Raw genomic sequence first — 72,089 nt, forward strand, 5'->3', positions numbered from 1 at the left:
TGTAAACTGGGTGCCTTGAACTTCCCACACAGCATCAACCTTTTGTGCTTTCACGTAGGAAAAGTCAATGTCTAATCATAAAAAGGTTTGAGAGTCTATATTAAGAATACAATCTAGCTTGTTAGCTGCTGTTTGAGATCCTGCACACTACGAATTTCATACAGTAGAAATTAAAATCTGGTATCATTTCATGACCCGTATCACCTTCTTTCTCACAGATTCCAAGTGTGTGAAGTTATTTCCATAAAGAAATGTGGGGATATTGTAGGAAACAAACTGGATTTACCAACAGTTCAAAGCTGCGGTGAATATTAGATTTAAAGCCAACTCCTCTTATTATAGATATTTTTAACACTTCCTGAAAATTCCCTTCAAAAAAGTAACAGTAATTTTCATCAGCTCTGGGAAAAGAGTCATCAAGTATCTCCAGGTGTAATGTATTTTTAGTAGAACCACCCAAACTGTTACCCGCAGTTGTGAACTCTGCTGAGGAAGTCTCTCGGCGCTGCGGTGGCAAGCTATCTGCCCACCGGCAGTTTGAGCGCTCTAGAGAGAGGTGCAAGACCTTAAAAAAAAATAATCTAAAGCCATGCCATAAACAGGGACCATTTTTAAAAATCGTTTTCCCTAGCTTGGAAAGCAATGGAATAATACAGAGAGAAACAAACTGTTCTGACAAAAAAGCAGCCTGAGGAGCCCAGCTTTGCTGCAGGGTCATCGATCCTCCCCTGTTCTACCTCTCATTTGCTCACATAGACGATTACATCCCTCTGGCCTTGCAGAAGCCCCTTGGCCTTTCTCTGCTCACGCTCTGCCTCCTTCACTCCCTTTATGCTTTCCTTAGAGGAGTTTTCATCTTTTTTATCCTGTGTTGAGGAACCTGGCAATTCCCAGGAAGCTGATTTCCAATAATCACCTAATTTCCTGCATGAAGCAGCACAGGACGCCCCAAGACTCCCATCATCTTGCATGACCACTTTTAGCGTGCTCAGACTTGTAAAGTCCTGCTGCTTTCTGTCCTTGTAGGCACAAAGGTTAACAGAGATTAGGCAACTTTTCTTAATTGTCAAACTCCAGCCATTTAATGCCTGAGCCTGGGAAAGGAGGATTTCTAGGAAGAAGGACATTAACAGCCCTTTCATGTTTCCCCCCATTAAGGGGCAGAGCTGAGAAGTCCAGACTGGCTCCAAAAGCTGACCTCTGTTAGAACAGATTCCTTTTAGAGATAGTTTCCTCCCCTAGAAATACAGAAGAACAAACCAGTAAGCAAACAAAAGCCCAGGCACCTAGGTCACGTCTTCTGCACGCTCACAGATCATCCTGCCTGGGCGTAGTAGTTCTGACGGCCCCTGGCCAGGCCATGGCAACACCATCCAGACCTGCTGGAAATGCAGCAGTTGGTAACCTCTGCAAGGGAGATAAAGATGTGGAAATGGCAGTGATTTGTACCCTATGGAGATAAAGCACAGTCACTGGGAAGAATGTATTTAGGTTTTTTTTTTTCCTGTTTGTTCACTCAGATTGAGTAAAGCCATTTGGGGAGCTTTTTGTTTGCTTTGGGTTGTTTTTTTTTTTGCTTTTTTCACTTTATTGCTTTCATTCTTCTACCTCATGCAAGAATAAAACCTGGCTGCAAAGGAAAATATGGAGCTGAAAGCCTTTTCTTCTATGCATAGAGTGAAGGATCCACTGCAATGCCTTGCAGCTATCTCCATCTATGTGAAGATGCAGCAGGACCAAGGGACAACTGTCACCCCTCAAACTCTCAAGCCAGCATTACAAAATAGGCTTACTTCTGCACTCAGAGCATTTGGGGCTTCTTTGTATCTATTTTTAGTTTATCACTGCTCAATAAATGCAGATGGTCTCAGACAAATAAAGGCGGCAATAAAATATCTGTTTTGCTATCCTAAATTTCATCTGTCTACATTGTTAAGGCCTTTGCTGCATTTCTTACTCCCATTTATTCCCCAACTCTCATCAGTAGGTGTGGATAGCAGGTTTACTTACTGACTTGCCAGTTGTATTTGTACAACAGCTCTAAGTCAATGACATCATTTATTAGGGAGATAAATGAGAGCAATTAAGCATCATGGCCATAACTGGTGAAACTTTCTGCAATGAGAGCGTTATTAAAATGACAGAGTGCTTGTCTGTGCCTGCCCAAGGTGTGTGATTCAGCCTCTCTCCTTTGCCTGGTGGAGTGACCGCCGGTGGCACACCTCACGTGCATTGTTTCCATAGGGCTATATATAACCTCTTGTGTAAAATGGCAACACGTATTGATTGATGGCCATTTCATTTTTAAGAGCCATCTTCTGCTATGTTATTTAGAGTTAAACAGGACAGCTGATCAACATTACACTTTAGTTCATGTTTGTTAATCTATTCACTTGAATAACCTCCTCCGATGTTGATAAATGGCACCTTCACAAAGAATAGCAGTTACTTTTTCACATAATATACTGGTGTTTAAGGCTTTTTATAGTATATCAAATGCACAGCCTCACTCTGTCATTCAAAACCTGAATGACATTTTATTAAAACCAGGTTTCTTTTTAGTCCTGTCTGGCTTATGTTTCCAATGGTTTTTAAAACTGGATTTGGGGGAAGAATGGAAATTGCCATGAGGAGAGGAAACTCCAGTCTGCCAAATCAAAAGCCTACATTTCAAACTAGGGCTTGTTTCCCTCAACAAATTAAGTTCTCTGATTTGGGGAGAAAAGGAGCTGTAAAAGTGCAGAAAGAAACAGCTGGAAAAATAAGGCCATTGCAGGAAAAGGAAAGAAATAGGACTAATACATGGAGAAAGAGATAAAGATGGTCAAATACAGTCTGAAGAAGCAAAAACAAGCAGTGAGAGAAAAAAAAAAAAACAAAACACAAAAATGATGATGCAATGAGAAAACATGAACTAGATAGCGTGCTCCAGGCTTCTCCCAGCAGCACCAGGAGACAGGGCTGAGCTGTAGGACAACAGCCTTACCAGTCTGGGGCATCCCTGCCTGCTCCTGCTTTCCTGCAGTAGGGATGTGACCTGCATCCCCTGCATCAGGAAACCCCACCGTCTCGCATGGGAGCCCTGTAAGGCTTCTTGGGAGTCCCAGACTGGCCACAGACACACTATATACACATGGAGCACATGCAAAAATGCATATAGATGAAGAAGCTGTGATAGCAAATCCTTGCCCTTTTTAGATGTCATAAAGTAAATGTATTGCACAGACTGCGATATGGCTGGCAAGAAAACAGAGATGACGTCCCTCTACTCTTGGAGCCAAATGCTTCATTTTGTAGAGCACATGATTTACCTGTGGTTTGTATCCTAGCAGGCACTGCCCAGAGCACGGTGGCCAGAAGTGTGTTTCCAATGCGGCTCCATCGCCAGGAACATCAGGGAGGCTGAAATGGGAGCCAGGACCAGCAGGGTAGTGCAAGATGAGGCCAGCTGCACCCTGGCCCCCGTGGGCTGCCTGGGACGGGAAACCTGCCACAAAGCATCGCTTCTGAGGTCCCTCTTCCAGGTGTGTGGGGAGGGAGGCAGCCCTGGGGCCTCAAAACTAGGGAAGAAAAAGGGGAAACGGAGGATGGATTTGGAAACCAGACAGGTACCTTGGAAAGATTTTGCAGATATGTTAAGCAGAATTTAGAGCAACCGTCTTCTTCCTCTGAAATGCTGCTCTTTTTTCTAGATGTCAGGAAACCTTGAATGCTTTTATTGCCATGCTTTCCATCTCTGCCAAGCCTGCTACAGTGGCAAGCCTGTGGAAGAAAGGTGTGGAGAAAGGTGGAAATGAATTACTACTTTAGTCTTTAAGGGGATCTTTAAGGGTTGTTCTCTCAGAGTTGAAAGGTGTCAGGGGTTAAGGAGAAACATACAGAGGGACTCTGGGGAGAGATGGCATCTTCAGACTGTCAGAGATGGAGTGGAGGGCAGTGGGGTGAGGGCAATCAAGGTATGTGAAGTAAATAATACATTTTTACATGCTCAAAGATGTGCTTAAGTGTTAAGAAGGATGATGTTAAAACAGACAGAAAGATAAGCAACATCAGAAGGGATATAAGAATAACCATGCCAGGTCAGTCCAATAGTCCATCACCTAATTGGCCTCTAACATGTCACAGCAAGGTTAAAAACCCATATTAAGTCACCTGCCTGCACTGGAAATAATGTCCTAGCTAGGATAAGCAGGCAGTCAGGGTGTTTCATTCTTTAAGATAGGAGTACTGATACTGTTAGGAAATAATTTATTCTAATTTAGTATGACTGAATGCTCTCAATATCTACAGAAAGGTTTTATACATGTGCTGAATCCTGCTGATATTTGGCTCAGTAATACCCATGAAAGGAATTAAACCAGTTAATAAGGAGTTACATAAAGACATTTAACTTTGATCACTGTTAAATTATCTGCAATTCAGGTTCATTTATTGCTCTCATTTTATGCTTTTAAGGAAAAACATAGAAACAAATCTTTTTTTAAAGAGTTGGGCCAACATGTATTTGTGGGGAAAATGTTGCTCCTCTAACGTCCACTTTTTGCTTACCCACCCAACAGTTGTCTTTCTCTTCAAGAAGCCAGAACCTCTTTGCTGTCCATGGTCAACAATTTTCTTTGCTGTTGACTTCAACCAAATAACAAAACGAATTCAACCCTTATATTTCATGACAGGAGGAAACCAAGGTGGTGGTGACTGGTTTTGTTTTTTTTTCTTCAAGAATGCTAGCCATGTTTACCATACAATGCTATAAAAATGCACAATCCCATAATATTTATCCCTACTGTTTCCTACATGAGATGTTATACTGGAAAAAATGGATTTTTCAATGAAAGGCAATATCCATGGTCTGTGTTTCCCCAATTATCTGTGTCTTCTAAATCAGGCAGCCTCTGGCATGCCATGAAATCAGGGTACCTGTGCCACAGATGAGCAGATTGATAAAGAAAAGATCTTCCTTCTAGGGAGAGGTAGAACGTATATACTCATTTCAAGTTTGTAAGAAAGTTCTCACCTGGTTACTTCTATCATACCCTTTAATCTTGGATGGTGCCTTTCACGTCTCAACTTGCGTTATAGATGAGTTGCTAGTCGCCAAAGACTAAGGAAATTTCCGACTCTTGCCTGTGAAAAAGTTGAATATAGATAGATAGATGCTGAAGGATAGGTCCTGCACATGGGATAACTAACTGCCCAACTTTAAAATGGGACAGTGTATCTTGTTTTTTCATACAGAAATCCTTCAGCTGAAGTTTTTCTTCTTATTGCTATGAAGGAAAAAAAGTTATTATTCAATTATTCTTTTTCAGAAACAGGTTGATAATGTGGGCCCAGGATAGGATGGATTTTCTCACAGCAAATTGTAGCACAGGATATTTGATACAGAGTTTATTCAATAGCAAAATTCGGCATGTTAGTACCAAGGCATCACTTTATGACATACATTTCTCTATGCAGTTAGAATTTATCGTGCACAGTTAATGAATTTTCATTAAAAGATTTTAAATAAATCTCATCTTTTCTCAGTAGCAATGAAGAGAGGTGGATATCACATTTTGCATTCCACCTCCATCTTTGTGCGTTTTGATGTAATGCAGCAGAATGCTTGCTAATATTTAATTAAACAGGAATCTGGATTAACTCCAGCTGTGGGCCATGTAATCAGGGCTTGTGAGTGTGTTCAAAAAGGGGTTTTTTCCCTGGCTCATATTTCATTCCTGCATGGAAATCTGCTCTCACTCAAACCTGTCCACATGCTGCAGTAAATGATTTTCCCTCCCTTCTGAATCATACACTTAAGCACCCCCCACTACACTTCTATGAAAAGAAACAAAAAGGCACAAACAGCTTGACTGGTCCATTTAGACTAAGTACTGTTTAATGATGAGGGGCTTTGCTTGTTCATGTATAAATCTACCATTTAGTCAAGTTTATACTGTAACGACTATAAGATCTATTATATTGTTTTATGCAGTTTTATGTCATTCTCTCCAGATGACTACAATTTGATTATTTGGTGCCCATGGCTTAAGATGAGCTCAGTGCTCAGAAGTGGTTTTACCTTTCTTTAAAAAGGCATATCACCATCACGAACCATAGGCACACTTTCAATTCTTACTACTTCTCAAAGTATTTTTGCTATGATTCAAAATAATAAATTATACATAAAATAAACATGATAAGAAAGTCTGGCTGTAGTTGCAAATCTTTTTTTTTTCTCCCAATAGAGGAAAAGAATCACAGACCCATATATACATTTTGGAGAGAGTCTAGCCCACCCATAAACGTCAATGTGCTCTCAAGTCTGAATATGAGTGTACAACAGCGCAAATGTGTGTGCAAATTCATGAACTGACACATCCATGAGAATTTGTGATCATATTTGATTTTCAGTGGTCTTTCTGAGTATGCACTTTGCCCCTTTAGATGTCATCATCAATCCATAGTGGTGCTTTTGACAGAGTATGTCTCGGCCAACAGAAAAGACAATTGTCAAATAGAAGTTGCTCATTGTTCGTTTCCAGAGACTGGACATCTTTTTGCAGTAATTTGATATGGCAAGTTTTCTCAAGCTATCAGCAGAGATTCAGACTACAGATGATAATGAAAACTAAATCAGAGTTCATCATGCATGAAAGATTCTGAAACTTTGAATTTTTTAAATTTCGTACCTTGTGTGGAGGTTACAGATGGGTAAACTCAAAAACGTTTGGCCTTACCACAATATTAGATTTGCTGGCCAAACGTCACCTGCCAAAACAAACTAGAAATAAATAGCTCTCCATTTTCAGCAGAACAGAGCCATTTTCCCTCCCTTTTTTATTTCTATTTTTCTCTTTCTTCCAATCCATCAGTGTGAAAAGACTGTTGAATGAAATTCTGGAAAATACATCCAAATATTTTAGACTTTCTGATAAATTCCCTCAAGGACATTGTAAATGTCAATTTTGATCACCACAGATTGCCTGAGTTATATAGAGTTATATAGTTGCATGTGGCAGGATGTTTTTTTGTATCCCATAGCGTCCCATAGTCTGTCTCTGGGGGAACTGAAATTTTGGATCTCACTTTCTATCAGTTCCTAGTTTTTTATAAAATTGAACAAGTAAAATTGCTCTTGTTTTCTTTTTTGTCTTCAGGACATTATCTAATTAATTTCCTGATGGTGTTCTTTACTGCTTTTCCATCTACCTTTCATGCCAGTCCTTACAAAGGAACTAGTCATTATAGATTACCATCTCTGTAATGTTTCTGGTCAAGACAGTGGGTGAGAAAGTGTCCTGGTTTCAGCTGGGATAGAGTTAACTGTCTTCCTAGTAGCTGGTACAGTGCTATGTTTTGAGTTCAGAGCGAAGAATGTTGATAACACTGATGTTTTCAGTTGTTGCTCAGTAGTGTTTAGACTAATGTCAAGGATTTTTCAGCTTCTCATGCCCAGCCAGTGAGAAAGCTGGAGGGGCACAAGAAGTTGGCACAGGACACAGCCAGGGCACCTGACCCAAACTGGCCAACGGTGTATTCCATACCATGTGACGTCCCATCCAGTACAGAAACGGGGAAGTGGGGGGCAGGGATTCGCCGCTCGGGGGACTGGCTGGGTGTCGGTCGGCGGGTGGTGAGCAATTGCACTGCGTATCATTTGTACATTCCAATCCTTTCATTATTGCTGTTGTCATTTTATTAGTGTTATCATTATCATTATTAGTTTCTTCTTTTCTGTTCTATTAAACCGTTCTTATCTCAACCCACGGGTTTTGCTTCTTCTCCCGATTTTCTCCCCCATCCCACTGGGTGGGGGGGAGTGAGTGAGCGGCTGCGTGGTGTTTAGTTGCTGGCTGGGGTTAAACCACGACAGAAAGTTTTAACTTCAGCCCTAGAATATACCGTGATGAAATTCTAATTAAGTTGCTAGTATAGAGTAAATTAGAAAATAACAGCCGTTTAAAGCTTAACCTTCAAGGAAGCTTGAGCAGGTATGAATAATGTTATTTCTGAAAGATGGTGCGAGTGCAGTTGCAGACACTAGTGTGAAGCGATGCATGTTCATTACAACATCTTTCCACACTGTTAAGTGGAACAAGTCATAGTGTAAGTGTATGTTTAAGTGCTTGAGGATCAAAGATATACTCTTATTCTTGAAGGAAATGATGTTGATGAAGGCAGTTTAAATGAAATTGTACGGTCAGAAGTATTCTCTGTACTTTTTATTTCTGTCTGCAATCCAGATCATGGTCAGGCTGTACTCACATCATTTCACTGTTCTGTTATCAGCTCTCACCCAGCCATAAACAGTCAGACAAGTTTGTATGCCATCTGATTTTTTGAAGCAAACTCAGATTTATGATTACACTTCTATCCAGTTTCTCATTCTTGATGTCTATTTGTCTATTATTATGATGATGATGATGATGATTATTATTATTATATCTGTCTCAGATTTTATATCAGGTCCACCATTCTGATATTCAACTGCCTATATATGAGTTGTGGCTACATGTATGCTTACATTCCACTCATTTGGAGATCAAGACATCTAAAGCCAACTTGAGGTGAAAACCTGCTGGTACACGCTTTTATGTATTATCCTTTTATCCTTCTTCTGAGTGAATAAACGCTGGGACAATAGTCTGCTGTGTGCAGATATACTTCAGCATTGACTTTCAGCTTTAACAACAATCCAGATTTTTGTCTCCACCTCTGTCTTTAATACTGCTATGGTTTTCAGCCACAAAGACTGAACTCAGCCAGGCAATCCCATGACAAACTCCACTAAGGACTTCACAGTTAACAAAACAATGAATGAAACATCATTCTGGCACACAGAACAGCTTTCTGCTGTCTTCTGCCGCCTTTGCTTTTTTTTTCCCCAAGTGGAAAAGCAACTTCAAAAACAAGGTGCTGTCATTTTAGCAAAGGAGAATTAGGACTGTGAAAGGATGAAGTGTCCTTGCACAGAAAGACTGCAGCTAAAATTGTATCAATATTCCTGTTATAAACTGATAAACACAGAGCTCAGTGAGGTCAAGTTGTACATGCTTGAGCTGACATGCCAATCTGCCAGCAGTCATATGGTTCTCATATGGCGACACGCCACAGATGCCAGGAAAATGTGAGAAGTTTCTGGCTCATTTCATTTCACTCTCCTGAATGCCATGTTTGCCTGCACGCGCACGCACACACACACACACACACAGAGTAGATTTTCTATTTTAAATAGAGCTGTTATAGCCTGTGTATTCCCATTTTCTTAAAGGATTTGCAATAACTCACCCAAACCGATTCCTGAGACTTCTTAGCAAGACTTGTCTTGGAAATCAGAGCAGCTTTTTTTTTTTTCTTACAAACCTTCAAAACACTCCCCTAGCCATTTTTAAATGACATCAAAAGACGGAATTAGAAAAAGAGACAGACAAGATAACAACACAGTGTATGTGGATGCATTTTGTACTCTTATAATATACATTTAAGGAAAGGAATCTTAAAAGTTTCAGTTGTCTCAAAATGAGACTTCTTCCAACCTCTAATAAGACTAAAACAGCTCTTTTATTAATGCTTGAACAGTGGCAAGTATTTATTTCTTTGGTACTGTTTCTTCAATGTGCATTTTTGTATCAACAATATAATGTCTCTGTCTCATGGACTGACATGATAGTACATTAACAATTGTCTACATTCATATTTGGTAAACAGACCGCAATTATTCATTGAGTATATAATGCACAATTTACAAATTGTTGAAATATGTATTTCCACATTAGACCATCTTTCAAGCTTTTACAGTCTTTTGTGTCAGGTTCAATTGTCTTCAAGATGAATTGTTTTCCTTTTCCTTCTTTTAAACTGCTACTAAAGGGAAAAGGCTAAGACAAATATAACTACAATCATGCAACATTTTTAATTAAATGACTTGCTTCTACGACTGAGAGTATACACTTCACCCTTGCCTCACCAAGTCCAGCTACCGTGATTTTAAATGAACTTACTTCAAATTGTTAATGCAAAAACATAAACTGGTTTTAGGCTTAATATGTGAAAAACAAAAAATGCACAATATGTGTGCATATGTGTGCATGTGCGCATACAACTAACTATACAAGTAGCGGTGATTTCTCCATGCAGGACCATGTTTGAAATTAATTCACCTATGACACCTCACCTACCTTTGGTCAGAAATCTCTCTCTTCAAGCACATTAAAAATGCCACATTTCTGGACAGCCCCAAACACTTTAGATTAGCCTACAGGAAAATTATTTTGTCTTTTCCAGTGTTAATATTCACCTGCCTGGGATCACACTTACCAAAGGTTCAAGATAAGAACACCAGATCAGGAGCAGGCAGTAACTTTCTCGTGCATAAAAAAGCTAGGATTTGGGAGTCTCAGACCCTAAATTTACAAGACTGGGAACAAGAAATAGCAGAGAGAATTCTCTGTGCTCTGCAGATGTCAAGATGTGAACATTTCAATAATCACTATTTAGATTTTTTTCATTTTCATTTACACATCTCTTGTAAATTGGGGGAGGAAGGCCAGCTCAGGCATTGAGGCAATAGCCTACAGCTGAGGAAAACACGGTTTGACTCCTTGCTTGGCCTAAAGTTTCCTGCATGATCCTGTTCTTTAGGCTCTAATTAAGATACTGCCCCCTGCCCCCTTCCCCAAACCTGTTAAGGTTTCACACTTGACCTCTAAGAGTTCTATGAGTGCTGACATGACTTTTCTTAAATACCTGAAACACAAATAATAGTTGAATTAAAACTAAACCAAATAATTTCCCCACTTAGAAAGGGAGCACCGCTGGAATACAGTCCAGTGACAAATCCCTGTTTTCCTTCCCTCAAACCCAGGGATTTCATATCACTTGCAGAGGTCTTCTGGCTTTTCAGGGTCTTGCCTAGCTCCTCAGGTTTCAGTCAAGGTAACTGGACTATTCAGATTACTTTAAAAAAAAGCCATTCCCAAGAGAATACTGAAGTATTCCTGAAATATTTTGTCTTTCAAGTGTAATTGAAAAACAGTATTCCATGAAACCGAGTCCTCAGTATGAGTTTGGAGTTTCCTGTTCATCTTTTTCCTGAGGTCAATAACTGTGAAAAATGTCACAGACAAAAACTCAGATCAGCAGGGGTTTTTTTATGAAGCCTTTTTTTTTCCCAGCAATGCCTTCTTTTTTTCTAGTGTATTTACTCAAGAGACCCTCATTATTGCAATAAGAATAATAAAGAAGCTGAGGATCTGAGGAACAGAACTTCAATTTGTTTGTTGCTCTCTAAAACACATACATTTGTACAAATGTTTTGGAATAAACATTTGTGTTTGTGCTTGCACAGCAGTTAACAGATTGTAAATACCATCCAAAGTACTGCATCCACTTAGACTTATTGTTTACATAACCCCTACTTGGATTTTGGTACATAAGACCTGGGTCCCGATTAGATTTCACCTTCCTTTTATTGTTAGCTGTCCAGTAAAGATAAAGGACTTCTTGAGTGGAGTCAGTCTGATTTAACTCAATGCAATTCCTCATGAGATTATATTACTGGGATCAAAACAGCAGCATACTCAATCATTGATTTCAGCGTTGCATACGTTGTATATTGTGTACATGCTATCAATACTATGACCTCTTTGCAGCAGTCAGAAAAATTTCTCTGTCCCCAAACAAATTAAAGCATTAGAACGCAATTCACATGACAACAAACATTATACATGTAGCTCTCTCTTAATACTCGTATCATAATTTTTTTTAACTTAATTTGTCAAGTTCATAACTATCACTTGAAACTTGCTGACAAGGAACCTGATAACACATCATATCAAATTCCATTTTACAACTGTTTCCTTGGAAACACAGGCATAAAAATGGGCCATGCACAATGGAATGAAATCAAACAAATTAAAATAAACCTTAAAGAATTCCCACTAATCACAAACCCTTTGCTTTGCTAAAATTAGTGCAAAAACAGGGATAATGAGTCTTACAATAAGAGCATCATTAGCCCCACAATGCTATAGTCCCTACTTGTTTTGGCCCTGATCCATCAAATCACTTTAGCACGAATGTAACTTTAAATGCATGAGATATCCCAGTCAACAGCATGAGTCATGTGCTTAAGGTTATTCATGTACTTAAGAACTGCACAAGAGGTGGCTTTGTCTCCAGAGGCTCACTAGTTATTAGAGAGAGGATATATGTATACACACTGCAGGCTATACACACATCTGTGGAAGCCATGCTCAGGAATGATAACAACATATAAAACACTCAAGTCTTCATATACCATAAGTTATGACTTCCGATTATTTAAAATCGTGAGAAGATAACTGGATAAAGGTAGGAAGACATTAATTTTGAGCAATCTGTTTATATAGAGGTATAAATTTTATTTAACATAAAAATTGCATGCCAGTACAAAGAAGAAAAATGACTTTTTTTGTTGACCTTCTGGATTTTCTTCCATAGGTTTGAAGTGACTTTAGAGTAAGATTACAGATCATCTGATAAGAGAACTGTGCTGAGATTTACAGCTAGCTTGCTAAAATTTTCTTGCCCATTAAGGGGTTTTATTTTAATTGTCAAGCAAACCAACAGTTTTCCTCCTTTTTATTGTAATCATTATGATAAAGATGGGTATGTAGATTCTTGTGCTTGCATTCGAGATCTAGTGCATCAGATTTATATGGCAGGACTATCAAAATGCAGATATTATGCTGGCAAATGTATTCTTTCTCCCAGTAAAAGAGTTACCATGTACCAGATAGCATGTTAATTCTACCACTCCCTGGATAAAAAAGCAATTTGATTGAAGACTTTTCAGAATACCATTCTTTTTTTTCCTCTACATTTAGGTAAAAATGTCATGGATAAAGAAGGAATTTCCCTTGAGGAGTTTACTCCATATAGTACATCACACAATCTCTTCTGTCTTTCTGTAATACGTCTGGTACAAACAATGCACTACTGATAACAAAACCTAGTTATTACGTAGTATGTTCAAGGATTTCAGATCTCAAGGTGCTTTGCAAAGGAGTTACATATTACTGTCTCATTTCTACAGACAGGAACACTGATGTATAAAGAAACTCCTCATCAGAACTGGTTATTCCCCATAGATCTTAGATTTGCACTGAGGTATTTTAATTTCACAGATTTTTCAGGGATCTCACAGCATTCAGACTGTAATGGATGTCTTACTTGACGTAGGCACAGTAAAGAACTGATAAACCTTAAGCTTGTAAAGTGAAAGATACCTGATGTAAAGCTGAAAATGAGCATCAAATACTGTTGAAAATCAAGCCCCTTTAGTGTGAGCGCTTAAATTTCATAATACAAGTCTTGAGACATGCAGAGAAAATTCATAAACTACTTGAATGCTTGCTTTTTCTACCTTTTGTCTTTCCGCACTTAGAAAATTCATTTTTAAAGTACTCGACTAACACTCATGCAACTTTTTCCCAGAATTTTTGCCTCATTATCATTAATGTAGAGTATTTTAGCCACAATTTTATACTCATGAGATTTTATAAGCAGATATCATATGGTTGATATTTCTTTGATAGTATATATCTGACATTTCAGAGTTCAACCTCAGTTCCAACAGAGATTTTTCACGTATCTCTGGATGAAACCAAACCTTCATACCTGTAAAATCATGACTATTATTTTTTTCTTCTATCTTATCCATTCTTTGTGTTGGCAAGTTGACCCTTAAACTTTTGGGGCAAAAGCTACCTCCCACCAAATATTAGTAAAATGTCTGCTGGCTGTCATGACGTTTTCTTAAGACGAGTTAATGCATAAGAATTGAAGCTTAACATTTCAGAACTCCAGAGTGTCTCATTTTTTGCCTGTTGTTATGTTTACTTTCACTACAACAGCAGCCAGGCACAGGAAATCCAATTTCCAGAGCCTTAGGATAAATGATTGAAGGTGTAAAACCTCCCAAACTCTCTTGAAATTGAGTTATTTATAACCTATTCCCTTATTCCTATGTAGAGTGGTACTCACTAATAAATTATATGTTCCCAAATGTTTTTCACTGCTGTTTTCTTCCCATGGTTTCTGGCAAAATTTGTATGTATAAATGGAATACTGTGTGATTTTTTTTAAAGTTAGACTTAAACCAGGTAAACATAACATGAAGGAAACCATGAAATACCATTGCCTGTTGTCACTGTTGGCATAAATTCAAAGCGGCCAGGAAGGAATGCATGGGAAAGTGCTCTTCTTCACTGCCCTTGCTGTTAAGTGTCACTTGAATGTAGTTACAGTGTTTGCTAACTAAAGGCTTAGAACAGGATTTGGAACTCTGTTTTAATGGAAGTCAACAGGAACTCTTGCCAACTGTAGGGAGAATCCTGACAGTGCCCAGTTTCATTATCTCATAGGACCTAATTTTACTTAAGCTTCCATGGTCATTCTTGGGGATCTTCTATGAGCCAAGAGGATGTTATGTAACTCACACATTAGAGAAATACCTTTGTATTTCTTGGTATATTGGTTACTAGCAGGTGGAAACAGCAGGCAAACTGAGGACTCAACGCCTGGATTTAGTTTTAGCAGTTGCTAAAATAGGGGCACATGCTTCACTGAGGAATGTGTCTCTTCACGACTGCACGTGGCTATCACTGTATTATAGCAAAAGTTACTGGTAGTCAGAGATAATTTTGTTTTGAGATATGTGCCAAAATCAGTATGTATATGCTTGAAAATTTCTGGTACAGTGTCTGGAAAAGTATGAAATTTACCCCAATCAAATATAGGATTTAATATAGACCTGCCATCTCTTAGCAGGAACTAGAGGGTTTTTTTCTGGCATAGTGGCTTTGGGTCTCTTTCTAGCTATTGTCAAATTTTATCCCACATGGTTGTGCCAAATAAGTCAAATAAACAGTGTCACGAGGCTCTAAATGATGTTAGTAACTACATGCTGTGTACAGTAGGTCTCTGTAAACCTCATAAGGCCTTTTTGCCCCGGAAGTCCAACAGCCAAGGTCTTAGGGCTCCTGTTGCAGATTTCAGTCTTTTTTGGAGATTTACTGAGATTTCTGTTGGCCATCTTTCCTCACCTTGATTCTTCCTCTCCAGCTGAACTCATCAAATTTAGATATCAAGAGCATGTAACATTCCCTACCTGTGTGGGAGCTGCCTTTCACCTCCTGGTCCCAAAACAAACTGGTTTTCCAAATTCTCTGCAAATTCTGCAGGGTAATGATGTGGCTGCCCAAAATTTGCAGAAGGATCTCCAGTGTAGGATAAAACACTGTAGACCATCAGCAAAGAACTTCCTTTGTTTAATCCCACAACAAGACCCGAGACTTCTTGATATGACATGAAAGAGAACTGCAATCACTGTCTATGTAACACCATGAGAAACCTCACTATGCAAAATGTAGTTTGTATCAAATCAAAGCACCAAAATTACCCCCCCCTTTTTTTTAATAACCACTGCTTCTCACACCTCTTTTATTACTTAATCTCTTATCCCCTTTTTCTCTGTCTCATGGTCCTTAAGCATTTAGCTAGTCACACCTTAACGAGAGTGATGCATGGTAACTGACTAAGCAAGTCAAAAGTCCCTAAATTACCAAAGGAATGAAGTATTAAAATTAAATCTCCCTAAAGGTTGTTGATTTCTAATTTTATGTACAGAGAGGAGGGGTGGAGGGGAAGGTTTTGCTTTTCCCTTAATTCTGCCATATTGTCTGATTCACAGCCGGAGACAAACTGAAATGGCCATCTGGTTGATGTGCATACAAAAGGAGTGGTTTGCCAGACAAAGAAAGTACCTTTTATCATACAAAGCAATGCATCTCCTCTTATCAGACTTCCATTCTGTGGCTCTCGTAGAGCTGCAGGTAGGTAGGAGCAGACTCTGCATACCACCCAGATGTAGCAGCTGCTGTTAAAATAGTAATGCAAGTACATAACGGTCTGAGGGCTCTGTGGTACATTCATAACACAAAATATACCACAGTCATACTGAATATTTTCAGCTCCTGGTTTCTGATTTTAGATAGACTATTCTGAGTTCACTAATTTGCTCCCACCACAGGAGCAATTACAGGATTTTATGTTCAAATAACAGTACATGAACAATTAGAAATCAGGCTGAGACCACTGTGTAAATGGACCTTTCTAAATAGGGGTATGGGTTTTGTAGCTATTTAATACCATCCACAAATGTATCTGTCTACCTTTTGTGATGGTAATTCTGTGCCCACATGCACAAAAGAAAAAATTGCATGCAAAACACCCCCTTTTTGCCCATATCAACTTTTGCAGTCTTAATCCACACACCCAAATACTTGCAAGTGGCCACTCCATAGTAGTTTGATTTCATCCATATTTCAGTTCATACTGCTGATCCCGGCACATCCACCACTCAGACTATGTAAAATGTCCCAGAAATTTTAAAAGAAAAATTCATAGTAGAACATTATGATAGCCATTCCCCTTTCCTGGTGATAGCTGACCAGAGTAATGTGAGAAATTCATGTTAGTTCACACACATAAGATATCTGCTGTGTTTAGGAATTATTTTTTTCCCCTCTATGAGGTATTTTCATTAGATGAAAGACAGTCATATGTATGAAACACTGGCACTGTTTTTCGAAATCAGTCCTTTATTTCAATTTTCTCATCCTCTCTTCTCCATTGCAACCTCCTGCTCTTGATACTGGACTCTGTTGACCTCCTCTTAAGGGGGTACTTCACTGCCTTTGCTGTGATGATAACCATGGAAGTAGAACATCCTATTACCCCATAAAGCTGTCCAGGGAACTGGAATGGAAAATGCCCTGAACTGCCAATGGAAGCGACTCCACTCCTGAGAGTGGATTGCTCTATGCTGATATTCCCCTTCTCCTGATTTCCTTCCACTTTAAATGATTTCTTAAAAAGATTGAAGCAATATGTTTTTCTAACTAGAATGAGGGTCAATGAGATAAAGCAAGCAAACAAACCAAAGGAGGGTAAGGAGTGATCCCAGGTTTCTAGGCATAGCTGGGAAGTTCATTTCCTTGGTATGTGGCAGGCATGGTAATATTACTAAATGTTCCCCAGGCAACGTTGCTAGGCTCCAAATTCTGTATTTTTCTTCCAGAAAACAAAACATTTTCCTTTTTCAATCAACTATCCCCTCCATCAATGTATAACAAAATACCCACAGTACATGGTATAAAAGCTGTTTCATTTCAGACAGTGACAGTCATTGTATTTATGCTGTCGTGGTATAAGGTCATACTAAAACAAGGGACGATCAACTTAAATGTTGATCACAGAATATGGGAGTGTAATTGCAGCAAAAATATTCTAGATTGTACAGGTTCAATACATTATTTTGAAATAAATGTGCACAAAGGATGTCTTGAAAGATGTTACTGAATTGTAAGTGTCAGTCATGCAAGAAGTAGAGATTTAAAAGCAGTCTTTGTATTCACAGGTCCATGACACAGAGTCCTTATTTGGAATATGATAAAAGAACATTCAAGGACAAAAACGTTTCTGGCCCTAAATTTCCCTTCACTTCATTCAATTACTAGAAACCTATCCTTTTTTCCTCCTCATAATATATGACATCAAATTTCTATGCATTAAGTGAAACTTCCCTCCATTGGGGAAAGACCTCCAGATTTCTTAGCCATGCAGTGCTAAATTTCAATTGCGCCTAGCTTTTTCTCCATTGATCTAATGCACGTGTTTACTGAAATTTGCTGTGCATTATGTGACGTGCATTATGTCACCCACTAAACAAAAAGTAAAACCATTCATTATACTCAAAACAGTCTCTGAAGGTGATTTCACATTCATCTTCCCACACAGGAACCCATTCAGGCCTTTCCTCCAACAGGAGATAGAGTCCTTGCAGGGACCCTCTGAAGATCCCGGTGGAGGAAAACAAACTCGGTAAGGAGGGCTAGCCACAGTGTGGCTGTGGACGGAAGTTTGTCAACCAAATTACCTGATCTGGACTTTGCCCTCCTTACCAAAGGAGCGAAGCAGACTCCCTGCTACTCCCTTTGTGATCAGTGTGAGAAACAAACAGCAAATAAAATAGGAGTGAGGAGGTAGTGCAAGACAGAAAACTACCAGGGTTTAGCTACAACTTAGAGAGACCCCCAATTCAGTGTTGCTTGTGGCAAGTGCATTAATTCTTCGAAATACTTTAGTTTCAAAATCTTAGTGTCCAAATGCCTTAATGTCTCACCACACAGGTTGGTTGCCATAATAAAGATGTCAGATATTCAGATGTTTTGACAAGGTCCACACAAGAACCTCAAGCTTATAGTATTATATTTATTATTTTCACTGTTATATTAGCTCCATCTTGGAAACTGCACCGTAGGAAATGTTCATGCAATACTCAGATGTTTCCCTGCGGATGAACTGGACACCAGCAGCACAGTTAACCGTGAAAAAGTTCAACTCTGGGAGAAATTGCTCATATACCTGGTCTGCTGTGCTCCCTGGTACCACATTATGGGAAAAAGCAGTGCAAGACCTTGTAAACCCAAATCAAGCTTCTCAATAGAGAGAACAGAAACCCTCAGGAGCTCAGCTCTAAAACTCCGTCCTTGTTCTCCTAGCAGCACTTCTTGGTTTGTCAGATGGAGGTTTTGCCACTGCCTTTTCATCCGACTCCCAGAGTGCTGGAGTAGCAAAACACCATTCTGCCTGCTGAAAATGATGGGCTTACACTGGGCCATTTCTATCCCAGTCTCTTGGTGTCTGTACTGGTGAAAGGGAGCATAGCTCTTCTCCCATGCATGCAAAAAGTCACATTGGTAGAGAGGAACAGGTGTAGCTAGTACAAAGGCAACGTATTTATTTATTTTGCAGACATAAAATGTGCAACACAGGATGGTCAGCTATATGTGCAAAATCAGTCAGATGGAACAGGAACCTGGAGTTTAAAATGTGACCCATTCTCCACACCCAACTGAAAAATAAAACTTAAAAAATTGCCTTTGATAACACTGTGTTGTACAGAGAAGTAAATGCCAAGGGCTTATTCAAACCCCCTGAAGTTAATGAAAAGACTCACTGCCATTAACAGACTTTGAACCAGGCCAAAGGACTTTCTAGAATATTTCACGAGTAACGAAGCTAAAAAGGAGTAGCTGGAAAGGCTAAGGGCGACAGGGACGTTTTAAAATGTGGTGGTAGAAAACCAAACATGCAAGCAAGCAAACCAAGAAAGACAGTGACCATCTGCCACACCGAGTGGGGATGCAGCCGCTGATCCACTTCTCGTATCGAAGCAGACCCGCCGTGGGTCCCAGGAAGATCTCAGGGCAGGATCCTGCGGGCGGGAGGAAGGCTGCCCTTCTCTTCCTCTGTCACCTCTCAGCGTGTCCTTCTTGCTTCAGCCTGGCAACAGGGCTTCAGCCTGGAAGCCTTCATGTGCAAGTTTGAAAACAGTGACAAGCACATTACTCTAGCTTCCCTTAAAAAAGGAGTTGACCAAGCTAAGGACACAGTAAAAAATAAGTACAAAAAGTAGAAAGAATTAGGAGAAAAAAAAAAAAAACAAAAAAAGGAATGGATATGTTTCTTCACCACCACATTCAGGGAAGTTCACCTAGTCCCTTGGCTGCTCACGCAGTTGCACAAATAACAGAAAACCTCTGGTAGGTACCTCCCTGCCTGCTCGAGGGTGGAAATTCGGCATTTGGGTTGCTGGTGGTGTGGGTGGAGGTGGAGGAGCCGGATTGCCAGGGAGAAGCTGAGTGCTTCAGGGGGTCTGGCCCGGGCTGGCTGATCCTGTAAGGTGCTGAGCCACCTTGTCAAGGGTGTTGGGAACCTTTCAGGATCAGGCCCTTGATGCCTATACTTGATAAACAGCTGTGGCAAAAAGGCTATACTAAGATATTCATCCAAAAACGGGGAGACAAAAATCACTATAATTAGCAGTAGATGTGGAATTTTTAGCATAAATGGGAAAACCCAGCATTTAATATGTAGCGCAAGGTTCATTTGCAGCCATATAATTGCTGTCAGCTAATGCCTGATAAACCCTGCCTAAATTGGAATTTTATTATATCTATTTTATTATATATCTATATTTATTCCGACAAAAGTTGGACAAACTTGCCCAAAAGACTAGGGGTCCATTTTATGTGCTTGGGTGTCCAAGCACCTGCCAGCTGTTTGTCCCTTGAATTGAGGACATCATGTTTTCAATTTCCTTCAATAAAGCTATGAATCTGGCAATTTGCTGGCCTGCTTCAGCTAAACAGAAAGGACAATTTGAGAAAGATCATAGTTCAGGCTCAGTCAGACGGAAACGATTGAAAACAGAGAGCTGGCCGCTATGTTTCCCCAATGCAGCTTGCTGTCGCAGTTTGACTGACAAACTGACTTTTTTGAGGTGCTCATGCCCATTTCAGTCAGAGTTTATTGAAGGTGATTTTGATCTTCTCCATGAGGCCACAGCAGCGGCCATGCCATCTGTCACCTTGATTGCATCGTGGATTCTCTGGAGAGAGTGCGATGGCTCCTGATCATTTACAGATTGTGCTGCTTTCGCCTCCATAAGGACCACATGCACAGAGCCAGATGGTGAACATACACGCTTATTATAAGTCTTTATCTCTGTGCAGGAAGGAGAGGCACCATTAGATCTCCCTCAGGAGCTCCGCTCCTCTCTACCATCATGCTGCTCTTCAGCAAATACAGTCTTCTTCAGCTGTCATCAACCTACCTCTGAAAATTAAAAAAATAAACAATAATTCCATCAGCGCAGGCACGAGATGTACAGACATCGCCACAAAGCAGCCCCCCCCTCCCCGGCACACACATACGCTCGGGCTCCCGCGACTGTCAGCGTTAGGTGGAAACAAGTTTGTTCGCGAAAAGACAGTTAATGTGCAATTAGGAGAGACTTCTTTGTGAAAATAAAGCAATGCCATCCTGGTTGTTCTTGGCACGTTTTTAATTCAGCGCGTTCTTTCTTTAAAGCAAAGCCTGAGCGCGCAATTGCTGTTTTTCCAAAGGCAGCTTTGTGTTTGTGTCTGTGTTTCTCCTGTCGGAGAGCGGTGATGGGGTGCTGGTTGCCACGGGTTGCGTGGCTGAAATCCGGCTGCCGGGGCTGGGGGAAGAGGAACTGGCCACGGGGAGCCGCGCCGTGGCTGAGGCCGGCTGGGAGACGGAGTGGGGCAGCTGCCGGAGAAACGATGGCAAACGCTGAGCGTATCAGTGGACTGCTGTAAATAGGTTTGTTGAATCCTCTCGGCAAAGAGCGACTGGAGGACCGCTCTTTGCCGAGAGAGAAGGGAGCATCGGCAGCCTGCATGTAGCACAGACGCTCACCTCGACTCGTTTAATACATGTACCGCACGCATGACCCCGGGTACAGGCTGCCAGATTGCACAGTTTGAGCGTTTCTCTCCGAGAGTTCAGTTTTCTTTTTGCAGTTTCTGCATAACAAACACTTAATTGCTGGTAACATGGTTTTTCCTTGTTAGCCGCTATGTTCCCACTAAGCTGCAGTTCCTCCCTTAAAGAGCTGTAATTATTAAATCTTAAAATCTTAGCAGAAGAACCATCGCAGACACACATTTCTGGGCTTTGCCAAGCACAGAGCATCCTTCAGAGTGAAAACCTGGCCTACTTCCAACTACAGTGTCTTTCCTGAAGCACATGGAGATTAATTTGTTTGTTTCTTTCTTTCTTAAAGTGCTTCTTTTCTGAGGACTGGATGTCAGGGAGATACGATTCAGACACGAGACCGACACCTTCCGAAATGCTAAGGGAACTTGTTAAGGTCACTATCCCAGGAATGGAAAAAACCCCAGGAAAATGAAAAAAATGTGTTAAGAAAGGAAAGAACGTTCAGGGGTTTTGTTAAGAAGAGGGTGATAGATTAAGGTAGCATCAGTTATGTTGATTTTTCCTTGCTCTTTTTCTCTACATGTAAAAACAGGGCTCATATGTTGTCTATAATTTCCCTTTATTAATTATTGGTAGAAATACCACATTTGTTACGTAACTTCTGCTACTGGAAAACCTCGGTTTCAATATCCTAAGATTCCGCCCCACTTTTCCCTTTATTCAAATCATGTGGAAGAGAAATGCATGTTTTCTTAAAAAATACTACATTTCTCCACAGGTAAAACCAGGTTTAAATTCTAGCTTTGACAGCTCTCACAGATGACAGCAAATCTTTTTTTTTTTTTTTCTACTCTGGCATAACTTACTTTATCAAAGAGCACCTTCCAATTTTCTCACAAAGCATTTAATATTTTACAGAGTCCTTCCCCACACTTTATGTTTCAGATCCTGGATGGTGTGGCATCAAAAGGAAAAAAAAAGAAAAAAAGAACTTCTCCCCACAAAGTAAAAACAAGTTTTCAAATGTGAAATTAAATAAGGAAAAACACACATATGTTTACTGTATACCAATATCACGAGCTTATAGGACGACATTGTGTTAATCATCTTATAGTTTTGTGTAGGCTACTAGCTGATGTTGGTGTTATATTTTGTGAGTTTGTAATTATATATAAGGTCTCTAAGTGGTATTGCAAGTGCAGTACGTAGAAAAATCCTTGTGATAAAAGGCAATTTTTTCTGCCCTCTTTTGTCATGGTCTGTCCACCCCTCGTATCCCTTCCCAAATTAGGCTAGCATGTGGCTATCATGTATCCCCTCTGTGGATAGAATTATATATTGTGTTCAAAATCTCTGATTAATCTGATTAAGCTAGTGAGTGACTAATCCTTTAATCTCTTTGAGAGTACTGTTATGTCTGCTGTGTGTCAGATTCGTAACTAGTAATCAGTTAAGTAAATGCTAAAAGTTAAGCAAAAACTATTTTGGACCCACTTTAGCATCTGCTTTTGGTTAGTGACTTTTATAGTTAAAATTGTATGGAGAACATGAGTGAAAATAAGAAATTGCCAGTGGCGGCAATTCTGCTGCTGCAAGCCTATCAGTTGCCAAGGACCAACTTGCTGCTGCTCCCCTATTCTTCAGTGATTTAATTATAAATGAACAGGTAACTTTCCCTTTGCTTTGTTTCTTGTACTCTGGAAAGCAAACATGAAACATGCTTTCTGTGTATAATTCAGAAAGGAAGTTCTGTTGCCAATTAATTTTCAACTGTTTACTTTACCTTTTCTTTTCATTAGAGTCAGAAATCATTGCACAACCTTTACCTGAGCAAACACAGACACATTTAAAAAGCTGTACTAAAAGAAAAAAAAAAAAAGTGTTTTACCTTAATAAAAGGAGACTGTGTGGAAGGAGATTTGGGGCAAGGGAAGGAAAATGTGCAATCTTTGTAGAAAAAAAAATGTGTAGACCTATTGCTGGCAGATGTAAAAGCATCAAGTCAATATGGTAACAAGGATCAATATGCCCTCAGGCAAGATATGACTATGACAATGCTGAATGCATGTATAAATTTACCACTCCAGCTAGCTGCCTAGGAATAAAATAAATGCAAAGCAACTGTGCAAAGAGGAGAAAATCTTGAACCTGGTATCCAGCTCACAGAGCTGGCCAGGACACCAGGAGACATTCAGAGGGGCCCAGTGGGAATACCTCCAGAGGAGCCGGCCCTTAGCACTGTCCTTCCTGCTGCCATCCATGTGGCCTCAGGTCCATGTTCCCCACAATAGTACCCATGGGGGATGCACAAGGTATGTTCAGCCTGAGTTCCATGGCGGGTACCCATCGCCAAACTGTTTTTTTCCTGGTATTTTATATATTTGCAAATTATTTCATCCAGACCAGCCTTTACTCCCAGACTAGCCACCTGATTGAAGAGGGGGGGATGCTCCTGCGTCGCGGAGGCAGCAGAATCTTTCCTGAATGGCTCTTTTCAGGCATTCTCTTTGGGGGTGGGAGGTGGGGAGCGGAGCACTGATGGGCAAGTGAGGATTGGCAGAGTAAAACCTGGGGTGAAATGACCAGGTTTGCTCACTTTGTAGGGTATGTCAGCCAGGCCTGTCCAAAACTCAAAAGGCTGCAGAAACACTAGATTTCTATAAACCCATCTATTTAGTGACTTTTCAAGGAAACTTTGGATAAAGAACATCCATTAATTATAGTCTCGCACACAAACAAAACATTGTAGCACTAGAGGTCTTTTATCCTTTTTTTTTTTAAAGAATATCTTTAAATGTGCTTATTTTACCTTGACAAAAAAGAGAGTGAGTCAGGCAGACATGAGAAATATCTAAGTAACAAGGAATACAAGCACAATAGATTTTAGGCCAGATTCCTCTTTGGATGCACAAGCTGGTCTCCCACGGATTTCTATGACAGCCACATTGACAGCAGTGGGAATCAGGCGTACTCATCCAAGGGCATAATTTGGCCCATAATGTATGAGGTTTGTCCAGCTTGTGAAAGCAGCAAGCAGTGTATTACAAACACTGCCTCTGTGCAGCTTACTGGGGGTTTAAATCCTCAGTGGCATTTTCTGTGCCTCTAAAATGCATTTGATAAAAATAGCAGAGGCTGCTTGAATCAATACCTGTTGAAAGAACAGACCTGCTAAAAGAATTAAAATTTGTTGCAACAAGGTTATCCATTTAACAGGTTTCTACTTGAATAACCAAACAATCCTCATTTTATAGCCTAGCTAAAGCCATGGTGCATCCGCTGGAGAAAGTCTGATATTTTCCATCCCTGCTTCTTAAGCCTGTCTTTGCAAATGCTTTCCACCCCTGCTTGCAGCAATTTCTTTTTACCCGGACAATGGTAATGGCTTATGTAATTATGACTTTGTACATGAGCTGAACTCCCTATGGATGTTTAGACTCTTATTATCTTTAACCTCATCCACCTCTGTCAGTGAACTCTCACCTTGGCGGCTTGGTGGGGGGATCAGCTGGTGGCTGAGAGGAGAGCAGGGTGGTTCCTGACGGGCAGTTCGTTAACCCTTATGGGGTATGACTGGGAAGGAAGGGAAGGAAGGCAGAGGTCCTTTCTCTCCACTTCTGCCCAGGTGACTGGCATCACTAGAAGCTGTTTGCAGCCACCTCTGAGAAGGCAGTCCATTCAAATGTGGGCTTAGAGGTCAAGCTCGCGAGGCTGTGGTTTCGCTTTGCTAAGAGATCTCATGTACTGCTCGGGAGATTTTGATGAGCTTTTTTTTTTTTTTCCTTTGAAGAGTTTACTATTCATTTTTCATTGTTGTGGTTTTGCAGCTCCCATAAAATTAATTCCTACTCTCTTCCTTGCCCAGATGCACCAGAAAAGAGATTCAGGAACCTGTTGCTAGTATAAACTGCTTACCCCAGGATGCTATTCGCCTTCTGCTTCGCCCCCTTCTTTCCCTCACATATCCCTTCAACCTGTATCACTAAGTGTAGTGGTAGAAGAAAATGACGTTCCCATAGGGCAGAGGTATGGCTAAAAATATGGTCTGGGAAACTGGTGAACTCAGCACAGCCTGGTCCTTGCAACAGGCAAGGAAAAGGGCTGTCACTTAGGAGGGACTGCTGGTCTGAGCTGAAAAGTCAATGAGAAAAAGTAGGTCTGGGTCTAAGTAAAACATTGTTTAAAGCTATTAAATGAAAACCCATTGAAAATTTTTCAAGCCCTGCTGAAGCTTTTTGCTTGACAGCTATATGTTTAATTTCATTCTGAGGTTCATCAATCTTTTTAAAATAATTTTCCCCTTCTTACAGCTGTATCACCTGTTATATGAAAAATGAAAGTCAAAGCAGAAATGTTACAGTGAAAGTTTTCGAAATCTTCTAATCCCCCACCTCTTCCAAACAACAAAAAACGAGTCACCAAATTCCACCCAGCACCACGAATCATTTCAGTCCACCTGAAACAACCTGCTTTGCTCGTTCACTCTCCACAGAGAAGTGTCTGGTTCTGCCGTGAGCCCAGTGGAAGGTGGAGGGGACCCTGCCAGGGCACTTCCCTGGGCACCAGCAGCACCTGGACCTTGCTGCTGGAGCCAGCTCTCCTGCCGCTCTCTCACAACCGTGCCCCAAAACAACTGAATAGTGCCTGTGCCTGCTCCCCAGGATGGGCAAGGTCTTGGTTCATTCCTTTTTGTTTTCCTCCCTCAGGGGGGTGACTCCTGCCCACGGTGGGTCACCCCTGCCCAGCATCAGCACGTACTGGGGGTACCGCCAACAGCCTCCAGTCTTGGCAGTACCTTGAGAAAAGAGTGAGGAAAAGGGCAAGGAAAAACAATGACAACAAGGGGCTCATTACTGGATATGAGTGAACTTACTATTACTTACCTCAGAAATTGAACAACCACAGGAGGTGTGATAAACCATCTGTAAAATTTTTGAGAATTAATTTGAGATCTCGGTCCAGTTTCTTCTTGCCATATTAAACTCTGAGCTAAGCGGAGGTTTTCTTTCCTAGGAAAAAGCACCAAGACTGAAACATGGCTAGGATTTCACCAATGTATGTCTTCATCGAGATGAGCAATCAAGATCCAAAGTCAATAAAGAACTTGCTGTTTTTTTCTTTGGACATTACTGAGCTTTGGATTTTGTGTATGTCACCAGAAAATTAAATCAACAAAAGCAGTACAGCCTGCATCATGTTTTCACACTGTTAAGGATATAAATGACCTCTCTGTATGAGAATCACATGTTAATACACTTTTTGGTAGTCTAAATATCTCCTTTTTTGTCTAAAGCAAAACCAAGTCAACTACAGCAACAGCAAGAATGAAGTAAATGAAATTAAACTGTAATGACAATATTGACCCGTTTGAGTATTATTAGAGAAAACCTCCTAGATCAATTAAAAAAACACACTTCAGTGCCCCATACAAAATGAGGAAATCAGATTATGCCTTGCTCCCTTAATCTAGCATCCAATCTACTTAAATTTTTTCACTATGAAATTTTTCACTATTTTTCTTCTCTATCTACCTCTATGCAATTCCAACACTGCACTGCACTGGATTCCTCTTGTCCTCTTATTCAAGAATGAAGTATGCATACTAGTTTTACATGAATATGTAGAGATGGCTTGACAAACCGTTTTGGGATGAACACAGATGCAGTGCATATATCATTGTTCTTTACGGTGGAATTAATGGTCATGTCTTTAGATTTGCTTTATACATCCCAATCTCTGATGGGATTAAATGCCATTAGGTTTGTTTTCTTACAGCAGAAATTCTACTTTAATTAACAGAAAGGTCTGTGGTTGTATTTCTCAGAGCTTCTCACCCCAGCAGGATCTTCCTTCTGAAGCACTCATCATTTTCACCTGCCTTTCCTTTTCAAAGTTAGCAGCTGTGGTTCTTCTGTACTGAACACTAGTTGGGTACAAGAGCACTGAGGGGTGAGCAATAACTGCAATAGCTAGTGCTGATACGTGGTGTCCATATGGACAGTATAACTTAACATTAAGACCATTCTTTACTGAGTTTGATCCTGGCCCCATGAGTCAAACTCTAGCTGTCAGGGGACTTGTTGTAAGTAATGGTCATTTGTGTTTCATAATTATCTTGAATAAACACAATTAGTTCCACATTCTGCTGTTTTCTTCCTAAGGCATCTGTAAACATTCTGTACTATTTTAGCAAATGGCTTTTGGCGATCATTAAAAAAAAAACCCAAAGCAAAATGGTTCTCAGTGGATCCTTTTAATTTATTCTAAGGAGCATGCCCAGAGGAGTAATGAGACCTACTAGACAGTAATGGCAAAGGGATATTATCTTTCACTTAGTTAACCATCGTAACCCACTTTGAAGTATCTCAAATCACAGTCCCCATGTGGTTAAATTAGAACATAGACTCAAGAGTTTTCACTTCAGGATTTCTCCCATAAGCCAACCTAATGCATTTGGTATAGAAATAATGTAGGCATCCTACTTCCATTCTCCCATTAAAAAGGATATCCAACAAAGCTAGCCGAAAGTGTTACTAAAACAAAAAAGGAGTGTAGGAATTTTTGACAGCACCAGGCATGCAAAAATCTGTTCTTTTCTCAAGGCTGTTGAACCTTTGTAGCCTTTGGGCACTGGTCAATTTACTTGTCTTCTCTGTGCCCCATTTATTCTGCCTGAGACGAGGACAGATAGCATTTGCCTGCTTTTGTAATTCTCTTTAGATTGAAAGCACTACAAATTTGTACTAATACCATCCCCTATATAATACTGGCACCAAGTTTACATGCAGTTAAGATAATAGAATAATATTTCCTCAAGGTAATGGACTTTTCTTTTAGATTGTACATTAGGAAAACAGAAAATCAGTAGTCTCAGCCCATTAAAAATAAAAGAAACCTTGCAAAGAAGCTTATTGAATGAGGAGGAAGAAGCACTGCAGTCCTTGTTCTAGTAAACAGGCAGTTAAAACTGGGAGGAAAGTGTCAATTGGTAAAATTAGCTAAAAAAGTTACTCTGAGTTTTTGCCCTACATTTGGACTATCAAAACTGAGGCAAACTTTTCAAAGCAAATTGCTGAGGATTGCCAAGTTAACAAGCTGTTCTGTGCTGCAAGGGACATATTTATGGACATACTTTCAACAAGACGTACCTAGTGCTACCAAGCTGTGCTGTACTAAAGAGCAGTAAGTATCAGATAAACTGATTTTTTTTTTTTTAATAAAGGATTTCACACATGAGAATGATTAAACACAGCTCAAATATTCAGAAGTGTACAAACTAGCTCTCCCCCTCAAACCCACTCCTCTTTTCTGCTACAATAGTGTCTAAACAAAGTAAGAAAAGCCAGGAAATTCAAAGATAAGAAGGTTACTATACAGAATTCTATAATCCATGCACTTGTGAAGAAGACACTGTGAAGTTAATTATGGATGAGTACTAGGTCTTCTGTAGTAATTCTTACTTCAGTGGGGTTGTATGTAGCATCTTTAATGACATTTCAGAGTATGCCTTTTGAATCTATCAGTTTCTTGTTCCTTAAGGACTGTGGCTTTTAAATGTTTCACAACCTTTTCTCAAGAAAAACACTCTAAAAACTAATTCTAGCCTACAAGACAAGAAAGGCTAATATAGCAAGCAAGAATATCTAGGCAAAGGGCTTACTTCTGGTCACTTTTTATAAGGAGCAGGGATTTTCATGGCTATTCTCCTCAAAAATGAACCTTAACCACTTGTATGTGATGGGCTGAATACACTATTTCTCTGTAAGTTCCTACCAAGGCAGATGCTGTCTTGGGACACAAGACTGGTTTACACACCCAGCTTCCTTTGCAGCTCCTAGCCCTCAGGAAGAGTACAGTGATATGGTTTACTTCAATTCCTGTTCACAGAAGGGTAAAGTACTGAATACACTGAATACACATACCTTTTCCATTACTGGGAGCTAAGAACACATGCATGGAGAGTACCCATTGCTGGAAGGACACTCGGTATGCAGCCATCATACACGTACGCCCACCAGTGGTGTTAAAAAACCTGCCAGAGAAAGCCTACATGCCCTACAACCAAAGCCAACTTTAACTCAACAGATCATTTGCCTTTGATCTCATTTGTGCTCCCTGATTCAAATTAGAAATGGTGCTGTGAATAGGCAAGGATTCGTGTCTGTGAACTTGTTTCAAAGCTAGCTGGGCATTTTGGGTGTACTCACACATCTAGAAACACTATGAGCTTATGTGGTATGTGTCAGATCACAATCTTTTTCCTAGGACATTTTTCTGTCTTAGAAGAGACCTGTTTTCTGGTGTGGTGCTTCCCTGAGAGTCTTGCAATATCCTCCACTAAAGCGCAGGAGCTCAAGATGAAGCTTATTCCAACCAGAACCAGAATGTCACTCACCAGGAGGTACCTCCAAGATATTAAAAATGTTATGATTCATTTCATTTTTTCCTATAGCCCCTTTCTTTCATGTAACATTAACCGTGTTTCTGAGCAGCTGCTGCCTCCCATGTCATTTGTACATTGGAAGTGTCATATAGAACACATATGTGCATCTTCACTTATCCTGTTTATCAGATGAAGTAATTCTATTCAGGACACCTTTTAATACTTCTGAAAGAAATACATACGTTAAAATTTTCTGGGTTTGAACAAATACAAGGCGTAGTTTGCATTATTTTAAACCACAAAGCTCCTAATGGCTTGAATAGTAGCAAAAAAAAAAAAAAAAAGAAAAGCAGTTTGAATTACAGGAGCACAAATAACAGAATTTAATCTAAGTAAGTAATCTGCATGCAGCACAAAACCAGAACACTGCAGAATATTTTCTCACTTTCCTTCTGGACTCCTACTGTTCTCAAAAAATGATTTAATATTTACCTTTAAGAATAACCTTAACCTTAGGGACTTTCAGGGAGATATGTTGATTTACCTATATCAGACATAACAATATCCCTTACTGAAATATGTGAAAATACGTTAATTCCAGTGCCTGTAAGTCAGTTTTCTTCTTTTTAAGTGCAACCTCGAGTTTGGGAGGATTTTTTCCTCCTAGTTTTGGTAAGAGATATTTAAGCAGAAAGAGCAGCTTGTTTCCTTGACAGCAAAGAACCAACTGTTTTGGTTTTCTTTGTTCCATGTCTGTTCAACATACTGTATCCATAGAAATAGCTGCTGTCCCAGAAGTTCAAGCATTTTGTATTATATATACCCAAAGGCAGGGTTAATGCTACCTTAACTTTTCAGAGTTTCTATCATAAAATTTCACAAAGGGAAAAAGAAGAAAGTGAAGGTTCCCAAGACAACGCTGTGCATTCTGCATGTTTTCTGATTCATATTTAACATTTCAAAAATATCAATATTAAGCTACACATTTAAGAAATAAAGACAAATTTAATGCATTGCTTATAAGCCACGTTACTGACTGGCTGTTAGAATGGAAACCGCTGCTTTTGCTTTTGCCATCTTTGTGTCTCATAATGTGATGAACTGCTTGTGCTGAGTGTGCTAGTTTGCAGTAGACCTAATACTTCACCAAATATTTCCTCGTATTTCAGAAGTGAAGTAATGTAAAAACAGGTAGTGTAGGTTTTATGTTTGAGGGCCAGGGTCTCCCTTCTAAGATGAAAACGCAGCTGATGAGCAGTACCTGCAAGCAATCTCCTCTCCCGCCTCCCTCAGGGCTCCCTCTTCTCAGCCTCATGCACCACCCAGCTCTACCTCTGCATGAGAAACACAAAGTAAACTGCAGCTATTTGCCATCTGTGAGATGAGGGGACAAATATTTTGAGGATGAAGACTGGAAAGGTGTCAGCCAAGACAAGCGTGAGAGCCTTGGGCTCCGTGTTCCCCTCTAACATGGCATTTTACAAAGACTCTTCCCACCATGTGAAAAGTTTCGAGGGGAAGGGTGACTCCCAGAGAGCTACGAAAGAGTGAGAAGGAATGTGACGAGGTTATAACTGAAAGGCATTTGTAACTTTTGCTCCAATATCCTTTGCCTGAGGTCGTTTACAAAACACTGGGTGTGCATGGGGAAACCACAAAAGCAGTTTCTACCCTCTTAAAGAACAAACCACCCTTCAGGTTTCAGGGTTTAGAGAGTCCCCTGCCACCAGCACCCAGGGTGCTCAGTGATGCCTGGTGTGTGGAAAGGGACTTAATTAAATCACAAATCATGCCATTTCAGGATGAGGCCTAATTGCTATTTGACTCAGGACAGCCTTATTTTTCATTTTTCTCTGGAAGACAAGCCATCTCCCAGTACTGTGCCACCCATCTCAGAGCGGCTCTCTGGTGACCCTTGGGTGTTGAAGCGAGGAGGGGGATCTGCGGTGGGGCCAGCTGTGCCGTGGGAAGTGCGAACCCCCGTGCATGCCTGGCCTTCCTGGGCCGTGGAATATTGATGAGCTGTGAAAAAAAGCAGCGAGGCTTGTTCCTGTGATTTGCTGTGCCTGCTAGCTCTGTCTCTCTGTATATATGTATACATGTGTGCGTGTGTGCTAGTGTGGGTGTAAGTACATATTCTCAAAATATAAATAAATATAAATAAGCAAGCACGCACATTTCTGCACAAATATTTATACGGATTAAAAAACCAGGAAGGGAAACGATGTTGAAGTAGCAGCGTTTTTGCTCAAAGGACTCACTGTGCATGGGGGAAAACGTATTGGCAATGGATTTTTTTTCCCCAAACGTCAGCTCAGCAACTTCACAAAACCTGATTTCCAACATGGCCTTCATACAATTGCTTTTATCACTTTCTCTCGTTGTGTCCTTATGTACAAGGGTAAAGACTATTCTACTGCATCCAAGTACAGTGTGCTAAAGGGAGGGTGAGCAGTGGGGAGCCGTGCCTGTGCCACTGTCCTTTGCCTGTTCCTGATTCCATGGCCTGAGGCAATGGTTTGCATTTTTAGGACAACAGCCGGCTATCTGCAAGCAGGAGACCACTCGTCAGGCTTCATTACTGCACACAAAATGACACTAGTGAGCCTGTGGTCACAACTGTGCTTATGGTGCGCTGAAAAGCCATTACATCTCATTGCAACAAAAAACTGCACGGATGTACAGGCTGACCAGCCCCATAAATTGCCAGAAACCTGACAGGTCAGGTTATTTATGCAATGTAGTACCTGCAGTACAATTTCTGCATAGAAGCTATAGTAAGGGAGTAGGAATTAAGGAATCTCTTCATCAAAGGTGTTATATTTTAATAGGCAATGCTACTGTTTTCTTTACTGAGTACTGAGAAAATAAAGAATTTAATTCTGCTGCATGCTTGCAGCATTAGGCATGGTCAGCTGAAGTGTCTTCCCCTTCTCCACATTAACAACCCTAAAAGCATAGTTAAAATCTAATGACCAGCATTAATGGATTTTCATGTTTGATAATGTTATTTTTGATTGTTTAAATTTTTGATATTATACAAATCACAATGACGTATCTGATATATAGCATTTTAACTTAACCATAAGTGAACTGGCTTCTGCTATAATTACAGGCATGATTATTTGTTTAAGTCATATAATGACTATATTTAATAATCTTGCATGTAAAGGGTAAAACTCAGAGAGACAAAGAAAATGCAGCCATTAGGATTCTGGAACATTCCCTTCTGAAGGAAATTCATATCATAATGTGGCTAGCATTTACTTATTTTACATGCAATTGGCAGTCATTGGCAAGTGCTGTGAACAAAAGAACTGTGGGCCAGATTCTGACCCTGTGTGCATGTGTATGTATATGTACAAAGAGAAGGAATAGTTTTATCCTGGGGAAGCAAGATAGGTAGAAAGAGGGGTTGTCTTTTCTGAGGTCAGATGCTATAGCTGGGGAAAGCAGAGAGACTTCCAGGCCCACAGTGGCTTTCTCAAGTAATCCTGCTTCCCTAGCACCATTTGGTGATTACAGCCATAACAGTGTTAAATAACTTGCGGTCACTGATGGGGTTGTGTCAGTGCATGCACATTGTAACTGAGGTCAGCATCAAGGTGTTTCTTTCTTAATAAAACTGTTGCTGTACCCATCAAATATTAACACACATTTTTCTTTCATGAAAAAATGTTCTTCTTCATGCTCTAGGATACAAATGCTCACAAACATACACTTAACGGTAGGTTATTGTGATGGGAAGAAATTCATTATTGTCGGCAAAAGTCCTAACTTTCTTCCAAGTGGAGGTTTAACTATGGGTTTTGCATCCAACTTCTTAGTGGGCAGCAGAGCTCCATAAAGCACATACCTCTATCGCAATAATACCTGGCCTTCCAGCTTAGCTCTTCACTTTCTTCCAATGTAAAGGACATTAGGTATGTTAAAATGTGGGGGAGGGGAGTTCTCTGCAGAAAATACTTCAGGGGACTCAGCCATGTGGATTGAACTTTACCTGGAAGCTTCATTAAACTTTTCCAAGGCCTCTGGGGTTCAAAAAATGTAGGATGCTGTCACATTGATTAAATATCTGGGTCTTGACAGAAGGTCCATCACCTGTAACTTTGAAGGCCACAGATATGATGATGGAAGTATAAAAGCAGCCCACGGACCTGTGAATGGCAATGCATTACTTTAAAAAGATTGATATATTGTCACAGGAACACCTACCAGTAAGAGGAACTAATCTGCCAGAGGTTTTTCAGCATTCAGTTATCAAGTTGCTCCTATAGTGACTCTTGCTGCTGATACTGAATTATGTGGCTATAGGCATCCTGTAATGTGCTTCTTCCCAGCACATACTGAGCAATGTATAGGGAATTGCTTTCAACAGTTCACACTGGTGTCAATAAGTGGAAATTTTATTGAAAACTACAGGGTTGCTATGGTTGCACCCAAAATTAGGCATTGAGACTCCATGAACTGGGTACTAAGGAGGGTCTTATAATTAATTCTTTTGTCTTGATTGCTTAAGCATGACCTCTTATAAATAAATATCATATTCTCTAGAAATAAAGCTGGGGTGTAGCACAGTCCAATAGCTAGAAAAACTGGACTGATCATTGAGAGCTACACTTCTATGACCTGTATTGGCCTGGGCTCACCTACTGACCTAGGGAAGGTGAAGAGTTTTGAGGGTTTTTTTCCATTTACAAAAGGAAACTCATTTTGTAGCTGACTTTACCCGGGAAAGTTGCTGGAAGCTGAATTGCTTCCTAACAATGATATTATACAAATCTCTTGGCACGATCAGGTGTGCATGTGCACTCCTGATTAAAAAGGTCTTCACCAGTGAGCTGGAGATCCCTGCCCCCCAGCTGAGATGTGGTAACAGAACAAGTACCCGGTGCTAACCAGCAGCACTACGAAGGAGCCAGTAAATTATTCTGTGATTCTGTGTAAGCCATCTCCATGGTACCTCATTTTCAGCAGAGATGTGAGCTGACCCGTTTCCCTTACGTTGTGCCTCATAAGCATGAGTACAGTCCATTTTGATATCTCCTCTGGCTTGGGGGGGAATTAACCACTGGGCAGAAACAGCGTTACATACGAGGCTAACAGGAGATAGGGGCTTGCCTAATCACAGCATCAGAGTGCTTTATAGTCTAATTACTATTTTAATTAATTCCAGAGTTTAAACATAGAGCCAACTCAGTGAAAAGTTTCTCAGAAAAACTACAGATGTACAGACTGTAGTCTATTAACCTCATCAGTTCTGAAGAGGAATCCTGCCCATTTATCCACTGTATGTTTAATAACGTCTGAGATAGCTGCTGGACAGTAGGATAACACCAAATCAATAAGCAAAAGGAATATCAGCAATTGGTCTTTTGTTGTCATCCACCTGTAGCACCTCCTGGAGCACAAGATTATGGAGTTTAAAGGTAGGGACAAGATTAACAAATACTTACCACTTGTATAGTGCTGCAGATTGCATGTTAAAGATGCTGCCTCTGTCTGTCTCTCTTGAAAAGTGATCACAACATCTCAGTGCAGGAAGTGGCTTTCAAAGGGATGAGGAAAACTGAAGTAGATAGCAAGTAAAGTGTGTTTGCATGCAATAAAAGCAATATTTCCTGGGCCTGCTGAATGTCTTTCCCAAGCATTTCCAAAGAACCTGGTGCTCTAAAGCCAACTCAACTGTACGTAAGGCCAGCGGTGATAGACAAGGCTCCTTGCGTAGCTTAGCACCATCACAGTTACACTACCTTCTGGCATTTGTCTTATCTTCCTCACTTTGTTGTAGGATGTATGTCAGGATATATTTTTATACTTTTATGACAAGGTTAAGTTGACCTATTCAAGGCCCCAGTGATCAAGCACACATGCACAAAGAGACATGATAACTTGGCTTTTGTGTTTCTAAAGTTGCTGAGCTACTGGGCCTCTGGAGCAACTTCAGTAAAGCCAGCAGCTAAACTTGTCTGTGCAGTGGGGCGAGCATTGGCTTCCTAAGCAATGCAAGTGGGGAAATGTCCTGATTTCAGCTGGGATAGAGTTAATTTTCTTTCTAGTAACTGGTATAGTGTTATGTTTTCTGTTCAGTATGAGAAGAACGTTGATAACACACTGATATTTTCAGTTGTTGCTAAGTAATGTTTAGACTAAGTCAAGGATTTTTCAGCTTCTCATGCCCAGCCAGCAAGAAGGCTGGAGGGGCACAAGAAGTTGGGAGGGGACACAGCCAGACAGCTGACCCAAATTGGCCAACGGGGTATTCCATACCATGTGACAATGTCATGCCCAGTATATAAACTGGGGGGAGTTGGCTGGAGGGTCTGGATTGCTGCTTGGGAACTAACTGGGCATCGGTCTGCGAGTGGTGAGCAATTGCATTGTGCATCACTTGTTTTGTATATTCCAATTCTATTAATATTGTCATTTATTATTGTTATTATTTTCTTCCTTTCTGTTCTATTAAACTGTTCTTATCTCAACCTATGAGTTTTACTTTTTTTCTGATTCTCTCCCCCACCCCACTGGAGGTGGGTGGCAGGTGAGCAATACATGGTGCTTAGTTGCTGGCTAATGTTAAACCACAACAGGAAAAAAAGCAGATTTGCAGAGGCTTGTGTGTGGTTATTAGTGCAATACTAACCCACGTGGTAATTAGTACAGGCATCACATCCAGGGCTCAGCAGGCCAGTCTCTCAGCTCAGCTATTGGATTATACCAACTCAGATCAGCCCCAGTCCCTCAAAAGCAAGCTACTATACCCTAGTGCAGCTAATTTTGCAGCAGAGTAAAAATGATCAAAGTCATTTCATTTCCTTTTCACTTTGTAAACAAAGCACATCAGTTACGCCGTGTGATGGGAAGGCCATGCGACCTTCAGTTGGATTCAGGATGTTTTCCCCATCAGAAAAGCTGGGTCACTAGGCCTGCCCTTCTCCCTAATTCCATTTAATGTAGTTATTCCCCTTCTAGAGCAGACACCCCTCAAGGCACCGCATGCTACAGGTCAGCAATAGATGGTTCACGATGCCATGGCCTCATAAGGATTTCCAACAGTTGGCATGAGTAGAAAGAACCCAGAAGAAAAGAAACCAGATCCCGGAGCTTGGTACACTCCTTCCTCTCTTCCACTCCTGCATCAAACCCTGAAACATTTTCTGCAGCCAAAAGGTCTTGCTGAATATTTGGTCGTCATCAGTTCTCCACTCATCCATGTCCTCAAACTTTTTAATGCTGCAGGGATAAGAGATTGTTACACTACCTACAGAAAATGATGACATAATAGTGGTGCTGTAGAAAACTCTCAAATATACGGATATTTCAATTTATTTTAAGTGTTCCATCTGGAATATCATAATGCACTATTTACTGCTGTTCCTATATTTAAAACTGATAGGCTACACTTACAGCAGCTGTTAAGATAATAACCAATGGGGGACAGATTGATATATAACTTAATATGCCAGCCTTTCAAAAGCTCTTAAAATAGTTCAAACCCATTTCAGCTTCAAGGTTTACATATGTGCAGCCTTACAATTTCTAGGGCAAAAATCCTGTATGACTTACTGGGCCATTAAAATCCAAAGCATCACCTGAGACAGTCTGACCTAGGAATACTGTGTTTACCAAATACACTGACATGTTGCCTTTAAAAATCTAAGAAAACATGAATTCCAGGTATGCTTTTTCCATCAGATCTAAAATTATTCCTCCTTTCTCTTTTCCCTTCTCCCCCTTTTAATTCTGAGCAGTTAGGCTTCGTCGCTGGGATTGATTTTTCACTCACACTTACACTGAAAACCTGCTGAAGTAAAGTCATCACAGAAATGCAGACCAAGACCCACGATTTCCACCTCAAAATGTATAATTCTTCATTCTTCCTTTAGGGCACTAGTCTCCTCTCAGAAACCAAACATGGGGCAAAAACACCATGCTGTTGTGAACTCAATGAACACCATATCGGCATGCAGATACAGATTTCTTGCCCAGAAAACCTCTTTACCTCTCTGCTCCACACTACCAGGACCTCAGCAAATGTGCAGAGGAGCAGCACTAGGGAAACCCACCACCATTTTTCCCTGACAGCTGACACTCCAGCAAGAAGCATGAGGCTTTAAATGGTAGAAACGGAAATAGATTTGATCTTAGGAAAAATCTGATTGGATCAACTTTATTGTATGAGGAGGTTTTAAAGAACAAATTAGCTAAACCCTGACTCGCTGTCACTGCCACCTGCACTCCATGGCTTCAGCATAGCCAGTCCTGTTTGGGGACAGGGATCTGACTACTTGGAGTTTTGAACTCTCTCTCTCTCCTGTTTTCATGAGTATTCAAAAATACTTGTGATGGGGAATTTAACCCATTACTGCATGGTAAGGTGAAGTAGAAAACTGGAGATGATCAGATACTCGAAGGTAACAGTCCATCTTCACTTTCTTACCCCATGGCTCCCTCCTCTACCATTACTGATGACTTGTTCATCTATCCATTTCCTTCACCTGATTTTCAGATGCTCTGGTCGCTGGCTTGCCCCTCTGGATTGAATGGGAGCAGCCGACACCCAGCACTCAGAGTTTCTGATGAGATTGGCTTAAATGGAATTGCTTCTCTGGCGATGAAACTGAGAGCAGATTTTTCAGCCCCTTCTCTCTCACACCCTCTTTTTCTCACCACTCATCCCCCTCCTGCTTTAGGGTGCTTTAATGTGATAAGGTGCTATACACAGTTAGTTTAAGCTGCTGTTTTAGAATTGTTAGTGAGAGCTAGCTAACACATGTGCACTGTGCGTACATATTTTATTATTACCTTTCTAGCACAGTCAAGTCTATCAAAGGAAGTATGGCTTTATTTTACAGTTTTCCATTATATTTAATGTTTTACACCTCAGGAATGTTTTATAAGTAGGGCATAAGTTGTAGGAGCAATTGAATTTGAATCAGATACACAGTCTAACTCCAAGTCCCCTATTAACTTTTTCATCTTCCTGCAGAAGTTGTTTCTGTCCATATTTTGATTTCAGCTGGGCTGAGTGGGAGAAAGAACTCTAAGGGAGGTCTTAGCAGATGGTTGTCACAAACTGCATACGGCAATTGAGAATTAGTGTGCAAGCATATGCAACCTGGTACAGTATGAAACATTCCAGCATATGAACACTGAAGTAAATCAAGCTTGGACAGGATTTTTTTTTTTTATTATGAAAATTAGAATTTAGTTTCTCTTTTCATCTGCACATATGGATCTCAGGGTTTTGCAACATATGGGGCCAAACTCTGGACTTAACCATGACTCCTTGGAAATATAGGTAGTTAAACTTAGTGCGAGTTTGGTTCACTAAATTTAATGTAAAAATAAAACATGCACAAATACAAACACAGCCATTGTGTATACATATATATATATGTATATATGTGTTTATATAAAACACCTAATTTTATCTTCATCATTTGCATTGCTCCACACACTCCCTAAATAATCTGTGAAAGAAACCTAGTGAAGAAAAGAATTGAGAAGAAAGGTGATTCCGAAAATGATAACTTGGGTACATGTGTTATTAGTTTTGGTTTTTTTTCCTTTAGAGAAGCAGCACCTTTTCTGGAAAAAATGACTGGAACAGAAAAAATATCAAGTAGGGGAGCAAACATCCTTTTGTAGGTCATGCTTTAAACAAGCAGGAGGAAGGTTTTTGATACGCTGCCTTGAGATATGGCAATGTTCAAGCAGGTCTCCGCCTGAGGAGGGGTTCAGGGAGAACCTGTTCTCCTGCGCCCTGCTTGCAGGCTGCAGGAGTGACCCTGATCCAGGCTGGCGTCACCCACTTCCCCTTGCCTCCCTCCCTCTTGTCCTCTCTGTGCTCAGGGTGCGGAGCAAGGGAGCAGGGGAGCGATTTCAGGAGTGGGTTTTGCTGTGAGGGAGGCTCCTGGAAAATATGCCTCGATGCTGTCTTAACCTTCCCACTTGCCCTTCTCGCTAAGTTATGGCAGAAAAATAGAACTGAAATGGAGAGAGGGGAAAGAATGCAAATACTGGCACACAAGGAAATACTGCATTACGTATTGGTCGACCAAAACACAAATCAACTCAAAACTACAGGAGTCCACCAACATGCACATAAATCATTTATAACGATAATCCAAGGCTAGGTCCAAATCTCATTAAAGTATATGAATCCTTAATCTATTTTGGCAAAAAAGAGCCAATACACATTTTTTCTTTTTATCATAAATTACAGTTCTGTGGCACTGTGCAAATATTACCAAGCTGTAAGACAGCTGTGCTCCATTAAAATGTGTAATGGTCGCTGATTTCTTACAGCACATGGTCATCAGGCTGAATCTACAGCCAGTAATTAGGAAGATGAAATGTTTAATTGTGCCTTAATTTTGATAAAATTTATCTGTCACACATCCCGTAGTCAAGCAGTATGCTCACAAATCAATGTCATCAGGCCCGACCAAGAACTGAAACACCACACTCTTGTTCCTGACAGATTCATTTGAATATCAAACTGCTCCGGATGAGCCACCAGACTAGCAAAACAAGTAAAAACTTTCCCGATGAGCATGGCTCCTGTGGCATATGTCTCACCACCTAGGCTGAAGACACAGAGGTCAAAGCAAAAAGCGAGTAGTTGCCTTTAGTCTCTCACTCAGCAAGTTTCCTGGGCACAGTAGCCCGCCTAAAAATTTTTAAAAAGCCAAAAAACTTCCTATCGACTACTTAATCAAGCTGCAAGGGTTGGGAGGCGGTGGGGTCAGGCAGTGGTTTTCACTCCTTATTTCCCCCCCTCTTATTTGTTTTCCTGCTGAAAAACCATGTGAGGCAAAGTGAGCGTCCATTGTGTAGGCAAGAGGCAATCACTCACTTCCCTGCTGGCAGTACAGCAGTGCACATTACAGCAACCAGTCATGTGCAGATTATTACCACACATATGCATTATTATTTTTTTTTCTTTTTTTTTACACCGGAGTCCACATGGCATATCAAAATGGTAGAGCACTGCCTGAATAGTGCCCAGTTCCATTTTTAAAAATGCGTGCTTTGCTTTTAATACATCCAAATATGGGACCCATTTTGTTCATGAATGAATTTTTTTCTTTCTTTCTCTCTCTCTCTTTGAATCAGACTAACAGGAACGGTACCCAAGATAGACTGACTACTTTACCATGATGGTGGGCACACTGGCCTCTGCTCAAAAATGCTTCTTAATTGTTTTCTAAGAGCCATTGTTGATATTGCCCATCTGTCCTACTGGAAGATACAGTTGTAGTATAATTGCACCCCAGCTACAGGGAATGAACCCAGCAGTGCTGGATTAATGAACATAAGCCTGCCCCTGCTTGAACAAAAAGACAGCGCCCATAACTTCAGATGCTGTAGCTGACCCAGAAGCATTGATACATGGTCCAGACAGACTCGGGGAAGGAAGGATAACATTGGTCTTCCTATGGGTCACAATGCAACAGAGGCTACATAGAGACCTTGGTAGCATGAGTGAGAGCAGTTATTATCACCTCCCTGATTTGGAGCAAAACCACACCAAGTCTCAGGTATCATATGGCTTTGGGGTTGGAAGAGTTTACCACTGTGTCTTCACTGGACCAAACCTCCTGGTGTTGCGAGTCCAGGTTCCCTTTTGCACCTATTAAAGGATGACTCTCTGTGTCCCAGCAGAAAGCAAGAGCCCTGTTTTTCTTCCCCTAAATTAGACCCCTGTACACACAGCCATGTATTCTGCACATAGCTGTAAATAGAAGATTACTGAAAAAGTGGCAAAAAGGCAGCTTTGGTAGCATCTGCAATTCTGATAGCCAGTTTAGAGTGCCAAAAACTTAGGACTATAGTCAGTCTGCTGTTAAGACAGGAGATTGCGTATACTGGGTTGCTTACTAGTCTCATTTTCTCTACAAAACAGTCAGGTGTCAATCCTTGTTCTTTTAAATCTGAGAGCAGGTTTTGCTAACCCTCCCCATGAGGTCCTGTTAACCTACCTGCTGATTATATTGCCTTTGCAGTTTTTCTACCATTCCTACTCTAGACCCAGAAGATGCTCTGGAATGATTGATCGAAGGCCCCAGCTGGGGTTGTCCCATGAAATCCTGTTCTCCCTCTGTCTGCTTAACCTTCACATGAGCTTGATTTTAAAAAGTCTGCCTAGATGAGGGACCAGAAAGTTAACGTCTCTGCAATAGCAGTCATAGTAAGCATATGAATATGTTCCTGTCTTGTTTGTAATAACCTTACTGTTGCATTTTTGCTGTGAATATAAAATGTGTGGTTTTTATCTATGACCTCTCCAAGACAGCCTTAGTCTTAATCTGAAGCATGCCATTTATCTGAAATGAGTTATTTTACCTCCATTCTAGAGTTCTCTTATTCTTTTCCACAACCAGATGCCAGCTTTAGCAAATGTTAGAGCATCACAGGCCTGGTCTCTGTTTTCTTCAACAACATCTCACATAACATTTTGATTTAATTTTACAGTGAAATATTAAATAATTAGATTTACATTGTAAGAATTAGTCATATTCTTTGAAAATCAGTTAGCTGCTGTGAACAGGTCAGTTGTCGGGGGGGGTTTCTTCCCCCATTTAGAAGCATATGTTTACAGATAGATACTAACTGTATCTTTCAGACACAATCGTCAACTGTCATCCAGCCCTTTGTATGTTCCAGATTGCATTATCATAACATACGCTAAACAGGACTACACACTAAAACAATCACAGAAACTGGAGCTAGGGTAGAATTGTTGCTTGCTCTCCACCAGCATAGCTCTAGTACTGTGCCATGGCCAGCACACCCTGACTATGGGCTTGACAGTTTTGACTTCACAGCACTAAAAGGCTTAAAGCCCACCTCCTGGACAGGGCTTTCCATGTCATATCTCTTGCTGTGAACAGCAGGAATTTATCTATTTATCTGTAATTTATTCTTTATTTTGAGTTTATTTCTTGCACGGTATTGACGTAGGAGAATCTGCTCACCTTCCCATCCTGGTTTTTGACAAGATGCTGCTTGTAACATACAGAGAGTGTTGTAATGTAAAAGGAATTGCTTTGGTTTATTCTGAATTGCCACATTTAGGGTTTCTCTTGAGTCTGTGCATTAGGACTGCTTCCACCAAATAGAAAGCTCTGCCTTTTTTTTAAATCTAGATAAATATTGAATCTTCAAAATCTTGTAAAAATATCATGGGTGACAAAAAGGCATAAAACCACCTGATGATGTTATCTTCATCAAAAATCTTGCAATTCTGTCTGCAAAACCAACAAAAGCAGAGGTATACAATCTAAACTAAACTCATCAGCTCCTTCTACCCTGGATAAAAATGTAAGTAGAAAAATGCTGATTTTGTACTTCTAACCTCTTAGGAAATTTTGACTTAATCAACAAGAATGTACTAAAACAGTTGTTGGATGTAAAAATCATTGAACAGATATGCAGGATTTTTAACAACGGACAGAATTATGAGCTCCACCATTCTGTCTTCTCTGATTTTATTATTACTGTTATGCATTATTTGGATACACCCCCTGTCCCCCATGACAGAGCACTCTTAACAAACATTAGTTTGGAGTAATTGTGAGATCTTCAATTGTAAGTGCTGGAAAGGAAGGCAGGAGATATTTCATTACAGCTTTCATTTCATCAGCCTCTTCTGAAATGTTCTTCCTCTGCTTCATTCCCTCTTATATTTCACTACAGTACTGGCGGCTATAGTAAAAAAATTTCTTACCTTTTTTGAATCATTTTTCAGTTTTGTTCAGTTTGGTTCCAGTTCTTTGATGTTAATGAGATTACAGATTTTAACAGTGATTATGACAGTGTTAGCAGCCTATAATCTACCAAATCCCTCAGAAGTCTGTTTTAGCTAAGGTTTCTTATATAATTGTCTGGTTTACTTATTTACTTAGTTAATTATATGAATTTAGTGCCTTCTTGTAACAGCTCAAGAAGTAAAGCTTGCAATCAAAATATTTTTGATTACCAACACAAATTTCAAGATCTCTGAGGTAGTCAAGCATAAAGTTATAAATCCCCTCTGAGGTAGTCAAACATGCAGGTAGCTATGCTGTTACCATTAGTGTTATCAGCAGATGACAGTCCTTCTTTTTCCTTTTTTGGGGTTGTTGGGTTTTTTCCCCAGGCAATCCACAACAGGGGGCTTGGTGGGGGACATTTTCAACTCAGCATGTATAAATTCTCTGGTAGTTTCTTCATGGGTTTCTAGATTAATGTAAATGATCTGTAGCTGGAACCTCATTGTAACATGTTCACACCCGAGCAGTAGACTCACCACTTACACTAAATGTTTTATTGTCTGAGGAATGACAAAGACTTTTTATTATTTATTTATATTAGAGTACCTACCTGCACAGATAATGAAAAATGGGTGCCTGCCACAGACAGCTCACAGCCTGGCTTTCTGAAGAGACAAAACAGATGATGGAAAGAGACAAATAGTGTGGGTAAGTGAGGAAATGAAAAAATAAAAATGTTTTGCCATGTAAAAAATAGACTCCTCTCCCTCTGTTTAGTCATTGTCAACTGGCATTCTTCAGCTGACATTGTGTTAAAAACTAATTGTAAAGATGAAATTACAGGAGCATAGCATGGCAGATTTCTGGATTTAGACAGAAGCTTTTTCCCAAGAATAACAAATGCTGATAAAAAGAGGGTAATGATGTTCTTTGTCAAAATCTCTGAATTTTTTGAGACAATATTAGCACTTTCAACCCAGTACTCTGTGATTATCCTTCCAAACACCAAAGTGTGAATTCCTTCTGATAGCTTCCAATTAAAAACTAGATGCTCCTGTAACCATAAATATGATCATTCTACAATTCAACTGAGGTCAAAGCTAATTCCTTTAACTATTCCTTCACACCATTCTAGTCTAGTTTCAGTTTGCAAAGGGAACAATCAATGTGAAATGCATCAAATACAGATTTGAATACCTCGTATTGCATGGGTCTGGCTTGGGTTAATTTGTGTCCATCAATCTTGCTTGTACATTATCTCTTCCCTCTGTCTTTTTCTCCCAACTTTATAACTGGCAGAATATGAGAAGACTGCCATTCCCTTGGGGAGCTCTGTTAAGGTCAATGAAGTGCCAGTGGATGCAGCAAGCTGCCTTAAATACCACCAATTGCAGAAGTGTTGCAGGACTACAAATTCCATGATGTTAAAAATCAGTGCTCTCTTAGTTTTTGTGTTTGTAAAGGGGGTAGCACAATGGTACCCTCTCCTCATCGATCTTCAGATGGTACAAACATGCAAATTAATCATCAGTAATGTAACGATGTTATACAAACCTACATTTCACTTGGCAGCAACTGAACCAAAAAAAAAGTCATTAGAATTCACCAAACATGCTAAAGAAGTCTGACAAATTCTGTAAATGAACATATGAGAGGTCATAACTATCACAGCCAATATCATGATCTTACTCCAGAAGAGTGCATTGTCTGTCCTGCTGAAATGCCAATGAAAGGAAAAAAAAAAATATGAATCTTTAAATTCTTACCTTTTGGGGATCTTTTTGACTGTTTTTTGTAAGACCTCAGGAAATCAGTATCAAAGGGTTAGTAGAATGAGAACTAAAATGTACAAGAATGACTGCAAGGTGAAGAAAGTACACTTCAAAGTTATTTGGAAGAAAACGAATGTGCTGCCTGCATAATGCTCAAATTAGTCATTTTACAATAGCTTTTAAGTATGTTTTCCCTACCCACATTCTTTGGTCATTGCTTTCTATAGAAGAGTACTAGTATTAAGATAATACCTAAAGGAAACTAGTTATAATTAGTGTCATTTTTGTCTATGAATTTTTTACTCATCTAATCAGAGAGAAGGAATAATGCGAATTAGAAGACCATGGAGCCCCCAAATTGGGAAAAGATGTTTCAAAGAATTTGCAGTTAAGCAAACAACTTTTGCTATTTGCAGTATCAGCATACAGCATTTCATGTGCTGAACAAATCTAGAAAATACCAACTGTTTTGAGGAAAACCCTTAGAAAAGAAGGGTGAAGTCTGTTGAATACATTTTCAACATAAACTGTTCATCCATTTCTATTTAGGATTTATTTCTTAGCACCCTGGTTTAGAAGGCTACAAGCCAATACTTGGTTGTAGTCCAACAACATCCCACATTCCCCGGGCAGATGATTTTACATTATAATAAATTAATATATTTTAAAACGAAAGCCACACATGAACCTACAAAAACCTCTGCCAAACAAGGTGCCCTTACTCCTAGGGCAGCATTTGGAGCCTGGGACAGAAAGGTACCGGCACACTATTCTTAAGGAACATGCTTAAATTCAGGATTTTCTGGATTATCAGGACCTGGCACAACCCCAAGTATCTGAAAGCTGCTTCCTCAGAAAAATGGGCTCCACAGTACAGACAGCGGGAACAAAGCCTTATCTCCAGCCTGCGTAACACAGTGTCCATCTGGACTGCGGCCACGGCGGCGAGTGACGGGGGCGAATGGAGGAGTCGGCCCAGCCTACAGGTCCCCACTTCAGTGAGCTGGTGGTAGCGCACCTCGGCAGAAGAAGCTCTGCTCGGGCCAGCCAATCTGCCTCTCTGCAGTTGTATGGGCTACATACCATAACGCCACAAGCTGCCATGCCGTCACCTGCGCTGCTCTTCCACGGCAGCGCGTGCCTGAGCCTTGCCATGCCTCAGCTCTGCAGTTTTACCCTGACTGCGGAGGGGGAGCAGTGGGTGTGTCCTAGAAAAGGACAAAAAAACCTCAGACCTGTTGGACTGTTTGTTACCAGGTGTAAAGACTGAAAGTAAGGAGGTAAATGCAAACCCCATGGAAGCACCTCTGTGGTTTCAATAAAAGGACATTCAAATTATACTGTATCTTAAGACAGGCTCAGTGTCTAAATTCTTAACCTGCCGGGTGAAAGTGACGTTTCCCTATCCAATGGTGCGCTGGGGACTTGCAAGTATCTGCCATACAATCACAGCGTTGCTTTCAGGGAGCACTGTTAGACTCGTCGTATGTGCAATAATTGGCTTTTGTTTGAGCTACTTGGACCAGAAAAAAAAACTTCTCCTGCGCTGACCCTGGGCGCCAGCCATATTGAAGAATGAAGGGTTGTTGGCCTGCGGTGCCAACATACTCCACCTTCACGGGGAGGCCGTGCCCCTCACGCTCCAGCAATGCCAGACGGCGCTCGGATGAGGCGGGCTGGGTCTGGCAGGTGGCGGCACAGGAGGTAGTAAGTGAGAGCAGCACAGCATAACTAGCTGTAGCGTAGCAGTAGAATAATATCCTCGCGTCCTCAAAACTGTAGGAGTGTTTTTGACTTTGACTGCTTCCAATACCTAACAAATATGAGATCATGGCTTCTGGCATAAAAAGGGCAAATTTGTATCCATGCTGGTAAGACTGCCAGTGGTGGGAGGAGGTGTCACCCACCCTGCCCCAACAGGTAGTCCATTGACTTCAAACCGGCATCCAACTCCTCCTCTGTATGCTGCCCCAAAGCTCTTTATATTCACCCGGTCTACACCCATGCAAGCCAGCAGCTCCTGCAAAGGGATCCTTCATGTGACAAATCCCCCTTTCTTTTGAACTGGGAAGAGCAGTGTGGTATGCTACGTCCTAGGTTGGCTTTGTTTGCTGTTTTAACTCTTTGCAGTAAATCACTCTTTGTTCTCAAAATGTGCTCCTTCTAAGGAACACAGATCTGGGGAAGCAAATGAGCAAAAATTGAAATGTGAGAGCAGAGGCAGGCGAGCTTACAAGCGCTGGGCCCAAACACAGCTAGACAACTTCACTATGCAATAAAAGTCTATGAATAATTGATTTCACTAGCTGAAATGAAGATTGGTTTTTGAAAAGCTGGTTTTGGTACCAAAAATAGAAATACTCTGAACTAAAAAATGTCACAGTGCAACATTTTACCAAAATCATTGTCCAAAATGTGTACAAACTCCCCATTTTCCAATGATGAGTATTTCAGCACCTAACTTTTTTTTCCAGAAAATCCTTGTCTCTGCCAGCTAGTTTAAGGGAGAGCAAGTTTAAAGCAGGGGTTTGCACTCTGGAGCATCTACCTGTCCCATCGGTAACTGTGGCTGTGACTCACAGGTGAGAGTGCCAGAAGGTAGGATTAAGCAAATAGCGCTAAACTTCAGTGACACATATTGTTCTGTTGGATGCATGCCCAAAACCAAAGGAGAGAGAAAGTGTGCGTGTGTGTGAGTGCGTGTGTAAAAAATGTTACAAATCCATATCATCATGCTGATATTTGCATTCTTTCTGGGACACCAACAGAAAATAGGGATTATTTCAATTCACTGCAGTTATAGGGAGAATGTGGTCATGAACTGTGTTTTATGAGTCCTCCAGACCAATTTGGCCTTTCACTTGGCTAAGCATTTGGCGAACAGAGTTGTGAGATGCTGAGGTACAAGCAGCATGGTCAAAAATGTACAGGTGCAGTAATAGCACGATGAATGAGACATCCTGTTTACATCAGATAGCAGGGAAGGGCATCAGCCGATGAGGATTTTCGGGCACTTTTGTGTGCTCTAGCTGAAACAAAGGAGGGATCTGAAAGGTCTTTTAGTCTGTAATTTGGACTCTAGAACAAAGAGGCAAAATGACATTGATTGAAAAAATTAATTTCTGGTTGTTCTTGGTGCAAAGAATTCTCCCAGCAACAGAATCTGGTCCACGCACAAGAGCCACAAGTATGCCAATGGATGGTCAACTGGGAGTATGCCAGAAAACCAGTACATGGCCCAGGGGAACCTGATCTAGAGAAATTCTGTTTTGTCCTTAAAAAATGCTTGCAAAACAGAAGCTGGCTGCTGGTTTCATGGTTATTCTGCTGATTGGTTCCATTTTCACTTGCAAGCCTCCATTGGTATCAGCTGTATTGATGTTTGCCTTTGAGTTCAGGTTAGCAGCTGCATGATTCTCTCCTCTCACAGTTAATACTGAAACATTCAACAGAAAAACTTGAGGAATTGTTTTGCACTTTGAGGAAGCAATAAAGGGAAGAGAAGAAGGGTAAAGTAAACAACAGATAAAACCAACAACACCCAGCCATTTTGGAGAATGAGCCAAATGTGAATGGAGCAGAAAAAAAGGTTAAAGCCTGTAGAGGTTAGAAAGCTAGTCTGCAGCTCTGGGTACAGGATTCTACATTTCTTGCACTTTATGCTTCTCCCTTCTGAATCCTTCTGCTGGTAAGTGTCATACATTATTGTCAACTTCTGTGTTACCATGGAGAAAGAGAGATGGGGAGAGAACGAATGCAAAAAGACAATGGTAGAGAACAATTTATTTCAGAAACAAAACCCAGTGCTTTTAGAGATAGCATCTACCTTTGAAGGTACAATGGAAACACTCAAAAAAAGGTCTTTACTTTTAATGGAAAGTTGGCATTGAAGAATATTTTTAAATACCATAGCAGAAAGGGACTTCTGAAGAAATTCCTTGTAGCTATGGAGTTATGTAATTGTAGTTATGGTCAAACTACACTTCTATTCTGGGGAGAGACACTAAAAAGGCATACAATGGTTCTCTAGGCTTTTTGTCTTTAAGAATTCTCAACTGAATTTCTTCAATTCCCAGGTAAGAAGACACTGGGCATTTGTTGTTATATTTAAATGTAATTTCTGCAAATGTAACCTCAGATCTGAAAAAAACAAGCTATATTCTTTATGGTTTAAGTATCACCACAAACAGCAAAAGGTCTGAAAGGCATATTCTGTTCTTCACTTACCTCTCTTCAGTGCCACAAAAGTCAGATAATCCAGAATGCAAGATGCAAGCAAACGTCCAGTTTGCACTGATACCTGTGCTAATACTTCAGTGAGTATAAAAAGGAAGAGGAATCAAAATGCACTCTTCTTTTTGCTAAAATATCTATGATCCTGATTCAAAGTAGGCAAAGATTTGATGAACAAGAAGTGAAATCTAGCTTTATGGTGCAGTGAGATTACCAGGTCAGAAGTTTCTTTACTTCCCATGGGAGTCACATCTTCTCTTGTCAGCATATTTACAAATCATAGAATCATAGAATCATTTAGGTTGGAAAAGACCCTTAAGATCATTGAGTCCAGCCGTAAACCTAGCACTGCCAAGTCCACCACTAAACCATGTCCCTAAGCACCACGTCTACATGTCTTTTAAGTACCTCCAGGGATGGTGACTCAACCACTTCCCTGGGCAGCCTGTTCCAGTGCTTGACAATCCTTTCAGTGAAGAAGTTTTTCCTAATATTCAGTCTAAACCTCCTCTGGTGCAACATGAGGCCATTTCCTCTTGTCCTATCTCTTGTTACTTGGGAGAAGAGACTGACACCCACCTCGTTACAACCTCCTTTCAGGTAGTTGTAGAGAGCGATAAGGTCTCCCCTCAGCCTCCTTTTCTCCAGACTAAACAACCCCAGTTCCCTCAGCCGCTCCTCATAAGACTTGTGCTCTAGACCCTTCACCAGCTTCGTTGCTCTTCTTTGGACACACTCCAACACCTCAATGTCTTTCTTGTAGTGAGGGGCCCAAAACTGAACACAGTACTCGAGGTGCGGCCTCACCAGTGCTGAGTACAGGGGGATGATCAGTTCCCTAGTCCTGCTGGCCACACTATTTCTGATGCAAATGTTGGCAAGTACTTGTATTTGCCACAAATTCTGCACCAATAGCTTTTTCTATTTAAAATATTGCATTTGGTATAATAACTATTTTATTGTGAAATAAGTACTGTACATTTGACTAGAGTGTTTTACTAAGGTTGGGCTCAATGAGTGTACATTGATTATCATGTCACACACCGGAGCTGACAGATCTGGTCTGGTATTTGTTGAAGCACTACATTCATCGGGTGATGCAGCCCTGCAATAAAGAGAAACTAATGGAAGCAATTAGGAAAGAACACCTGTCGGTGGAAGACTGCAACCTCTACATTGACCATAGCCAGAAATTGCTCCCAATTGTTATTCACAACAATGGAAGGCCTCTGGACTGTGAATGCAGGCAATGATGGACTGCAATAAAATTTGCAAATGAGTTTTCACATTGTCCAATAAAATTCTATGACTTTGTCAATCTGTGTTGACACAGACCAACACAGGCCTAAACAATTAAATTATGTAAGAAAGGTGCTAATCACTACTGTCAGTGAAAAGTATCTTTGCACTTCTGAAGGACCTGGGTGCATATTTTCCATTGGTCACAAATGGGCCTGAGTCTTTTGGTTTTATCCTAATCTCTGGTGGAAGTTTAGCCTTATTAGGCAGGTTAGGTCAGCTAGTGTTCTCTGTTCCACATGGAAGACTGTAATAAAGTTATTTGTAAGTAAGTCAGCCATGGCAGCAAAGTTGTAAGGAAAATGTCTTTCTGCACTGCATGGCTTTAGCCAGCAGATGACACAGAACTGCGCATTTTACTAGCAATGTATTTTATTTGTTACCTGAATTGTAAACATAAACTCTCCACAAAAGGAGCAATTTTTTACTTTAAGAACTAGAGGGACTGTTAGAAAGAGATATTCAGGTAAAAGCATATGCTTCTCTTCCAGTTCTCAGCTGGCCAATAAATATTTGACACACAGTTTAATTATTCAGCTTTCCCTGTGAAAATAGGGAAGTGGAGAGGAGGAGATGCAGCAACGGGATTAGAGAAGGAGGAAGGGGTGTGGGGAGAGAAAAAAAAGAGATGCTAAGAGGAGTCTGTTTGCAGTGGCATCCACCGACTCAGCACGCTGTAATGCATGTGAACCATGAAAGACCTCTGAACATCAGATCTTCATGTCCTTCAAATGACCATGGTATTGGCAAAGGAGAGACTGGTAGGACTAGCACAAGATCTCCAGTAGCAACCTGAGAATTCAACCAAATGTTGCTTTTGAAATTGTTATCACCAAAACCTCACAGAAAAATATTCCTCCTAGTTTATAATTGTGTGACTTTTTTCTTATTATTAGTCAGTGAAATATGTGTATTGCAATTGTTCTGGAGAGAACAAGCAATTCCCTTTCCTTTAAATATACTTCCCCTCACTGCTGTAATGTAACTAAATGAGACTACTTCATGCCTCCAAAAAAGCCAACCACAATACAACAGTTTAATCAATAGACTTAATTTAATTCCATAATGATGACCTGACTCTTCAGGGCCTAATTTTCTGTTCTGTACAGATACTAGGACCCAATTTTTTGTAGGTGCAACTGTTTGCATACAATGAAACACAAATTTATATATAGAAATTGATTAATTAGAAAGCCATTAAAGAAATATAATTCTAAAGTAATTAAAATTAAAGCAACACTGTTTTTCTTGAGTAGAATCTTGCACCCATAATTTCATTGTGCTTTTTAGAAGGCAGATGATTACTACATTTCATTCTCTCTCTTCTTTTCTCCATCTTCTCTTTTTTTTATTTTTCCAGAACAAGGTACAGAAGACATTTCTGCAGATGTGTTCACAGTCTGAAGTATTCCACAGGACCTTCCAATTAAGTAGACTACTTCTGAGAATAGCTTTTACTCATGATGTAGGAAGCATTAAAAAGAGGTATCAAGACAGTTCTCTCAATTATTTATTCAAAACCTAACAGTGGTTTGTAGCAGGAACATGCTTCTTACTCTCAGTTCCAACCAGTCCAAACTATGCATGAAAGCTTATACCTGTCTGATAATTTGACAGATTTCACACATAGAAATACAACATTTTATTGAATCCATCTCAAGATGTGTCTTAAATTCCCACTCTCATTGAACAGGAAAATAAATGGTTCCTTGGAATAAAAGTTTTCAACAATGAAGAATATAAACAACAGATTTACTGTAGGTTCTGTGGCATGAATAAAGAAATATATAAGGATTTTGTGAGTAACTGTGTTTCCTCTGCATTAGTCTTTTCTTGTAGCGAACTATGAAAGTGAGAAATAGTAGAAGGGAAATGAACATGTTCCCCTCCTTCTTCAAATGTGGAAATTCATCACATATTTTGCAAGATGAGGCAAGTGCACAAACAGTTGAGGATGAGTCAGCACTTCACCCATCCAACAGAGGAGGCCAGCCATGTACAGCGTGGAGAACAGATCTTAGCAGCGCACAGAGACAGCACATGGACAACAGACACAAGCTGCAACAAGGGAAATTGCAGTGAGATACCAGGAAACAAACATTCACTGCGAAGGAGGTCAACCACTAGAACAAGTTACCCAGAGAACTTGTGGAACCTCTGTCCTTGGAGATACTCAGACTTGTCCGGACAAGGTACCTGATGCAAAGAGCCTTGCGTTAAGCATGGGTCTGGACCAGATAGATGGCCTTTTGAGTTAATTTCCTTCCTAAATTGCTCTGTGCCTTTTTATGAGTCTACAGAGCTACCTTGCAAGTTGCTGGAAAGAGGAAAGCTGTACCCCCCCACTTACAGTTTCTTTAAAAAATCGGTAATGTCACCTCTTCCTTGAGTCACTGTGAAAAAAATGAAAATGGTGTTTGTAATGGAGCAATCTGCCTATAACCTGTGGTCATGTCCACAAAGTTTATTGTAGTTAGGAGGAAGACGAAGCCAAATTACTCACTACTAATCCTTGAAATAAAAAGACGACTGAATACAAAGCAAGAAAAAAAAATACAAACCCCCGTCTTTTCCAGAGAGGGAGATCTATCACACTCTGGACACACAGACCCATAGTGAGATCATGATGAGAACATATGAGTCATGATGAACACCTCTGGGATTAATTTTTTTATGAGAATGGCGCCAGATCACAGATAATGGCATTCATGTTTAATGATAATTTCACCAAATGAGCTGCCTTTACCTTCTTTTTTCTCTTTCTATTTTCCTTTAGGGAAATTCTGTTCATCACCAAACGTGCAGATAGATGGACTGATACAAGACTGCATGGGTGCTCTCTTTTTCTCTCATCAATAAACATTTAACAATCTTTAATGCCTTAATATACCTTCAAAATGCAAAATAACTGTTTATGTTATAGGCAGTTGTTTTACCTGAGGCAGATGATAACTAATTGTTCCTCCTGGGATTGTTTCCAGCATAAGCCTTATTCTGAAACATGCTTGTCTTGTCTGCAGTCTAGTTCCTTTGTCTGATAATGTGCTAATGACCGGCATGGATGGGCTATTCATCTGGAGGTTGTTGAATGTCATGTAAGAACTTCGGTCTTCTCTCTTTGGTTTGGATGTTCCTTGGCTTAAGCTAAGTTACAGCTGAACAAAAATGAATACTTTCATTTTAGGATGACAGTCTGGCAGCCTTATTCACATTGAATAGTTCTTTGCTCTCAGAGTAATCTCCTAAAATGTAGAAACTTAGTTTGTTCTGCAGAGGTTGATCTGCACAGGAAAAGGTGCGAGGTTAGAGCTTGAGGTGGGACACCTGGCAAACAAGTGTGGCACAGTACAGCACTCTAAGAAATCATTTAGAGTGAAATTATTTGTGATTTGCTATATGCACAGAGGTCTTCCTGCATAAAAACTTCAAGAATGGCCTCACCAGGTACTTGACGAAACAGCTAAAGCACTGAGATTTGGCTTTCATCATGTTTGTCTTAGTATTTAGAAGCATATGTATTTAGCATGCTAACTGATACAGAAGTTATGTTTCAAATCTTTAGTATTCAGGACAATAGTTATCAAACCTTTTTACTTTGATTTTCTGCTAATGAAAGGGAGTGGATCAGATACAAGAAGAGACAGAAAGATGGGAAAAGGGAATATACAGAAAATCTTAGCAAAAAATATTTCTTAAATAGGGAAAGATTAATTAAGCTGCTAGCCCAAAAGAATAAAGAAATCTGGCAATGCCACAGCAAAGCAGCATCAGAGATGTATACTAGGAATCAAAATAAAAAATTGTTTGGATGTTCAGTGTAAAATAAGGTATTCTTATGAAAGTAACAAAACCGTAGTATGTGCCTGTGAGTATCTTGTGTTCAGTATACAAATTCATACTGCAATATCTTTTTCCATTTAAATGCCATTAGTTCCTCCACTGCATTTCTGAATTTATCCTTTATGCATAATAACCAGGAATTATCTGAGAAGACCTCACAATGCTGATACTAAGTTCCTGATCAGAAAGGATACCAGGAGTTGGATTAATCTCATCTGAGCATTATCTGCATCTAAGCAGTCACTCTAGCAATTGGAGAGAATCCAGCTTTTCCAGGGCTTGTTTCATATGGTGTCTAGGACAAGTTCTTTAGAATGAGATGAACCACACTAAATTATGACTTATGCAATCTGCTTCTGTTAGGATAGGAGGATTCCCCTCCCAGAGTCATCTAGCTCTCTTCAATGACTTCAGAGGAAGTCTACACAACTATTTGAGATGAAATACCTGACTTTCAGGTGACTGAAGTATCTGCATATGTTAGTAAATATCCACCAAATACTATTCCAAGAAAATCGTCATCATAGCAATCGTAGCAAATCCGAATTTTGCTTCCAGAGCAAAACTCAGTATATCCTTAATATGGAGTTATTAGCATAATAAATATGTTACAACTGAGCAAAGTAACAAAAAGAGGGAAACAATTTAAATTTTGCCAGGAATCATATCCAGGTTTTGCATTACTCTCTCAGGCCCCTAATGCATGGAGCTCTCTCCAATACGTCTCCTGTCCCACTTGCCACCTACTGCAATGACTGGCAGGCAGCAATGGCTCCATATGGCCTTTTCATTTCTTATTGTCATTTCTGGCATGTGTCATGCTAATTTTTGGCCCACCAGAAAGGTGTGGCTGTGCTGGTGTACAGCAGTAGGGCAGGAAGAGCTCACTTTTGTGCATGTTGAAAAGGCTCCTCGTTCTGGTCAGTCACACTGGGCATCTGTGATTGAACAGGCTTTGTCAAAAGTCTTGGATCCACTCGCTCCAGTGTCCTATTCACTGCCTTAAAAAAATAAAAGCAAATTATTAGCAGTAGCAGTTCTACTATATTCTATATTCATCCCCATAATAGCCAGATATCAAATTATTACCCAGGTTTTGAAAATTGCTCAAAATCTCAATTTTCTCTTGTTTAATTTAGCTTACATATTTAGGTTGACTAAGAATAACTTTTAGCATTTAGTAGAATAAAACTTACTTTTGTGGGGCATGGGAAAAATTGATCCCAGGCATTGACAAACAAAGGAATGTATAGAGAATAACCATGCACACAGCAAATTCTGAGTCTGCAGTTGGCCTAGTAATAGTGAACTACTGCTGAGAAGTCAAGGTCATTTCCAGTGTGTTAATCTCAAAGCATCAGGACAGGATCATGATTTTAGTCTGGTAAGTATGGAAAATCCACATAGTTGTGTGGGTAATTAAAACATTGGGTGCCCCACTGGTCATTTCTAACTCAGTTATCAGCAAGAATCTCACTAATCATAAGTCAGGGATGAGTCTGTGCATGTGCTGTACATGTGGCTTTCTGCATATGTCTGCACATCATTTCACAGGAAACTATTTCACACTACACCAGCTTGGTGAGTAGCTGTTGTTCACACCCACCAAGAAATAAGTACATGTGAGAATAATACCTTTACAACTTTGAAATGTCCTTAGACAGACTTTTAATCTCCAGGCCATCAACCTGCTGTGAACTCTCCTCCTGACTTTTCACACTTACAGAGAACAGGAGTCAAGCAACACACCATAAGGCAATATGAAAAGACAGAAAAATTCTGGGAAGTGCAAAATTAAGTGTAAATAAAAATATGCCATATTTTAAAAATATGTGGCTGTTTCATCATATATTTAAGCATAAGCATGCATACACCGATATAAAATGGATTAGTAAATTAAATTGCAACGCTCAAAATGCAAGATGATACTGATGCATTCTAACAATAGTCTTCTGTCTGCTCCATATGTCATGGCTGGCACAAAACCACCAGTAGTTAAAACACCTGTGTTTTCACAGATTTCCTACTAACATTAAGTTTAACCTCTGAAGGCCTTTTCATTCAGTCTGCTACTATTATTTGTATATTGAATGAAATATATATCTCACTTAGCAAGGATATAGCACAACAAAGTCCTTAACCTCAGGATCTTTCAGCTGAAAACCTTGATATGATGCTAGTATAAACCTTGATATCAACACCAATGGATCATTTTTAGAGACAAAAAGAAAAGGAGAAAACCAAAGGCAAAGCCTACTTACCTGTATCCTTTTAAAGAGGGAAGATACAAAAAGGAAGGGCAGATCACGCTGAGCAGAAGAGTTAGTATCTGATGAAAACAGACTATAACATTTGCAAATCTTGTGTCTTGATTTACCTTTTTCTGGTTTTGTTATTTGCTTGGTGAGGAAATTGTCACTGGCAGGTGAAAAGTAACAATATGAATTAAGGATGGATTTGAAAGAAGAGGGGTTTGATGGTTGGCATAGAGGAGGCAGAAGGTTGTTTCAAGTACATGCAAAAGCTCACATAAAGGATGATGGGAGAAATGCATGGATAGAGAAATGAAATACAAAGCACATTAGTAATAGTAAACCAGGAACAGGAGGAGAGAGCAGAATCTAACAATTTGGACATGAAGAATCCTAGTCTCGTATAAGACAAGGATTTCAAATGAAAAGAGAGAAACCTGAAGTCATCATCAGTGTTTTACGGCCTTCCGAAAATTGGGAAAAAGGGAAAGGGAGATGGGGAGCAGAATATTGTGTACATCAAACAATAGTGACCACAGCATCAAGAATAGAAAAAAATCTGAGGCAATGGTAGTGTTTCACCAAGGGAATTACTGAAAAATTCAATTGAAGAGTTAGGTAGCTAAAAAAGGAGATTTAATTTCAAGAAAATAATCTGTGGGAGGTGGGTGGGCGTACGTGACCGTGTCGGGTTAGCTTAAAACCTAAATTTCTGTCTGTGAAGACGGGGTTTACAAACTTTCCTTCCTTATTCTTCTGGGAGGGAGTGTTCTCTGTTCCTTAGTTTGCTACAAAGAAGCTAATCCTTGATGCTAAGACCCTTGATCCTTAATATCATTGGGATTCATGAAACCTGAGGGGTAACTTCATTCACTTTAGCAAGTTAACATCAGTTTTCCAGATGAATGTTTCACTTTTTTGAGTTTACTTACACAAAACAGCAGAGAGTTGAAAATATGATCACCTTCCAAGGTCAGCCAGGTAGAATTTTGTTTTTCCAGACACTTCGAAATGCCCCAAACTCTTGAGATTCCTCATTTGCTTTTCCTCTAACACTGCATCATAACACAAGCTGCATCCTGAGCAAGCACATCTCCCTAGATGTAGCAGATGTATATTACTTTCTAAACAACTCGGTTTACCCAACCTTCTGTCTAGAACGGATCTCTCCTTACTTGTCACTGTTGTCAGTTGAATCCTCCTCGTCTGGATACCAGAGGAAGTGAACAGAACAACTCTGCACACACTGCACAGATGGGGCAGCCCATCCAATTTAATTTTAAGAAGTCAAAATGGCAGTTGTTCTCACTGGACTTTGGATATTTGCAAAGAATGCCACTTGGTAGGACAGTTTTGGTTTACTTTAAACAATTCACAAAAATTTCACTTTACAATTGCCTGCAACAAAATGTCACCTCCCTGTAAAGAACGATTAAGACAGGCAACACTGAACTTCACAAACAGGCTGTCTGACAATCTTGCTCCGTCAATACATGCTAGAGAATCATCATCCAAACAAACCAGACAAGCTGTCTCTTTTGACATCTGCTCCTGTTTCAGTACATGAATTATCCTCTTGGGTTATCCCATTTCAGCTGCTTCAGCACGGCTGCCATCTCATAATTTACCTATTCCAACAATTTATCCATCTTTTCAACTGTACACATAAGTAAAGGAATAAATAGTACAGAAAGAATAGCCAGAGAAACATCACTGACGTTTTCTGGGATGACAAATATGTAAAATGGGAGCACAGAGGGCTATGGGTTGACATGGAATTCTTAAAAATTCCATATATGCCCTTAATAAAAAGGTTTAAGCAATCAGTAGTAATAGTTTGTGAATATGTGAAGCTGTAAGATTATTCTGTTTATTGTCATTGCACTAGTAATGAAAATCCTCCTCCCTCCTTTTGATGTCTTTCTTTAAATTAAATAGTAAGGATTCTGAGCAAGAAGAGCATCTCTCTATCCCTTTGAACAGTTCCAAGGAATGGAATTTCAAACTTGTGGTAGCTTTTAGGTTCTATTGTATTATGGATAGTAATAATTACCTTTTGTCACATCCTGCTCCAATGCTAGCACTTATGTCTGCTTGCTGAGCCTTTTAAAAGGTCATTCAGGTATTTTGTGTGCATTTGAGTACCATGATACACTTATGTTGCCTCCTAAGGAAAGTAAGGCATTTCTTCTTCACAACCATCATCATATAACAACTGGGGAAGTACTGTGACTCACATAAGCTAGGCGATTAGATGAAGGGAAAATCTTAAATGTCTTTAATAAAGTGATTGATAGACTTTCACCATAAAACAAAAACACAGAGCTGGATAAGCACAGAATCTGATATTTGCAGACAGCTCAGCCAAATCAATCATAATAAGATTGAGAGGAACAGAAAGACTCCACATAAAATTACGCAGGCGACACTTTTGCATACTAAGAAGTAACATTTCATGGAAGTAGAGAGTTTTTCTTAGGGTATCATTTGGCTTAGAAGGATGGAGAATCTGTGCATGATACAGATGAAAAAAAGTTTAGAGATTCCTTTAAATTATCATCCAAAAAAATGCACAGTGCACAAAGCAATGGCAGTTTCTCCCTTATCTGAAAAATGAACTAAGATCATTGGTCCAGAGCTGAGTGGGTTCTGCAGGGCTAGTTAGCTCAATGGACATTAGATGCTCTCTACATTCACAAAGTAGCAAACCTAAGCTAGCAGAACAGAGGAGGCACCTGAAGGAGCCAGATCAGGTCTGGAGGCTAAAGTATATTACTTGACCAGGTCCAAAATTAAAAGCTTGTATTTTTAGTACAACACAATATCCCTCACAAAAGGCACTGACATGTCAAGTTACCCCTAGTAATTGGATGACACAGCAAGCGGAGCCGTTAATAAAAAGTGGGTTTTGACCAGTATCTAAAAGGTCCTTGACCATTTTGCAAATATTTCTGCATGTGACCTTAATAGATAAGCAAAGGTAGTGGACTGGTGAGTTTCCATTTCAGCATACATTAACATTTTGCAAGGGGAAAATGTTACAAATGTACAATTGCAAGCAGCAGTCCTCACCAATAGCCTTGCCAGAGGAGTGACCCAGCTGGAATGTCTTATCAAGAGTGCTTCTTACTATGCAGCAAAAAAATTTATCTTTGCATTTAATGACACTCAGCTGACTGATAAATTGTTGTCATTTTTCACTAATATATCCACTCAGTTTTCTTAATCTGTAGGGCACTAAAGTTTGGAAAACACTGAGAGCTGCAAAACTTCTCCTTTGTGCTTTTCAGGAGACAAAGTTTTTCTTTCTTATTATCCTTGAAGTAGCTGTGCAGGAGCTAGGGTACCAGCACCACAACTATTTTTGGCCACCAACCACTCTGAAATTAAATGAAGCTTCCATGGCTGGATTAAGAATGAAGAGTTCAGGAGATGCTTTGCAAAGCAATCCAATGAGAAACAATATTGGTCTTTATTTTTTCAGCTATCTTTACAATGAAATAAAATCTATGTAGCAAAAGTACTTTCATTTACGTACACTTTACTCTCACAGTCATCACCAACATGGAGGTGAAAATGAAGTTGCCACAAACATCTCTGCTTTAGTAGCTGTAAATTCCAGCAAATCTAATTAAATCAGCAGCAAAAATTTCAACTGCCTACAAGGCACTATGGAGAAGTTAGAACAGAAAACATATCCAATGCAGTCACTGAAACTTTAAGTCCCTGTGATGAGGCTTTTTAATTTATAGCAACCCATTATTTAGGATATTTTTCATCTGATTGGAGCGATCAAAGAATTTCTATACTAAAAATTTAGTAATAGTGTCAGATTTTAAATGTAAGCAACAACCAGTTGGATGATGGTCTTTATTCCCTGAGAACTGAAATTAGATTAATTGAAATTAGATAAGAAAAGATGTGATTGGTTTGGTGGGTAAAGCAGCCAAACACTGAAGTTAAATAAATAATTGTGTAAAATACTGTCTGTTTCCTGGAAAACAAAATAATGTTTATAACCTTTATTTTTCTATTTCTAACCTTTTCCTCAATCTCAACACATTTTAACTTCAAAAACCAAGATCTACCACTGCTTATTGAGAAGAGGAAAGAGAGCTTTAAGCCTGGAAAGTGGAGCAGAGTTGGCAGACAATATAGTCTCACCTGACTCTCCAAAACCCAGTAATCTCCACAGCACATGAATGAAAGATTCAGCAGGATCTGACTGCAGAATGCATGAAAGAAAGGGCCCTGAAAAAGGTCCTCTAGACATGGCCAAAGATTTCTAGAAAGAAGGATTAGTTAGTAGTGTAGTAGGAAATGTTCCTAGGAATAACAAAGATTCAAGTACACACAAAATCCCATTTGCATGGAGGAATGGACCAAAGTCACAAGTAGACCTGGGTTAGTCCAAAATCAAGGATGTGAGTTCAAGTCCATCTGTATGACTTGGTATTACCATCAGTTTTGCTGTAGTTCCCAGGACACACAATCCCTGCAAAAGTCTCAACTGCACTGTTACTGAGAGGTGTGCCATGATCTTCTTTATCAATAGGAAACGGTGACAGGGTTTCTAAGATGCAGTAGCAATATAGGTAATCATCTTAATTTTTAATGTTGACCCTCTCTATTTGAAATTAAATTGTTAGAAAGTGAAGTGGTGCATTGATTATTTTTCCAGAAGTTTCTTTTGTCTAGTTTCTTGATTTTTTTTTTCCCTTGTAGACGGGGAGATTGGGCCAAGCAGAGCAATACAGCAGAGATATCACCAGTATAGAATTAAATTTCCAAAGCAAGTCACTCATGGGCAGCAGAATAGAAGGGCCATAGGAGCGAGGACTGATGTACTTGGTATACAGGACTTCTGCTTTCTTGACAGAACATTTCCTACCCAAACCCACAGGTATGGGCCATTATGTTCTAGACGCCTTCCAATATAGAGCTCAAATGGGTTCCTATAGGCTCAGCAGCGTTACTGTGTAAGATAATGTCTTACCATTCTTTAACATCCACTATTTATATTGTTATCCCCTTCTTCGTTCTCTTAGTAATAAGAGATTTGTATTCTTGGAATTGCAGAGCAAGACCAATTCGTGGAATTAGCCTGGAACAATCCCCACAGATAAAACGCTCCTTTTATTTTATTTTTTCTCCTTCTCTACAAGACAGTTAATCAGCTGAGTATTCTTCACAGTCCTTTATTATTATTTTTCCCTTGCAAGGACATAATTCCACCCAACACTAAGCACGCCCTACAGCGTGAAATAGGATCGCAATCAGAGCTACACAGGATTCAGAGTTACAATGGAAGTACTGAAGCCAAGTATTTGATTTTAACCACCTGTGTTTTAGGAGGGTGACATCATCAAATGAGAAGCTCACATTAGTGAGAGACAATTTCATTAGATGTACATATAGAGCATTATTCCAGCACTGAGCCAGAGTGCAACAAGGAGTCCATTCTGCCCTCACAGGGAGGAGTACAAATAATATGAGCTCCAATGGAGTTGCACTGGTGTGCAAACTGGTCTGAGATCAGAATGGAGCCAAACTTTCATCAATATCTGTGTTTTTACCACGTTTGGGTACAAATGTTTTGACTGGTTCACATTAGCACATAACCTGCAAGTGTTCTAGTACAGAAGGGCTCGTTATTTTCTAGTGTTGCTTGCCTACTGCCATTCCCAAAACTTCTGGACTGCTTTCCTGGCACTCAGTATATCTTGAGGTCTTTATTTAGCACTCATTCAATCACATTTTGGAAAATGTTATGAAAATCAACAAGAGTTTTCCTTTTTTCTTGTGAGCCAGGACATAGATTCTTGGACAACTACGTGGGTTGAGAGGTTTTTACCATGCAGCTATAAATGATGCAGAGCAGTCAGTCTGCATCAAACCTAACAAAGTAATTCTCTTCCACTGATCACTTTACAAATCACATCAGTCTCTTTCCAGGAGGCACTGTATCTTTACTTATTTCCAGTTGATGGTCTCTTGAAGCTAGTGTATGTGTTGTAGCTCTGGACCATGTTCTGAACTGGGTGTTAGCCCATGAGTCCAATGGCAATTTCTCACAAAACAGATTTCCTCCCTTAGACATTACAATGGGTAGTTGTTTTAACATTCTATTTGATGACAATATTTAAAATTGAAAAACCACAAGGCCGGGCCTTTTTTAGGTTTTCAAGTATCTCCAAAAAGGAAACAGGGAGTATGAACAAATAAATGCGCAGAGATATATACAGGCACATATATTCTGACTTTAATCTTGTTTGAACAATATAGCCAAATACAATGCTGCTGTCCTTAGGATAACTCAAAATCCAGCCTATAACCTATGGTGAGTTTTATATATTTATTTAATTGCTACTTCCTTTTTATATCACTGAATATCTCTTTAATTTTTTCATTCCTCCCAAGATAAATCTATGTTTAGAGAACTTTATAGTCAGTCTTTACATAAAATGGACGTTAACTTATCTAAATCCAAAATTACCATTTTTAGCACCTTTTAATACCCTAGTGATTTTTCACCTGTTAAACTGCAGAACTGGTATATTTATCATTTTCATTTTGATACTAACAAAGAACATTATTAATATAAACCTAGGAACATGTTATTACAATGGAAAGGGGTACAGACCAATAGAAGTTGTCATTCCTTACACCAAAAGCCTGCCTTAGGAAGGTTAATTATCATATTCTAGTGCATGTGACATGTAGTGTTATAATGAAAGTGCCTTGGTACTAGAGGATTAGAGTACTGTACACAGCTCTAGGAAACAGAATGAATAATTGAAATCCAGTGCTTTTATGCTTCACTGAAAAAAAACAATATTTCATGGCACATAAAGTTATTCAGCTTATTTGCATTAAGGTTGAATGATCACCACTGACCAAAACAGAAGCAGTGATGGTACCTTGATGTAAGTGGAGAAGAACATTCATAAATATTCTTAGGAAGCAAGATGTACCTGCATTTAATCAGTACTTATTAAAATTTTATTCCCTATAGTTATTCAACAGGATCTGTGGTATAAAAACATAATTACAAAAATCAGATTTGAGCTCATTTGACAACAGAAGGGTTTTATGGTGACCTATCTCCAAATGTTCCTATTTGTAATTAAATGCAGCGATCAGCAGTAAGGATTTTGAAGCTGTTTTAGTAGTTCCGCTATTCTGCTTAACATGTGGCACCCGTAATAATTAAAATGATACTAACACATGCACAATTTTATGGCCCTTATGGTGCAACCCATTATGCCAAATAAGGGCCTCTGTTTTCACAGCATACTGCACATGGTCTCATTACACCCACTTTTCTTTTCCTGTCTTCACACTAACAACTGTTAAAGTGAATCAACACACGAAACGTACTATAACAGCTTAGTGTTTATGATATGTGTGCTGTTAGTCAGTGAACAGGAAAATCTAAACATTTACTGTTTATGTAAAGAATAGCGTTAGTGTTAGCGAATTGCTTGGGTCTGCTTACTTTATTATCTAGATCACAAACATAACGACGGGTGTCAATGGTACCTATATTTTCCCTTTGCTTTGCTCTCCTATGTAGATGTCTATAAGAATTAGAGGAACTTCACATTTGCAGTTCTTGAAATGTTTTCTGTTAAATATTTTTCCTTTTCTGCATTAAAGCAGGAGAAATATATTTCTATCATAAACTCCCACCATATAAAAATATTTCCATAAATTTTCTCTTCCTCTGCAACACATTGTGCTTGGACCAGTTTGGTTTATCCAAGGTGTTAGAAAGTTACACAATTTTCCTGCGGCACCTCAGGAAATTCTACAAGAAACTGGGAATTCTAGATTAGTGCTTTTTTATCATGAATAATTTTGCAATTACGCAGCTACTCGAAGACCTCCTACACTCATTTTACAGTCATCAGTTCGGAATGGCTTTCGCTCTCTCGGTCTGGGATCCATTCCAAGGGAAGTCCCATAGGTGGGACACCAATGGATTGGACTAAATCTATCCTCTGCATTTCATATTATAGCTTTGTGTGAACATTAGTTGAAAGTTCATATAAAGAGTAACAACCTGTCCTTTCATTTTCCCCCCTTTCCCCCTGTGGACTGCCACTTAATCCTGACAGTTTCAGGAATTTGCTGTGTTATCAGTGGTAAGGGGAAACTAAAGCCCCTGAATGCGAATGGCAGAACAACTCCATTGATTTCAAAGACATAAAGTGAAAATCATCACAAAATTACAGTGGTTGGGCCCCAGATATGATGAAAACAGAGAAATCAACCAGAAAACATGAAAGTGTGTAACATATAGGGGCCACATACACATTAAAGTGCAGCTTTTAAAAAAGTACATCTGGAATCATGAGATTTTGAACAGCAACAGCAGTGCCATAATGCAGGCAAATGGAGTAAAAGCCAGCATTGAACTACTTTCACCATTGTCTTCGTGCCCACTGGTGAGTGATACTGCACAGAAAACTTGCCATTTTGCTCTCTGAAGATTGAGGAGGAGGACGTGACGGGGGCAGATGCGAGGGAGAGGACCTAGGCAAAGAAGGACGATATCTGTAATGTAATAACTTCTCCTTGGCCTGTTCTGAAACAACCTTGCTAAAAAAAAAAAAAAAAAAAAGCACCCAAATCAGTGATGTTAAAAAAGACTAAGAAAAAAAAGCACCTGATAATTACCTTCTGTCTGAACTTCAGCAAAGTTGAGTTCCATGATCCCTTTTTCTTTGATTAAAATGAATGTTTGTGATCAGCATTACTATTTACTACCCCATGATCAAAAACAAATAACCCACTTTGTTTGTTTCTTACTGCAAATGAATTAAATTAGACGCCATTAGGAGCACTAGCTGTTTATATCCTTGTTTCAGCAGTGGTAGTATTTGAAGTTTCCTGCGGTAAGTTCATTACTCGTATTTTGTCCAGAATTAGTGAAGCGTGCTGAAAATTGCTAATGACAGATGTTTCTCCACTCTGTCACACTTCTTGTATCATTTGATTTGGAAAGCAACATACGGTGTTCTGCTCTATCAGTATGTCACAGACTGTCTGTAAACAGCTGGTCATAACTCAGTTCAGTGAAAACCATTACTTTCCAATGAAGTGCTGGACACCCTCCAAATTGCATTTTGGCATGGCCTGAGCTACATAATGCACAAAGTTCTTCTGTTCTGAGGTTACCTAAGGAAGGATTTTTCTCCCCCTTCCACTTGTTTATTGTGTTTCAGGAAACAAAATATCTTTTAAAATGGTTAGATAAGGGATGAACAGCACAGGAAATAAAAATGCTTTTTCTTCTCTTGGGAACCCATAAAAGCTGTGACTGGTGCTGTGCTAAAAGGAAAAAAAAATGCAACCCTACCTCACCATTTCTGTTTGTGCCTCGGGTTGAATGGGGTGTATTATCAGGGTCAGGGCACACAAGATGATGACAGATTGAAATGTCTCCTATCAAATAGTTGTGGCATTCTAACATTGCTATGACTATGGGGCTATTCCACAGCTCCTAATCACAATGAATCCTATTAAAAACATCTCCCTGCGGTTTATGCGTTGGTCAGATGCAAAGAAATCCATTTCACTTATGCATGTGAGAAGCACAAAATACAGAGGGCAGATTTAATGCCATGCACATGGGGATATAAGGTACAATTTGCTGTTTCTTTCTAACAAAACCACTGCCTTGGTTGTTTTAAGATGATAAGATATCTTATCAGCATAAATATAACTGAATATGTATCATACATTTCATGAATACCAGTATCCATTTCTGTGACAGAGAGAGTCTTGAATAGATATGTTATTTATAATGTAAGTATAAAGCATTTAGAGAGTATCTTTTAATAACTGTATTTAACCAACAATGATTATCACTTGTATTATATTTAAATTAAATCTTTACATAGCTGCTCTTGGTTTAGAGCATGACAGTAGGAAAAGGCATCAAAGCCACCTGTAATCCCTGGAGACTTCTGCAATGCCTGTACATTACCAAGTGAAGAGCATCTTTCCAAGTACTATAAAAGGATGATTTTGACATTTAAATTTAGGGCAATAAAACAAATATTTGCAATCAAGAATCATGAAACTCAAAGATCCCAGTGGAAATGGGTAGAGAGAGATGTCAAGATATCCAACTATTCCTGCAGCCTATACCAAGGTTAGCATCAGAAAAGATTGGGAAAAACCCAGCACTACCAAATAAAGTTGGGTTTTCTAACATTTAATAAGATAACATTCTGGCCTATCATCAGTTGCTATCAAAATTTGTCCTTGAAGAGGAACCCACTGATAAAAAAAGAGCTTTCATACAGAGAAATAAATTTTCCAGAGTACTAAGCCACTACAAAAAAAATTACATCTCAGTGACTCTTTTATTTCTTTGAAATGCATCAATCTATAGGAGTAACAAGTCCATTACATTAGGTAAATGTTGAATTTTTTTTTTTTTTTATGTTGAACACTGATGAACAGATGGGCTTTATTGAGATATAGTCTTACAGAAAGTGTTCAGCTGAGTTTTGTTGAAGAGGATGCAGTTTCTCTTTTGGTGTAGGACTTCTACTGATCTTGGAGTATAAGCCTGCTTAGAGGATCTGAAGGAATCTGCAATGAGAAAAAAGAAAGTCACAGAAGTCTCTAGCCCAATTTTATACCTGCACTACATTACTTCTGCAGAGAAACCATGCAAAATGTTTCACAGGCCAGTACAAAAATAAGGCCCGTGCCCTTAAGCATTTATTATCTCAACAAAATAGGTAGCATAAGAAGAAAAAGGTCATACAGCAACAACACAGAAAACAGAGCAGTTGAGTTTTGCCATGTGTTAACACAATGGCTTCTGCATAAGCTACTGGCAACTCTTGATTTAAAGAAAAAGTTTTCTAATTACTATTTAATTGAACTCAGTAAGTAGACAGGGAAATTCACATTCTCAAAATTTAAAATAAATAAATTCCTTTTCCCTTGTCATTAAGTGGGTACCTGTTTTTCATCATTACACATGATGCCCGTAACAGGATTATTCACTCCTACAGTTTTTACCTTATCAGAAAATGTCAGAGGTTTTTCATTTGGCTTGGTATCCCATCCCACACAATAGGTCAGACATATCCTTTAGCTTATGTTATAAGTTATAACTTATAACTTATTTTATATAATGAAATCTAATTAAGCAACTTCACTTTCTTTTACAGCTATTTTCCTGTTAATTTTGTGACTGTGCCCTCTGGCCCAAGCAAACTGCTGTAACATTTGTAATCCAAAACTGTTGCAATTTGTGTTCATCTCTTCCATCAAAAATAATTAGTCATATAGTTTTGTGAAGTTTTCACCAAACTTCGGCTTTGGACAAAATATTTAATTGTGGTTTTTGAACTGCAGTGAGCTTGTTTCAGCATAGAAGTTCAGTTGTATCAATAGAAAAAGGCTCAACATTCGCAAAATATAAGAGGAGAAGACACTACACACTCTTTCTTATGCTCAGCTCCCAATGCATGCCAGTCAGAAGCATAAATTCATTCAGTGGGAAGAAGTAACAACCAATCATGGCAGACTTAACCTGTTTGTGCAAATGAAACCAAAACTGAGCATGAAAACCCAACTGAGGGTCTCTCATTGCTTTACCAAACCATCCCCTAGTCTGTCTACATAAGTCCTTGGATTTCTGGCATTCTCCCACTTCTTTAACCCTCCAGGAACAATCATGTTCTCCAAGGGTACTGAAGAGATATCATTCAATGGCAGTAAATGCAAAAGAACCTGATGACTGAGCTGTCAAACCATTGCCTGAGATCTCAGCAGCTCTCTCTCGCACGCTACCTCCTAGCTTGACTAAAATAACCTCCAATGCTACAGTATCATTGAGTCTCCATAAGTTTTGATCTAACTAGGCTGAACACATTTAGGTAGCCAGTACTATACATTACTGGGCTGAGTTTCAAGTTCTTTGTTCACCATATGGAGGCAATCATAACAAGACACAAAAGCATGCAGAGTAAGGGGGGGCTGTCTCATATCTCCAATAAAATTTTGCCAAAGTGTGTCAATCTCAGCACAAGTTGCAAAGACACATAAAAAGGAAACATATTCATGAGTGCACCACAACAAGGCAAAGCTCGGATGATGTTGATACCAAAACAGAGGTCTTTGTTGGGTCTGTTGATCAAAGCAAGATTCTATAACAGATTGGCTTTGTGAAAATGGAAATAACCAGTCAAAGTAAATTTCAAAATAGATACTGGAGCTAAATACATTATCATCATTCTAAGCACATGCAAAATTAAGATTGACCTCCCAGTACTAAAAGCAAAAACTAAGTTTTCCTCATAAAACAATCACAAAAACTAGACAGGGCATAGAAAGTACGAACTCATACTGGCACAAGATATCTGTTGAAAGATATAAGATGAAGGGAAGTGGTATAACTGTCTATAAAACAGTGTTCAAAAGCTATTCTTAAAGAATCTGATGAGGCAGTTAGCAATCTGGGAGTCTCTAAGAATATAATGTATCACAGTTGCAAAGATTTCAGTGTGCCATCAAAATGCTTGCTCTGTTAGCAGTAGGAGATAAGAGTCTGAACTTGAGTGAATGATAAAGTGAGAAGTTACTGGGCACATTCACACATCAATTGGCTGGAGTAGTAGTTATGTTGCCATAACAAAGCCAACAGTTAAAGATTGTCAAAATCTATAAGACCCCAACATGATTATCAAATATTACCATTAGCCAATAATGACAGCTGATACAGAGTAGACCCTGACACTCAAAAATATTGTGATTTCCAAATGCAAGCCATAAGTAGTACACACTGAGGAAAAGTCACCAAACTGAGCAACTTCCCATGCCTTCCCAGTACCTGCCTACACAGATGACTTATTTTCAGACTTGTACCAGTCTTGAAGGTTACAGCCTTACAGGGGTGGATTAATTCTTAACATGTCTTGTTTTAAGTCTTAATTTCTTGTTTTTCATCTGTGTTCTAAGTAAGCATTCATAACCCAGAATACTACATAGACATAATCTCTACAAAAATGTCCCTTGCTCCAAAAATGTACAAGATTAAATTTTAACAACTCAATAAGGGGATGCTTGCAATGCTTTAATACAGAAAAAAATAATTTTGGATTTGTCATGTCTTTGGAAGTTTTGACTGTCCAGTTCATGAACATATTTGATCCAAATGTGATTCAAAGCAACTTTTTGAATACTGGACATTCGGAATTCAGCACTGTAATATGTACTAAACTGGAAAAAAAAAAATCTTAAAGAGGAGACTAATGCAAAACAAAACGTCCAAGAACAATCAAAAAATGACATATGAATATTAGCTCATATTTATGGAGCACATCTAACTATGAAAGTTGAAGAAGATTTTGACCTAACCTTGCATTTATACTAGGAGAACAAACCACATATGACAGATTCTACTCATGTTATTTAATGCTGTAGGGGAAAACTCAGGTAATGTGGCACTGGGTGTGGTAAAGAACCTGAACAGACTAGAGCAGCTCTGAGAGACATTTGAATTGCTTCTGTCATAATCCATAACCACAGATTTTTATGCAGTAGCAGCTCCAACATATCCTAATCACCCTGTGAATGCAGGCATTACCAAAAAAACCCAAAAGATGAATAGCACACAGCAGGGATCTGATTGCTTTACTACAGTAGAAATGCATATACCCTTCCTGCAATCTCCTCCTGGGATTTTGACGTGGTCCATTATGAGGAGATCAGATGCATGAAATTCTCAGGTAGGATTTTCTCTTGTCATTATGGCATTGTCTGAAACATGCAATACTTTTCTCATTATAAAATACTAGTGCATTTTCCCATAAATTATCTGTGTTTTATTTAAAAACTGTCAAATGGTACTTGGCTCAAAAAGGAAAGGTAACTCCTTTGATAGTAAACCATACTCAGCACATCAGGTTTTACCCCTTTATACCCTACATTTTTAAAGAGTAATGAAAAAATTCAATATCACTTGTGGAGGAAAACCTGATGAAAAATCTTTCAGCAAATTTTATTTTTGCCCCCACACTGAATGAGTTCTTTTATTCCTCCTTACATTACAGAGTACTGTTTCAAGGGCGATCGCATTAGGCTGTTTTGTTCTCTCCTTAATTACTGTTGCATATAGTTATAAATAGCAGACAGAAGGTGAGCAGAAAATGACAAAACAAGTTTATTCTAAAGTCTAACATAAAACACTACAGGCTAAATATGTACAGGGAATTACACAAACAAGTGTTGAACTATATACACATGTTATAACAGAAGGAAAGACATTTCATACATGCAAGGAAAATCTTCCCAAAATAACTCCAGCAAAAATGCCTACTTATTCTTATCTAAACTAATGATCTAAGAGGCCTCAGCAGCAACTTCCTCTGGACACTAAAATCTTCCTGAAGGTAGTCTTTTGGTGGTTTCCCAGGCTCTAGAGGGTTTCCAGCGAGCTTCTTTTCTAATCTATCCTCTCAGTACTCTTAGCAGCCCTACAGTACCCAGGTACTGGTACCCAGGTAAGGTTGTCTCATCTCTAGATATGCAGGAGATATGTATAGGAGTTTGCCAAGCTTCCCTGGATCCTACCTCGGAGCAACTGGTTGTACCAGCTGGTCTCTTCAGGCACCTCTCAGGCCCACATTTCAATTGTTCTGTTGTCCCTTGTAGAAGATTATCATTTCGACTGGGTGAGTCACAGCAATCAACCAACCTCTTAGGCTGGATTCCTGATACAAAATAAATGTTACAAAACTTGGACTATCATATACAATGATGCATTGAATCTGCCTTCCTCAGTTTCCACAGAGATGCCATACAGATGTCTCCTCAAGTTTGTCAATCCCAGCTAAAGCGGCATTCACATCGTAGGAAGAAAACCGTACTAAAGCTGTGCATTGTCTACACATACAAAGCAAAGTTGGTAGGATCATTTAATATTTGCTTTCTCTTGTTCAAGAGTGGAAGATCTTCACAGAGTTTTGACTATAGTCCAAAATACTTAAAAAAACAAATCATAAACTAGCAGTACTAACTAACAAAAACTATCCAGAAAACCTATTGATTCATTTTACATGAATTATTAAGTTTGGGAAATGCCATCTTTAAGGCAAAAAACAAAATTACAGAATATTGCTTGAATAGGAATCGGTTAGTGATTCTCTAGGCTTAGATGGCCTTTGCAATGACATATCTGGACTCG

General features: G+C 39.6%; 2 long non-coding RNA genes across 2 annotated transcripts; both read left to right on the plus strand.

The window, feature by feature from the left end:
- Positions 1–12,118: 12,118 nt before the first annotated feature.
- LOC128142503 (uncharacterized) lies at positions 12,119–27,548 on the plus strand. Its single transcript, XR_008235425.1, has 3 exons — positions 12,119–12,333; positions 25,826–26,004; positions 26,347–27,548. It is a non-coding gene; the product is annotated as an uncharacterized LOC128142503 (long non-coding RNA).
- A 20,180-nt stretch (positions 27,549–47,728) lies between these two features.
- On the plus strand, positions 47,729–52,430 carry LOC128142504 (uncharacterized). Its single transcript, XR_008235426.1, has 2 exons — positions 47,729–47,830; positions 52,141–52,430. It is a non-coding gene; the product is annotated as an uncharacterized LOC128142504 (long non-coding RNA).
- The last annotated feature ends 19,659 nt before the right edge of the window (positions 52,431–72,089 follow it).

This window comes from Harpia harpyja, chromosome 5 (genome assembly GCF_026419915.1).
Source record: "Harpia harpyja isolate bHarHar1 chromosome 5, bHarHar1 primary haplotype, whole genome shotgun sequence".
Lineage (NCBI taxonomy): Eukaryota > Metazoa > Chordata > Aves > Accipitriformes > Accipitridae > Harpia > Harpia harpyja.